At 41.7% G+C, this 70,775-nt stretch overlaps 4 protein-coding genes and 1 pseudogene across 10 annotated transcripts in view; 3 read left to right on the forward strand and 2 right to left on the reverse strand.

The window, feature by feature from the left end:
* Nucleotides 1-767: 767 nt before the first annotated feature.
* Nucleotides 768-11,510, reverse strand: PTTG1 (PTTG1 regulator of sister chromatid separation, securin). Of its 6 annotated transcripts, none has more exons than XM_049647838.1 (6): nucleotides 11,184-11,510; nucleotides 7,740-7,840; nucleotides 7,178-7,362; nucleotides 5,433-5,526; nucleotides 1,678-1,836; nucleotides 768-912 (listed from the first exon to the last, which is right to left on the reverse strand). In XM_049647838.1, exons 2-6 carry the CDS (start codon nucleotides 7,828-7,830, stop codon nucleotides 836-838), a joined length of 606 nt encoding a protein of 201 aa, XP_049503795.1. In that variant the 5' UTR covers nucleotides 7,831-7,840; nucleotides 11,184-11,510; the 3' UTR covers nucleotides 768-835. The 6 variants fall into 6 exon arrangements, with proteins under 6 accessions (XP_049503795.1, XP_049503792.1, XP_049503793.1 ...); XM_049647835.1 differs by lacking the exon at nucleotides 11,184-11,510 and adding an exon at nucleotides 8,238-8,338; XM_049647836.1 differs by lacking the exon at nucleotides 11,184-11,510 and adding an exon at nucleotides 8,238-8,305 and having other exon boundaries at nucleotides 7,740-7,867.
* Nucleotides 11,511-11,699: 189 nt separating this feature from the next.
* On the forward strand, nucleotides 11,700-27,275 carry SLU7 (SLU7 homolog, splicing factor). The gene is made up of 16 exons (XM_049647841.1): nucleotides 11,700-11,806; nucleotides 13,692-13,877; nucleotides 15,006-15,159; nucleotides 15,747-15,827; nucleotides 16,120-16,284; nucleotides 17,175-17,243; nucleotides 21,770-21,817; nucleotides 22,002-22,133; nucleotides 22,391-22,488; nucleotides 22,893-22,960; nucleotides 23,094-23,233; nucleotides 24,121-24,282; nucleotides 25,583-25,687; nucleotides 25,845-25,916; nucleotides 26,236-26,352; nucleotides 26,964-27,275. Exons 2-16 carry the CDS (start codon nucleotides 13,708-13,710, stop codon nucleotides 27,141-27,143), a joined length of 1,761 nt encoding a protein of 586 aa, XP_049503798.1. The 5' UTR covers nucleotides 11,700-11,806; nucleotides 13,692-13,707; the 3' UTR covers nucleotides 27,144-27,275.
* Nucleotides 27,276-31,522: 4,247 nt separating this feature from the next.
* On the forward strand, nucleotides 31,523-39,157 carry FAM200C (family with sequence similarity 200 member C). The gene is made up of 2 exons (XM_049647843.1): nucleotides 31,523-31,964; nucleotides 35,419-39,157. The coding sequence occupies exon 2, from the start codon at nucleotides 35,468-35,470 to the stop codon at nucleotides 37,250-37,252; it is 1,785 nt and encodes a 594-aa protein (XP_049503800.1). The 5' UTR covers nucleotides 31,523-31,964; nucleotides 35,419-35,467; the 3' UTR covers nucleotides 37,253-39,157.
* Nucleotides 39,158-54,081: 14,924 nt separating this feature from the next.
* Nucleotides 54,082-70,775, forward strand: part of C1QTNF2 (C1q and TNF related 2) — a 21,400-nt gene continuing 4,706 nt past the window's right edge. Inside the window, exons 1-4 of one of the 2 annotated variants that reach the window (XM_049647844.1) lie at nucleotides 54,082-54,491; nucleotides 63,343-63,418; nucleotides 64,189-64,268; nucleotides 70,747-70,775. The exon at nucleotides 70,747-70,775 is cut by the window's right edge and continues 224 nt beyond it. In XM_049647844.1, coding sequence (XP_049503801.1) covers nucleotides 64,224-64,268; nucleotides 70,747-70,775 — 74 coding nt within the window. In that variant the 5' untranslated portion in view covers nucleotides 54,082-54,491; nucleotides 63,343-63,418; nucleotides 64,189-64,223. Of the gene's footprint in view, nucleotides 54,492-56,025; nucleotides 56,697-63,342; nucleotides 63,419-64,188; nucleotides 64,269-70,746 lie in introns of those variants that run through there. The other variant, XM_049647845.1, reaches the window with a different exon arrangement.
* On the reverse strand, nucleotides 54,375-59,106 carry LOC125935270 (surfeit locus protein 2-like; annotated as a pseudogene).

Raw genomic sequence — 70,775 nt, forward strand, 5'->3', positions numbered from 1 at the left:
CAAAACCAAAAGGTATGTGAAATTATGGAATTTTAAATGGGGGCAACATTTGTTTTTTTTTTGGGGGGGGGGTCATCCCTCTCATCCCCCCCAAAAAGAAAATCCATGAGCAAATGTTTGTAATCTAATATTTTGATTCCAATCATAGATTTGAAATCAAAGTAATAACTCTTCATGTCTCTAGCCTATCAATGAACTTCTGAGCTTCACTGTCCTCAAATGAAAAATAGGGTCATAAACACAATAATGCTTATTATAAACACTTCACCCAGGTCACAATATAGTGTAAACAACTAAACGGAGTTTCCTACAGGTGAAGAGTGGATATTACCATCCGTAAATTATCTGCTGCAATCTTTAAAGCACCTAATTGAAGATCTCAGAAGATTTAGAGCCTTTCAAATTCTGATTACTGAATACTGAGATTTAAAGTCATTAGAAACCAAACAGAACCAGCAATAAAGAATGCTTAGCAATAGATATTTAACGAGCTGGAAGTGGCTCTTCTAATTAAGAGATCTAATAACTGTCACCAGTTAATAGCCACAGAAAGGCAATAAAGTACACATTTAGGGATGTATGTTTCAGGGAAAACAGCTTCTGAAGGGAAGCAGCTGCTAAATTCACGATTAAAACAAACCAAAAGGTTTTAAGGTAAGCTTTTCAAGTCAGATACACTTCCGTTGTCCGATGACAGACCCTTATCAAACACTTCCACTAATTTTCATACTGTTTTAAGTAAATTCCACAGAAAACCAACTACAATATTAGGAAGAGTCTATTAAAGAATTTCTTTATTAATACAAAACATACAAACTATTAAGTACTAAGAAATTTAAATATCTAAGTCATAGCAAACAGGTGGCAATTCAACATCCAGGGTCGACAGAACGCTTGGAGACTGCAACAGATCTAGAAAACAGGAATTTCTTATTCAATATCTGCAAACCCTTATGTCATCGTCCATCTCAACATAGACATTAGTTGTCAATTTTATCTTCTTATTTTCCCCTTTGCATATTGAATCCCTACCCCACCCCAGTTAGACATTGCACACATGCATACATACACATACACTCTCACACCCACACACTGCTTTGAATGTGGCTAAGATCCCAGAATTAATCTTCATTAGGAAATGAATCTTAGACATGCCTGAAACTATTGTTTTTAAGGACCCACACAAGAGCCAACAATATCACTAACTTATAAAATAGAATACGCTATCCCATCAGAACAAATAGAAAACATACTGATGGTTTTTAATCACCAGCTTGAACCAAGGCCTCAAACCTTGGCCGTAAGGTTTTGTCATTCTATGCTACTGTGCTCAGGGGTCTTGGTTCTAGATTAGCTTTAGATATAACTTGGAATTCTCATTCCAAGCAAGTTTGTTATACTTCAAGTTATAACCTAAGAAGCCATAGGCTAAACTTAATCTTGTTTTCTGTATCTAAGACTGTCTACATTCCAGAATGACTTCATTTTGGCTGGGCATTTGAGACTGAAAACAGTACCAATTGAGAGTTTTCATTACTCTGAAACCCTATCCCTGAAGTTTGAAAGACAGAAATTACCTGTAGGCTAACCTTCCATACAACTCTGCCCCCCACGATAATGAAAGTATTATGACACAAGTAATTTGCAGCTCTTCTAGAAGGACACTTGTTCACTTACTAGACTCCCATGGTTGAGAGGGCATCTTCAGAGGTGAAGGGGGGCCCAGGTGTAACAGCTTTTCAAGTTCCCTCTCCTCATCAAGGATCATGAGAGGCACTCCATTCAAGGGGAGGTGTGCAATCTGGTGCTCTTCAGGCAGGTCAAAACTCTCAAAATCTGTCACAAAGACAAAGCACTTTATCAGAGCAGTGGTTCTCAGGGTGGTCAGTGGACCCCTGGGGATCTGAGACCCTTTCAGTGGGTGCATGAGGTCAAAATATGTTGTTAATAACATTAACACATTCTTCCACTGTGCTGACATTTGCAATGATGGTACAAAAGCAGTAATGGATGGAATTGCTTGCTGTGCCTTAGCACAAATCAAGGCAGCGGCAATAAACTGTATTTTGTAGTCCTTATATTCTTCAATACCACTGGCTTGCAGTAAAAAATGCCAGCTTCACATATCACTTTACCACATGCAGTAAAAAGTATTGTCAGCTCTCGACCCTTAAGAACATGTCTTTTTAGTATTCTGTATGATGAAATGAGAAGTACTCCATAAAGCACTTCTGCATACTCAAGTACCACGGTGAGCTCAAAGAAAAAAGATTTGTGCCATTATTTGGTTTTCAAGCTAAACTAGAGGCCTTTATCCTGAAACACTGTTTAGTTGAAATAACAATGGAAAGACAAACTGTAGTTGCTTAGACTTGGGTATTTGTAGCACATTTCCTTAGAGGAATAAAGAAGTCCATCACCTCAAGGAAAACAGTATCTGTTGCCAACGACAAAATACACAATTTCAAGGAAAAAAAAAAAAAAAAACACTAGAATTTTGAAAAACTTATCTATAATCATTAGCTTGACAACTTCCTAATATTACACTTTTCCAATGAGATCAGTGGTGACATTAATGAGTGCATATTTGACATTGCATAATGAAACACTTCAACATTTGGATGATCTACATTTCCCCGTGGATCATCATTTCTAAATGATCAATGTGTGATTAAATGTATCTTTTATTTTTGCATTTAAATGCAGAACAGCCCAATGGATTTTATTTTCGGAGTACAAAATGTTCACTGACAGGGTTTCAGATTACACATTTCAACCATACATTCAGAAATTGCCACTTGTTAGGTGTTAGTGTTGTAGGAAAGAACTCTCCACACTTATCTAAAAAGACAATTAAAATGCTCCTCCCTGTCCTAACTACATATCTTCAGGAGGCCAAATTTTTTTCCATGTACTTCAACCAAAACAAGAGATGCAATGGATTGAATGCAGACTTACAATACAGATGTTTTATGTTAAGCTAAATTAACCAAGTTTTCAAAAATATAAAACCAAAAAAAAAAAAAACCAAAAAAAAAAAAATATGTATACACACACACACATATATACAAAACCATGTCATTCTTCTAGATGTTTTAGAAATGTTTAAAAAAAAGTTGCATAATGGGGTTTTTTTTTTGAGGGTTTGTTTGGTTTTTTTTAACCAGTGTAAATTCTCAATACAGGAAATTTAAACAACACAGAAAAGGTCTTTGGGGTCTTCACTAACTTTTAAGAGTGGTCACAAACGTTAAAAAAAAAAAAAAAAAAAAAAAAGACGAAAACCATTGTGTTAAGTAACAGTCTTTATAATCCAAGTGTCTTACTTCTTACTTCTTAGAATTATTTCAAAAAGATTTTCTTAGGGCACCTGGCTGGCTCAGTTGGTAGAGCATGCAATTCTTGATCTCAGGGTCATGAGTACGACCCCTATGTTGGGCATGGAGATCAAAAAAATTAAAAATTTTAAAGTAACTTTGAAAGAGAGGGGAGAGAGAGAGAGAAAGCACACACGAGTGAGGGAGGGGCAGAGGGAGAGGGAGGGACAGAATCCCAAACCAATTCCATGCTGGACTAACCATGGAGGCTCAATCCCAGGACAAACCATGAGATCATAACCCAAGGCAAAAATCAAGAGTCAGATGCTTAACCAACTGAGCCACCCAGGTGCCCCTAAAAAATTTTAATTAAAAAAATACAGTAGATTTTTCTTGACAGTAACAAAACTAGAATTTAAATATTGAGTCTTTCCTTTTTTCAAGGGGGTTAGCATTTCCTCAAAAGAACAAAGATGGGGGAGAACCATTATTTTCTCTAGTCTGAAACTTCTCTAAAGCCTAAATACTAGGAATTACCCTACTCTTTCCAAGACTGCTAAAACCCAGAAGTTAAAAAGGAACTGCGGGATGGTGACTACTTAATCTGAAACCAATGAATTATAAAGGAAACCATAAACAGACAAAAGACTCCAGAAGAAAAAGTCTGCAACCTAATAAAGCTCATCTCCTTTAACCACAAAAGCTGCTGAAAAAGTCATTATCAAAGGAAAACAAAGATACAAACAGGAAGTTAAAAAAAACTATAGAAGGCCAATGATCAAATATGCTCACTACATGGACATGCACCCCAATTTAAAACCATGAGATACCCACTGCCTTTTTGATAAGGTTAAGAGTTTTTAAACATTTGCTGTTAGAGACTGTAGGGGAAGCAGGCATCCTCATCCACTGCAGGTGGGTTCAGTAATTTATGCTATTTTGGGGGGCAACTTAGTAGCTCTTTCCTCAAACACAGCATATTGTAGTCCTCCTTCTTGATCAATATGCATAAATCTACCTCACCATTTTCCTTAATGGCTGAATTGTAATCATTAGCATGGAAGCACTACATTGTATCAAAACTTAATCACCTCCCCTTTGAGATAACTCAGCAATCCTTCAAGTCCATTCTCCAGCTATCCTCACAAACTCACAGTACAATTTCGAGGACACTAACTGCAGAATTGTATTATATAAAAGCCAGGGACAAGCTGGATGTGTACAGGATGACTAAATGCCTTTGGATGAAAGGCCGAAAGTTCCAGTTCAGAAATGTAGAAGGCTCTATGTGACCTTCCCGAGTTCCATCCGTATTGTCCTTCTCTCTGCCTTCATTTCCCAGAACCCCTCCAGTCCTCGGCTCTACCTCAGGATCTCTGCACACACTTCTGTGCTGTGTTCTTGCCCTGCCCCTCCCCTTCTTCACCTGGCTATCCCCAGATAGCCTTTAAAACTCAACTTCTGTCATTTCCTAAAAGAAACCTTCCCCACTCTTCCAGGCGAGGTTCAGTTCCCCCTAAGGGACCAGTTTTTCTCCTTGCTCACTTACAGTGAGAGGATTCGTTTGGGGTTTCCCTCCCAATCATGGGCTCCCTCAGGGTGAGACCTGTCTTTGTTAACCACTGCACCCAAAGCCTGGATACAGTAGCCTCTCCTCAAATGGGAAAAGCTTGAAAAGGTGGTTCTGTAACAAAAAATACTTGATTCACATAGCAGGTTGAAGGAGTAGAAACACGTTTTCACAGACTATGTGGATTTTTTCAGACATTGTTCAACTCGACATAAAACCCACTTTCAAAAACCCTTGCCAGGAATAATGTCCACTTTACACTTGTTCACTATTAGTGAACACATCTTATCTCCCTTATGTGGGAAGTTTTTGAGGTCGGGAACAATGTTCTCCACACCTTTGCACCAATTCCCCTTCAGACCTCAGAGGTTCCTTACAAAGAAATCCACCACCAAATACATTTGTGCAAAGACCAGATTCAGAGTCTTATTACAATTTGGGGTCAGAGGTCTATTCATATCAAATTAGAGCTGAATAGGATTCTAAGAGAAACTCAAGACTAAAGCATTTTTGTAATACAAAAAAAAAAAAAAAAAAAATACTACCTAAAGGATTGAAGGGAATGAATTTTTCTATTTCAGGATAGGTGTCATCCGAGGCTGGAACAGTGCTTTTTGCTTTGACAGTCTTCTCAGTTACCTAAAACCACCCAAGAAAATATGAATGAGAGTGGAAACCTTGTCAATAGATTAGTACAAGAGATCATAAGTCTTCCAGACATGTGACTGCTTCACCACTTTCACACGGACTTCTAAGCAACTGTAATCCTTAGTTCTCATTAATTACATACAAATACAATTCAGCAAGCAATTCTAGTAGCACGGCTAAAGAGTTTAGTCTGTTATTTAAGTATCAGCAACTCTCAGCCTAAGTTACCAAGAATACAGAGTTAATTCAGAGCTAATCAACTCAATCACTCAACCTGACACAGAAAATGGGCAGGAGTCACCCAAATAGAAACTAATCCTAGAAGACATTTTTGGCTTTTGGAAGTGTGCTTTCCATTTGTGTTTCCATCAGTGTCACCTGATTTGCTTAGTTAATATTAAGTTGAAATACACACTGAGTAAGAGCCAACAAAAGACAGTCAGGGACTTGAGTAGCCTGGATAATTCTCTAGCCTAAATTGGGCAGGTAGCCAGTCTACAATAGGCCAAAGCAGAAACCTACGTATTATTGATTTAATCTTACATCATATGTGTATACTAAATATTTTCTTTAATTTATTTAGAGAGAGACGGGGGTAAGGAGGGGTAGAGAGAACCATGCTGCCAGCGTAGAGCCCATTGAGGGGCTTGAACCCAAGAAGCCCCGAGATCATGACTGGAGCCAAAACCAAGAGTCAGATGCTTAACCGACTGAGCCACCCAGGCACCCCTAGAGGAAATCTCTAAAGTCGGGTTTCCCACACTTCAGTGCTATGTCACATTCTCATTATTTTTGTCATAGCCTTGCAATACTTGAATTTAACATTTCTTACTCAACTTAGTTTTTAAAAAAGACATCTTGGCGGCGCCTGGGTGGCTCAGTCCGTTAAGCATCATCTGACTCTTGATTTCGGCTCAGGTCATGATCTCATGGTTCGTGGGTGCAAGCCCCACATCAGGCTGTCTTGGCAGCACAGAGCCTGCTTGGGATTCTCGGTTTCCCTCTCGCTATGTGCCCCTCCCCTTCTTTCTCTCTCAAAAATAAACATTTAAAAAAAATAAAAATAAAAAACATATCTTGTCCTAAACCACATTACAAGTTTTATTTTGATCTAAATTATTAGTGTTCTTCCTAATATACATTAAGACAATTATTCAAATAAAGTGTTAATCTACACGCTGAAGTCATCTTTCACAGCAAAGTCTTCTTAGTCTGGGATGCACTGACCTGCTACTCATGCACACACACAAAGGTCAACATGTTTGCAAAGTAGAGTACCTGGTGCTCACTCTAGGAGACTGGGAGGAGGGTGGCAGCACATGAGCTATTATATTAGCTATGTGACCTCTTGCAAAGTACCCTCCCTCTCAGTACTTTCTGTATCTGTAAGTAGATACCGCCAACCAATCTGCTTCAACGCTAGTTAAGAGCAGGTGAGGCAACAACATTCACCAGCTGCTTGTGAGACTTCTAATCTTGAGGCACAGAGGAAGTCCACAAAGAGAACAGGATTCCCTCCTGCTAATCAGTGTTTGGTAGCCTATATTTCCTTCTACTCACAAGAAAGATAGGGTGCCTATAGTCATTTTAGGAGTCAAAAGTGCTAAAGTGTTTAGACAACCAGTTTGTAGCCAACACCTACCTTTTTGGCAGAGAAGTTTGGCTGCTTCTGTTTGAGAGGTCCATTGTTCTTTACTGAATTTTCGGTGGCTCTGTTGACAGTTCCCAAAGCCTTTCTGGTAACTTTAGGCAAGGTTGCTTGAGCATCAAACATTTTGCCTACACGTGGTGTTGAAACCTGAGATCTCCCATCTAAAGTTTTGACTGCTGAAGAGAAAGTCTTACCATAAGATTATTCAGGCAGTAAAACCTGCCCAACTTGAAGACTGATTGTGTGTATAAACTTGGCCTAATTCTCATCCCCAGACTCAATCCCAATTTTTGACAGTGGCTTGGCCATATGCCTAACAGTACTTCAGTTTTGTACGCTCTTAAATAATCGCTTAAGATACTTAATTAAGATACTCTTTCATGTAAAGAGTTAAAAATAAATAAATAAAAGAAACCCAACATAAGCAAATCGCAATAGGAGCATTCCCCAATACTTGATGCCTCCCCTCTGCTCCCGACTCCAAGCCACGCCCACAATTGATTCCGGTGACTCCGGACTCAACGGTGACTCCGACTGCAGCCCGTTTACTTACGAGGCTTAGACCGCAGCTTCTGCCCGTCCTTGGGAGCCACACGGGTGCCCGGTTCTCCATTTTCCTTATCAACAAAGATCAGGGTAGCCATTCTGGATCAGCTGCGGGTGCGAAATACATATTAGACCCTGGGGGTTAGGAAGATGAGAGAAGCGATGATGTAGGTAGCAAAAACCAAACTTTCTACCCTGGGCACGCCACTCAAAAACTAGAACTAAGGAGACAGCGAAGCCCGTTCTTCAGGCAACAGGCATTTAATCCAGCTCTTAACTCCTGAAGCCTGGGTCAGAGACTCTAAGTTCCAGAAGAGTCGGCGGTTTAGGGCTGGCACAGGTCCTAGTACTCATCAGAATCGAACTGCCGAGGGCTGCGTCCGCGGTCCCAGTCCGCGGCTCAACCTAACTGGGCGCTGTTGACGATCCCGGGAAGCCCCAGGTCCTCCCACCTCCAGCGCCCAGCCCACCTCCTTCCTCGCGGCCCCGCGCGCCCAACACTCACGACCACTCGGTTCGCCCACGTAAGAGCCAACAGCCAAACTCTTCCAAGACAGCCTGCCACGGTCGCGCCAGACCCGGCGTTTAAACCACAACTCACACCCCTATTGATTCATCCGCCCAGGAGGCGGGACCGTGGGTGGGGCTCCAGGAAGAACCAATGGGAGGAATCTAAGCTCCTCGCGCACCGCCTGGAAAGCTTCTTCCGGGAAGTTAGTAGCTTGCTTCCTGGGAAGAAAAAAATCAAACCTGCTGACACCTTTAGTTGTTGGTGTTTTTAACATGCTCCTCACAGAGATAGAAAGGGAGTGAATATGGTCTTCGATTCCAATAAGTAAATGATTATCATGATATCAAGATACAGAGATTTGGGGTTTTTTTCCTGAGACTCTAGGACAGCCAGGAAGTTCTTAAATGATTGTGAGGTTCAAAAAGTCAAGGCAAAGTGGCAACAGAAGTATTTTCCTCAAGTCTTCAATTAACTATTTGTCCAAAGAGTAAATTGACCAGATCAAATAAAAAAGAAGAGGCAGCACTGGAGGAAAGGCATTGCAGTCATTAGAAAAATAACTGAGGAACTATGGATATATACAGTTGTATTTCAACAGATGTATGAAAAAAGAAAAAAACAAACATATAGTCGAGTGGGAAAACAACTTATTCCCTCTAAGGAACACCAGAAGAGCAGAATTAAAAATTAAGAAGCAGTGTAAATACAGATAAATCAAACAGCAATGTTTGTGTCATTCCTTTAGGTTTGTGATTAAGAATAGACTGATTATTCCCTAATTGCAGAATAACCCTTAACATTTCAGGCTAGGATGACGCGTCAGGAATCTGGCTCATGAACAAAATGATGATCCTCATGAATACATAATTCAGGTTTCCTTTCAAATTCTATTTTTAATAGGATTATTTTAAACTTCTGACATCTCAACAATACAGTCATCAAAGCTGCCTAGAAGGGCCTAGTGGGAGAGGGCAGAAAGATGAAAAAAAGATCTGGGGAATAATAAAAATACAGAAAAGGAATTCTAATTTCCAAGTTAAGGAGATAAATTATTCTTGGAAAAATTAATGACCTTTTCCTATTTCTATAGTAAATGGAAACAGATTGAACAAATACAAGGTAAAGGAATAAATTCAAAAGACCAAAGTTGACCAGTGTCATCCAATCCCTACTCCCCACAGGTCACCAGATACATTCTAACTTGGAGGTAAGTTGGGAGAGAGCAGTTGAGCCTACATTATTTCACAAAAGGTTTCACACTACACCTGGCATAGATGCAGTTCTCAATATATGTCAGTTCATTGGCCCTTTTTCCCTAGCATTTCAGGACCAGAATTGAAGGATTAATTCGTTCAATAAATATTTATTGAATGTTAACTAAATGCTAGACACTGAGCTAGGCATCAAGGAAAAAAGATCCTAACTCAAGAAGGTAAAGAGGACAAAAAAACATTTATACCTTTATTGCCCCTTACCTGTCCTTTTTCTTTGATTCCTACTCCTCCCCTTATTTTCACCCTGTATCTCCTCCTAAATGTTTCAGCTCCATATTACATCATCAGCACACAAAAGTGTTCATTTTGAAACCAATCTGTACAGTACTAAAGCTTCAAAGTGGGGATTCTCTATCTCCTTAGGTCTTTGGGTGCAAGATATTTATCTCCCCAGGGTTAGTCTTCCCCTACAACAGGAAGCATGGTCTCCAAAGGTCATACAGTAAATGTAAAATGCTATAAACCACTCTCTGTGTGATCACTGCTTTCTCACCAGTGATGCCCCAGACTCCCTACTATTATTGGAATTACCCAATTAGTAAATCACCCTCACCTTATAACAGCACCTAGATCCTAATCAATCCCAGTTAATTCTAATTGAGATTTACAAACAGCAACCCATCTAGTACTGACCCTTGCTTCCCTACAACCCTCCTCAAAATCCTCCAGGAGGAACCCAAACCTTACAAAATACTCTTCCTTCTTGTCCAGCATATTTTATGATTCCTCTAGGAGATATGCTTCCTGGATTGTGCCTGTTTGGTTTTTTTTGTTTTTGTTTTTTGGGTCTTTTTTTTTAAGACTTCATTTTTAAGTAACCTCTACACCCAACATGGGGCTCAAAATCACAACCCCAAGATCAAGAGTTGCATGCTCCACCTACTGAGCCAGCCTCATGCCTTGTGCCTGGTGGTTTTAAACAGGCCTCAAACCTTCCAAGCAAATTGCAATAATTGTTTTAAAAGATAAAAATAAAACATAGGTGATTCAGAGACTACTCGCTTTCAGGCCATTCTCTGATCTTTTCTATCCCTTCACCTACTGCCCTGTAAAATCAAAATTAGTATTTACGTTCTTCAACTCTAGGCACTGCAAAGTTTTAATAAGAAAAAAATAAGATTACGATTGGCTCCTTTTGAGGCAAGGATGTTAACTATTTTCACTTTTACTGTTAAAAGCAATACATGTTGAGGCGCCTGGGTGGCTCAGTGGGTTATGCTTCCCACTGCAGCTCAGGTCATGATCTCAGGTCATGATCTCCCTGTTGATGGGTTCCAGCCCCCATGGAGCTCTGTACTGACAGCTCAGAGCCTGGAGCCTCTTTTAGATTCTCTAATTCTCTCTCTCTCTTTCTCTCTCTCTCTCTCTGCCCCTCCTGTACTGGTGCTCTCTCTCAAAAATAAATAGGCATTAAAAAAAATTAAAAAAATAAAAGCAATACATGTTACTTTGAGGAAGAAAAGATAACAGCACAAAGAAAACACAAGAAATTCTACTACCAAAATGACTGCTTATTTTCCAGTATTTTATCTTATTTCATATGTGCACTTTAAAAGGAGGGTTGGGATATCAGATACTATTGGTTTCCTTAAATAGAAATTGTTTTATAGTATTTTTTTCTAAAGGTAAAACACAAGATCACTTGGGTGCAGAAAGTCACAATTACCTATTAGTCCCTTATGTTCTCATAGCACCTGGTATTCCTTTCACAGCGACTTTTTACAACTGTAAATTATTTGAAATTATTTTAAGTGTCTTTTTCACTCTGCATGACTAAATTCGAGGACATAAAGTCACTTTTTCTTCACCACGTCCCCAACGTGTTACACAATACGCGGCTACTAATTAATACTAATTGTAACTGCCTTTTTTTTTCCCCTTAATACGTCACGAACTTCCCCATTCATTTTACAGTTCTGTAGAAAAACTTAAGCTGTTGCCTTTCCTACGGACTTTTTTTTTTAACATCCTAAAATTCTGCGATTCTAAAAGAAACAATAATTCAAAAGCAGGCAACAGGAAAACAACTGCTGAAACTAACTCCCTTCACAGTCCTGGGGCGCGGGGGGGGGGGGGGGGGGGAGGGGGGAAACCTCGAGATCTCGCGATTTCAACGTCGCGTGGGAGCCTGAGTTCCCTCCCCTCCACAAGATGTTAATGCGCATGTTGCCTCTCGTCCGGAAACTACCGAAGTGGCTGCCGGGAGAGGGCGGAACAACAGGAAGTAAACATTGACGGACCGATCTCGTCTCTGTCGCAAGCCTTTGGGGTCGGCTGTGGCCGGACTGGGTGAGGAAATGTGGGAATTTGGGGATCGAGAAGAAGTGAAGCTAGAAAACTCTGGAAAATAGTCTGAAGGCTCCTAATTCTTAGATATATCCTTACGGAAGTGATGAACGCCAGGTCGAGGGGGAAACGGGGATTGGGGACCGAGAAAGAAGCCGCCGTCCTAGGCCTCAGACACTTTACTTGTGCCCAGCCAGACCAGGAGTGCGTCTTCAGTGGTTTTTAGAGTATGAATTATCAGACGTTGGAGCACTGTCCAGCTGTTAGGGGGACAGTGTTGTTGGGGATTAGTCTGAATACCTATAAAATCTGTCAGATTTTAAAGACTTACCTTAGTTTCTCTTATATTAAGAGAAGCTGCCTTTTTTTTTTACTATCTTAATATGACTACTGGAATGCTTAAAATGATGTATGAGGCTGGCATTATATTTCTCTTGGACAGTGCCACATTGAAGGATTTTAAGCTTGTGCAGTAGTAGGACATGGTATGATTAAATACGTGTTTTGAAAAAATAACACTGCAGTGTGGAGAACTGATTGGAGAGACTGACAGAAGACCCATAAGAAAGGAAAGTAATAACTTACACTGAAATGGTAGCATTGAGAATAGAGAGAAGTAGATAAATTTGAGTGCTATTCAGAAGGTGAAAATAACAATACTTAGTGATGAAATAGGTGTGGAGATTAGCTGGGACACATATGTAAAGGAATGAGTGGTATTTTTCATTAAGAGAGGAAACAGGGCGCCTGGGTGGCTCAGTCGGTTAAGCGTCCAACTTCAGATCAGGTCATGATCTCGCGGTCCGTGAGTTCGAGCCCCGCGTCTGGGCTCTGGGCTGATGGCTCAGAGCCTGGAGCCTGCTTCCGATTCTATGTCTCCTTCTCTGTCTGTCCCTCCCCCGTTCATGCTCTGTCTCTCTCTGTCTCAAAAATAAATAAATGTTAAAAAAAAATTTTAAAAAAAGAGAGGAAACAGTGAATGGAGATGAGATTTCATGGAGGAGATCATGAGTTTCAATTAAGATTTGTTGAGTTTAGGTATTACTAAGACCTCTAAGTGAAGATGCTATGAAGTAAGCAATTGGAATATATGTATATGAAACTCAGATAAAAGATCTGGAGAGGAGATGTAAGTTGGAGAGCCAACAGTGACATACTGTGGCTATGAAGCCTTAGAAATAGATGACCTAGTCTACTGATGGAGTCCTGAGTAATGAAAGAGACTCTAGCACTGAGCCCTGTAGAATGCAAAATCAAATAACTAGGCAGACCTAGATGAACCTGCAAAGGAGACAGGAGCAGCAAGAGTCAAGAAAAAACAGGAGAGTATAGTGTTACTTAGGCCAAGGGATAAGAATATTTCAAGAGGGAAGGAACAGAACTGAAAAATGTGTAGTGGATTTAGTACATTGATCATTGATAACTTAGTGGTAATTCTTTAGAGAGGTAGGGAATGGAAGCTAAATTAGAGTGATTGAGGAGAGAAGTAGAAGATGAGGAAATAGAGTCAGCGGATATAGATAATTCTTAAGGCATTTCATCTTTAAGGAAAACAGGACATTGTTTACTCATGTAAGGTAATGTGTTCGTAAAGTCTGAGACACACATAGAGAAATTCAGGAATGTCAATGAAAGAGTCTTATGAAATTTTGAGTACATGTCTATATATTTCTCTGCATTTATAAATTAGAGTTGAGGGAGGAACTACAGATGGTAAATAGAGACTTTGTGGAGGGGAATAAGACCCTTCCCTTACAGATACTATAAGAACTTATGAGATATATAAGCCAGACTGTAGTATATGTTATTAGGATGTACTTTTAATAGTTTTACTGATGAATTCATGAAGGCCTACTTTATACTAATATGTATTTCATTCTTTTCATAGAGGGGTCCAGATAACCATGTCAGCTGCAGCTGTAGATGCAGTTAATACGGCCCCCCTGTCGGGGTCCAAAGAAATGAGTCTGGAGGAACCAAAGAAGATGACCAGAGAGGACTGGAGAAAGAAGAAGGAGTTAGAAGAGCAGCGGAAACTGGGAAATGCTCCTGCAGAAGTTGATGAAGAAGGAAAGTAAGTTCTTTCATTATTTGCATGATCTGTTCATTCAGAATTCAGATTTATGGGGCACCTGGGTGACTCAGTCGGTTAAGCGTCTAACTCCTGGTTTCCATTCAGGTTATGGTCTCAAGGTTTGTAAGATTGAGGCCCATGTCTGGCTCTGCACTGACCCCACATAGAGCCTGCTTGGGATTCTCTCTCTCCCTTTCTGTTTCTGCCTTTCCCTTGTGCACATGCTCTCTCTCTCTCCCTCTCTCTCAAAGTAAATAAATAAACATTTTTTAAAAATTCAAATTTATGTCCACGTAGTTGAGTAATTTTTCATCCTTTGCTTTGACAGGAAGCTATCTTTACCATTTACCTTCTTTTTGTTTTTATTATTTTATCAAATTCATATATGTAAGGTTTAATAAAAAAATATTGAAGGACTTACAATGAACAGCAGTCATCCCTTTCAACCCTTCCCTCTCCTTGTTCCACCTCTGCAAATCTTCTAAATCTTTCTGTTTTGAGTTTTTCTGGTTGATACTTCCACATCTCTAAATAATGTACCTACATCATTGTTTTAATCAACTCTAGACATTATTAGCTAGCTTCTTACTCTTTTATAAGACATTATTTACTAACATACATCCGTGTCTTCCATATCTATCTCCTCACTTCAGTTCTATCACTATTCTTAGTTTCTATATTAGAATTTTTTTCAATCTAAAATAAAGTATAAATTACTTTGCTTACTTTTCTTTTTTTTTTTTTCTATATTATAGAGATACCAAGCATATTCTCTTCCCTCTCCCTCCCACTGCATTATCTCTGGCCTTAGAGTCTATAAAGGCTACCTTTGTAATTGTAATATCAACTATTTTCAAACTTTTTTCCTTTTTTACATGTTTGTTTATTTTTGAGAGAGAGAGGGAGACAGCATGAGTAAGCACAAGTGGGAAGAGGCGGAGAGAGAAGGAGAGAATCCCAAGCAAGCTCCACATTGTCAGCACAGAGCCCTATGCAAGGCTCGATCTCATGAACCGTGAGATCATGACCTGAGCCAAAATCAAGAGTCAGACACTTAACCAACTGAGCCACCCAAGCACCCCCCAAACTTTATTCTTTAAAAATATATATATATTTTTTTAATTACAGAGACATCAACCCTCATATACCTCAGTATATTTCTTCAGTGCCATGGTATATTGATCCATCAAAAAGACCTACTTTAAAGCACCAGAGACCACAACCAGAGAAACAGAAGCAATACAGCTCATCTGGAGAATGGTACAAGAGGGGTGTAAAAGAGGTATGTGGGCAACTTTTCTATATATCCTTTTGGAAATGGAGATTTTATTTTAAGAACTTCATATAAGAACCTTCGAGGGGCGCCTGGGTGGCGCAGTCGGTTAAGCGTCCGACTTCAGCCAGGTCATGATCTCTCGGTCTGTGAGTTCGAGCCCCGCGTCAGGCTCTGGGCTGATGGCTCGGAGCCTGGAGCCTGTTTCCGATTCTGTGTCTCCCTCTCTCTCTGCCCCTCCCCCGTTCATGCTCTGTCTCTCTCTGTCCCAAAAATAAATAAAAAATGTTGAAAAAAAAAAAATTAAAAAAAAAAAAAAAAGAACCTTCGATACTATGTTAAATTGAAACAGATTATATAATCTTTTACCTGGGATTAAAATTCACAATACATACTATTTTAGTCTGTGTTTTCTTTTATAAATTTTATGTTGCTAAAGTACTTAATTTTCTCATTTATAAAGTATGGAGACTCTAACTCGTTTTTCTCTTAATGAGTCAGTCACTTCATTAGATAATATAGTAGTGAGAGCCAAAATTATTTCTAATTTATTCAGATAATTAGAATATTTTGTTTTTCTTTGTATCCATTTATAGAATTCCATAACTACTAAGTACCGCAAGGGAGCATGTGAAAATTGTGGGGCCATGACACACAAAAAGAAAGACTGCTTTGAGGTAAGCTCACCTTTGAGAATTTTAGAAACTTGTCAGAGTCTCTTTTATTCTTCCTTGTCAGATTAATTCTATTTTTCTAAAATTACCTAAATTTTGGTACAAGTTAAAAAAAAAATTAATTTGAGTGAAATTAGATTAGCACCATCAGAATTTACTGCTGGGAGAGTAACTGATAACTGAACAGACCATAAACTCCCATGGTGTGTTTATCCTTGCTTTGTAAAGGTCATCTGAAATTTTCCTCTGGGCTACAGGAACTTAGGGAAAGATTTTATTTTATTTTATTTCCCAGAGACCTAGGCGAGTTGGAGCAAAATTTACAGGTACTAATATAGCTCCAGATGAGCATGTCCAGCCCCAGCTGATGTTTGACTATGATGGGAAGAGGGACCGGTGGAATGGCTACAATCCAGAGGAACACATGAAAATTGTAGAGGAATACGCCAAAGTTGATCTGGTGAGCAAAGTTCCCTGCTTTCCCACATTCCTTAAAGAATGTACATTTTGCTGTATCACTGGTTTAGCAACTCTATTTTTTGTCTTCAAGCAATATAAAAATGGTAGCATTTTTATAATAGTAGTAGTAGGCCTAATGGAATAGTGAAGATGAAGTGGGCTAGCCCTATTGGCAGCAGTGTCTTATTTGATTCTTATATTGTTTTTTGATTCCTGAGGTTGCAGAAGATATTGGAAGCATGAGAACAGATTAATATCTAAAGCTTTTGGCTTTTTAAGGTTATAAACTCTTGCCCCCCCGTACACACACACACTGCATCTTGCCCATGGACCTATTTTTACCATTGTCTCGCATAGCATTTGAGAGAGGTAAGAGGGGAATAGGATAACTCATTTCAGATAATCGAATTTTATTTTAATTCAACTTCAGTTTTTTTCTGTTATGATTTTACCTACTCATCCCCATTCCTTAAAATCCATAGTCACACTGCCTTTTTCTTTTTTTTTAAGTAGAGTTTACATTTAAAAATCATGGGATTTCGTATAATGTAAGTTTCAACTATTCTTGAACAATGATATGGTAATCCTGGGTCTGCCTGGCAAGAGTCAGTCATCTGGAGTCAGGTGACAGCTGCTCCTTCTGGACTTAGCTTGTTCTCTGCAGTTTAATCACTGCTGCTGTTTGGCTCAGTTTATATTAATGCCTGGTTCAAACAGGAGTTTGTAACTCCTGCTTAGAAACCATAGATCTGGAGCTACAAGAAATCCCAAAGAGACGACCTTGTTTAGTGAAGTTTCTGAACGCAATAAATTTGTTGATTTTAAATATAAAAAAACTAAATGTTCATTTGAATGTTGTAAAGTTAATTTCAAATGTTTCCTTTTAATTAGGCAAAACGAACACTGAAAGCCCAGAAACTCCAAGAAGAATTAGCCTCAGGGAAATTAGTGGAACAAGCTGTAAGTAATAAAAATGATCAATAAAAAAATTCAAACTCTTAGCAAACAAAAATGAAAATTGAAACAAGAATTCATTTTATCTCTCCAGTTAGAAAAGATTTTAGCAGGGGTGCCAGAGTGGCTCAGTCAGTTAAGCATCCAACTTCAGCTCAGGTCATGATCTCTCACGGTTCATGATTTCGAGCCCCATATTCAACTATCTGCTGTCAGCACAAAGCCTGCTTCAGATACTCTGGCTCCCTCTCCCCTGTGTGCACGTGCTCTCTCGCTCTCTCTCTCTCTCTCTCTCTCTCTCTTCTCTCCTCTCCTCTCTCTTCCCTCTTCTCTCTTCTCTCTTCTCTCTTCCCTCTTCTCTTCCCTCTTCTCTCTTCCCTCTTCTCTCTTCCCTCTTCTCTCTTCCCTCTTCTCTCTTCCCTCTTCTCTCTCTCTGTCTCTCGCAAAAACAAACATTAAAAAAAAAAAACACAAGATTTTAGGGACAGAGAAGTGCTATTGAGAGGAAAGAGTAAAACTCGCACTCATACCATTCATGAGAATATACCTTGACACAATCATTTTGTAAAGAATGTTGCCATAAAATATTTATATACGTTTTCTGGAATTAAATTAGTAGATCTTTCAATCCTAAAAAATTTTCTAGTAATCAGGAAAAAATCATATATGCAAAGATGTTCATTGTAGGACTTTTTAAGATAGCAAGAAAATGAAATAGCTTAAATAGGAACGGGGAATTGGTGAAGTAAACTGTCCTGCATCTGCATGATAGAATGGGGCATGGCTCTTTTTTTAAAATTTTTTTTAATGTTTATTTTTGAGAGAGACAAAGCGTGAGCAGGCAAGGGGCAGAGAGAGAGAGAGACACAGAATCTGAAACAGACTCCAGGCTCTGAGCTGTCGGCACAGAGCCCGACGTGAGGCTTGAACTCATGAACCACGGGATCATGACCTGAGTCGAAGTCAGATGCTCAACCGACTGAGCCACCCAGGCGCCCCTGGGGCATAGCTCTTAAAATCTTTGTAACAACAGTGGGTAACACTTACATTTAAATAACACATGAAAAAATATTGTAATATCACATAGGAAAAAAGATAAGAATACTAATTCTCATCCAGTGTAGAATTAGTAAATTTTTCTTTGTATTTTTACTATTGCTTTCTACATTTTCCATAATGACTATAATAATTTTATAGGTGAATAAAACAAAATTTTTGACCAGAAAAATTTTATAGTAAAAAGATGTATTGCAGCCAATTTTTTATTCATGACAACTTAATAGTTAATGTATATTATGCTTATTAAAAGTTTTTTTTTTAACAAACTTATGGCACACATAAAAAACATTTGGAGTTTAAATTTCTAAAAGGAATTCTTGCCAAGTATGAATTAGAAACAGACCTAAGTAAGCACCAAGCGAACAGTCCCTGAGGCCACTTAGCGAACAGTCCCTGAGGCTCACAGCACAGGTTAACAGATAGATGCTAAAATCCAGCTCTGTCCTTGTCTAGCTAGGTGATCGTAGAAAAATTAATTTGCTTCTCTGAGCCTCAGTTTGTCATCTCTCAAACAGAGATAACATGTACCCTTCAGGAGGTTTAGCATTCATATCACATAGTAAGTAAACATTTGGTAATTCATAACTGTTGTTACCACCAATTCTGGAAAAAGGAAAATGGCCTGTTTCTTTTGTTCTAATAAATTCTCTGTTGTTTATCGTAAACATAGTATAATTTAGTTCCCCAGTAAGCATACTTAAATGTATACAGGGGACTGATGATTTTTGACCACTTCAGTACTTGGATATTAACTATATACATAGGAGAAAAATCTACTGTAGAGACTGAACTTTCTGTACAGCATTATAAATTTTTTTGTTGTTGAACTCGCAACTTGTGGGAACTCCAAAAAACAATTATTTTTTTTAAAAAACAGAGGTGCCTGGATGTCTTAGTTGGTTAAGCATCCAACTCTTGACTTTGGCTCAGGTCATGATCTCACAGATCATGAGACCAAGTCCTGTGTCAGGCTCTGTGCTAATAACACAGAGCCTACTTGGTATTCTTTCTTCCTCTCTCTCTCTCTCTCTCTCTCTCTCTGCCCCATCCCTGCTCAAGTACACTCTCTTCTCTCTCTCTCAAAATAAATAAATAAACTTAAAAAATAAAACAAAAAACGGGCACCTAGGCAGCTCAGTTGGTTAAGTGTCTGACTCTTGATTTCAGCTGAGGTCATAATCCGAGGGTCATGGGATCAAGCCTGACACCAGGCTCCACACTCCACACTGAGTGTAGAGCCTGCTTAAGATTCTCTCTGTCTCTCTGCCCCTCTCCTCCTCTCTTATTCTCTAAACCAAAAATAAAAATAACTGAAGAACATTTAAAAGAACACATAATTCTGGGACGCCTGGCTGCCTCAGTCAGTAAGGCTTGTGACTCTTTATCTCAGGCTTGTGAGTTCGAACCCCATGTTGGGTGTAGAAATTACTTAAAAAATGAAATCTTTATTTAAAAAAATGATTCTGAAAGTAACACATATGCAGTGAAAGAAATTTTAGAAAAATTATAAGGAAGAAAGTCAGTATCTCCTATTTTAACTATTAACATTTTGAGGTAGGCCTTTCTAGGTCCCACTCCACCTACCCCCATATATCTATATATGTGTGTAATGATAATACAACTTGTTTTTTATGTGGATTTCATCTTTGCATACTTAATTATCACCTCTTTCAGTTAAACGACAGAGGCAATGAGATCATGTTTTCTGTGTAATTAAATAAATATAGACCTATTTATTTTTATATAAATTCACATGGTATTATATAAAACTCAGAGTAATTTAAGAAGATATGCAGTAAAAAGTCTCCCATCCTTGCCTCCATTCATCCTATCTCAAAACCTCACCACCCCCCCATAATCTGTTTTTCTTGTGGATACTTTCAGAGTTTCTTACATAAATACAAACAAAAACAAATATATAATGTTATTCCCATCTCTTTCTCCCTTTTTAACAGCAAAAAAAATAACAGCAAAAAAGAAAGGGGGGTAGCAAATTATATGTTTTTTTCCTGCAGATTGAATAGAATCACTTTCACGGTTTTTTGGGGGAGGGGGGAGAGTTCAAGCATGAGCAGGGGAAGGGCAGAGGAAAAGAGAGAGAGAGAGAATCCTAAGTAGGCTCCATGCCCAGTGTGGAGCCAGGAACGGGCTCAGTCTCATGACTGTGAGATTATGACCTCAGCTGAAACCAAGAGTTGGACACCTAACTGACTGAGTCACCCAGGTGCCCCAGATAGAATCACCTTAATGGATGTTCAGTGTTCATCAAGTACAGTAATGTATATAACCAATTATCTATTATTAAGTTGATTTTTTTCCCAAATTTTTGATACTATATACGACACTATAAATCACATTCTTGTACATATCTCTTTATATAATTGATACATTATTCCCTTAGAGTAAATTCCTTAATGTGTAGTTGTTGACACAGTGAGTATTTTATTTAATATTTTGATGTCATGTCACTTAGATACTATTTAGGAGAGCTGCTCAAATTTATGCTCTCACCAATATATTGTATATGTATCTATATCTATCATTCTATTTATATAGGGAGAATGGATAGATAGATAGATAGATAGATAGATTGATTCACACACACATATATTTTCATATTCCTCCACTATACTCTTTTTAGCCTTTGAAGGTTTTTAAAGGGACATGATAAAATACTGATTACTTTGGTATAGGCATTTTGTAGAATTAGAGAAAATCCTGACCAGTTGCTAATGAAGAAAGAGTATCTTTGTACCAAGGATCTCACCCTTCTTAAATTACAGTATGGTGTCATCTGAGTAGATTCCTTCATTGCCTAAATTTTACATAAGCTGTTCTGGTTCTAAAGATACTTATTACATGATCCTGTAACATTTTCTTTTTGGACTTGATAGAAAACTAGTAAGGTTTAGCAAAAATGGTGTCTAAAGGTTAACATATAAGAAATGAATATATATTGATTACATTGGTCATCTTGATGTTCCTCCTACCCTTGTGTGATTATAATCCTATATCATTGAAAATTCTCTAGAAATTTACTGGCTTTGTAGACAGTCTGATAAAATTATTCATAAGTACATACTTGTATTCAGAACTTATGTGTTCATTACAATGAGAAATAGGAGGATTTGTTCAGTTAGATTTAAGTTATATTATTTTACCTAAGTATTTAACATGTGAATCAATAAGGGCTTCTGGGTGGCTCAGTCGGTTAAGCATCCAACTTCAGCTCCGGTCATGATCTCACACTTCATGAGTGTGAGCCCTGCATCAGGCTCTGTGCTGACAGCTTGAAGCCTGGAGCCTGCTTTGGATTCTCTGTCTCCCTCGCTGCCCCTCCCCTGCTTGTGCTTGCTCTAACTCTCTCTCTCTCAAAACTAAACATTAAAAAAATGACAATAAAAAAATAAAGTGTGAATCAGTAGATTCAGTGGAATAAAATAACAAATTATTTTTCTTCTTGCATAATGCAGAATTCTCCAAAACACCAGTGGGGAGAAGAGGAACCAAATTCTCAAACGGTAATAAATATTTGCCTTGTCTGGCAAATTTTTCAATTTCTGATGGCTAATGGCTAATAACAATAACTAATAATAATAGCTTTAAGGAATATAACTGAATAAGAGTTGGATTAAAGGAAAGTAAGAACTAGATGCTGCTCTTTTTTTCTTATAATTTGTTTTTCCCTCTTTCCACTTCCTTCAGGAAAAAGATCATAATAGTGAAGATGAGGATGAAGATAAATACGCAGATGACATTGACATGCCTGGACAGAACTTTGACTCTAAGAGGCGAATTACTGTCCGGAATCTCAGGATTCGAGAAGATATTGCAAAAGTAAGCCTTGCCAACTTAACATACACACTCAAAAAAATATTTGTCTTCCCACCCCAAATTTTGTCTACTCATCTGGTATCTGGACAGTATATAGGTAATATAGTCATTCCAAGATTAGGTATCATTCTGTATTTTATCTTCTGTACCCAGAAATGTATATACACAATTGATCGTGATTGACTCATCTGCCTAGTGTGCTGAAATCTTTTTTGACAGAAGTAAACATTAATGCAGTCTTAAACCATTTTCCCTTCTAGTATTTGCGGAATTTAGATCCAAATTCTGCTTACTATGATCCCAAAACTAGAGCAATGAGAGAGAATCCCTATGCCAATGCAGGAAAGAATCCAGATGAGTAAGTATCAAGTTAAATGTATAGATTTTGGGGCGCCTGGGTGGCTCAGTCAGTTAAGCATCCAACTTCAGCTCAGGTCATGACCTCAGGGTCTGTGGGTTTGAGCCCGGCATCAGGCTCTGTGCTGACAGCTCAGCTCAGAGCCTGGAGTCTGCTTCATATTCTGTGTCTCCCTCTCTCTGTTACTCCCATGCTTGCACTCTCTCTCTCTCTCTCTCTCTCTCAAAAATAAGTAAACATTAAAAAATAGATTTCAAGGTAGGGCAGGGGTGGGGGGAGAGTTTTTAATCATAAAACTGAATCTGAGTTAAAATACATCATCTATGGTTGGGTCAGAAAAGAATGAACTTTCCTTAAAGAAAGCAATTTCTGAAACAACTTGTTTTTTAAATTTGCATTTACAGAGTGAGCTATGCAGGGGATAACTTCGTTAGATACACAGGAGATACCATTTCAATGGCTCAGACACAGTGTAAGTGTTTGCTCTAAGTCAAGGTATTTTTATAAGCTCAAAAGAAATTTGGGGGCATTTTTAAAAGTTTGTTTTTAACAAGCATGCAATAAACGTAGCTGACAAGTCATTAAAATGTCTTTGATTATTGTAGTGTTTGCTTGGGAAGCCTATGACAAGGGATCTGAAGTGCATCTGCAGGCCGATCCTACAAAACTAGAGCTGTTGTACAAGTCCTTCAAAGTCAAAAAAGAAGACTTCAAGGAACAGCAGAAAGAAAGCATCCTGGAAAAGGTAATTTTGACCAAAATGCTTAAAAAAAGAATGTTCGTTAAAGAGAAATGACCAGTTAATGATCATTCAATTTACATTTGGAATACAATGCACACAAAGTCCCTTTTAGTTTGTTAGGAACAGTCCTACCCTCACATTGACTTGAAATCAAGTGTATACATTATCAGTTTAGCTGTATCAGGAAGCTTTTGCGGGAAAACAACAACAACAATAAAAACATAGCAGTTTAAAAGAAACATTGGTTATTTCTGACGATTTTGTATGTCAGCTGGGTCTCCTGGTCTGGGCCTGCCCATCTGAAGCTGGATGATCTAGAATGGCCTCATTCTGGTCTCTAGCAGTTAGCAGGCTGATTGTCCTAAGAGACCTCATCTGGAACAGCTCATGTCTGCCCAGGGTGGGCTCTCCTCCTTTGGTAGGCTAGTCCAGCCTCATATGGCATTCTTGGGGTACCAGAGACTAGCAACAAAAATATGCCCCACTGCACAAGTGCTTTCCAGGCCTTTGTTTGCATCACATTTGCCCAGTTTCCCACAGGCCTGAACAAGTAACATGGCCAGGCCCAGATTCAAAGATGGAGAAACAGACTGTCTATCTCTTGAGGGGAAGAGTAGCAAAGTCATGTGGCAAATGGGCACGCATACAAGGTTAAGAGGAATTGATGGCCATTTGGTAATCTGCCACGCTCAACACATAAATAACAACTGAGACATCTTTTATTTGCCTATAAAAATCATGTGGCTTTTTCTTTTTCACTGTACTTTGTATAACAGAGCCCATAAAAAATATTGCTTTCATGTTTCTGATTAGAAACAAACTCATCAATAGAGATTTGAATGCAAACCTTTGCTGTAAAATGTATTTAATAATGTTCAATGTTCTTTTAGTATGGTGGCCAAGAACACTTGGATGCCCCTCCAGCTGAATTGCTTTTAGCTCAGACTGAAGACTATGTGGAGTACTCAAGACATGGGACAGTCATCAAAGGACAGGAGAGGGCTGTCGCCTGCTCTAAGTATGAGGAGGATGTGAAGATCCACAATCACACAGTATGTGTTAAACTAGAATCATCTGGTGTCCTTGTTAGCATTTTTCTCTGAGTTATATTTTCTTTTTACAGCTTCATAGTGAATCATTGTTGGGCTTGTTTTCCTTTTTTTTTTTTTTTTTTTTACATTTTAATTTTATTTTTTGAAATTTTTCTAAAAATACAAAAACTTTAGAATACTATTATGTTTACCCACATACCCACCACTTAGATTCAGAAATATTTTGCATGTTGCCATATATGTTTTGTCTGGACAGAGGGAGGGGTATATGCATGCTGGTATATACATATACCCACATATATATATTTGTATCTTTTTTTTTTACTAAAATACTTGAAAATTACAGATATTATGATATTTCACTGATAGACACTATATCATGTATTTCCTAAAATTAATGATAGTCCCCTGCATTATCACACTTTAGAAAATTATCATGGACTCCTTAATATCCTCTAATCTGTAATTCTTAATCATATTACCAAAATATACACAAAAATGCCTTTAAATAGGTGGTTTGTTTTTGCTTTTGTTTTTGTTTTCAGTCAGAATCCAGTCAAAGTTTATTTTGGTTGTTATGTCTCTTTTTCTCTATCTCCCTCTATCGAAACTCCCCTTTTTCAGGACAGTGACTCCTAAACAGATCAGGACAGTTATTTTGTAAACTCACATTCTATTTTGACTAATTCAATTACTTGTATGATGTCATACGAGTTATTCCTCTATCCTCTGTATTTCCTATAAACAAATTCAGATCTAAAGACTTGACTAAAGTTAAATATTTTAACAAGAACATAAGTGATACAGTGTAATTCATACTGCATCACATTATAAAACACGTGTACCCAAACTACAATTGTCTAAGTTGGATCAAAAACAGAACTACCTATAGGAGCCAGGCTACTAAATCATATGAGTGAAGTGACTCAGGCAAATTATACAAACTAGAGAACACAAACCCTGTCTGAAAGGGGCATCCACTGGTCAGCAACAGCCAGTTCTTGCCAAGTAGGAATGTGGGCCCAGAATTTCCCAGTCCTTCTTAATTTTTAAAGAGAAGTCAAATATCCTAATTTTTTTTTAAAGTTTTAGGAATAAAATGTAAGACCATTATAATTTAATGCCTGCTTGTCACACTTGAGATCAGGCCACCTTGTCCCTATTAGCTAGCCCTGGAATCCCCATAAGTTTCCTCCCAAGTTAACCTTTTAAAGTACTGTATTATTTTATGCTCATATCAACAGTGTATGAGAGTCCCTAGTTTCAAGTTCCTTTTTAAGTAACAACTCTCTCTCTGCAGCATATCTGGGGATCTTACTGGAAAGAAGGCCGATGGGGATACAAATGCTGTCACTCCTTTTTCAAGTATTCCTATTGCACTGGAGAAGCTGGGAAGGAGATTGCTGTAAGTAATTTTGCTCTAGTTCTTACAAGTGTAAAACAACAAAAGTTCTTAAGTCAGAATCTGTATGAAACATATTTCTCATGTTTCAAATTTTAACTTTTTCTTCAATGATCGGTAACTATGATTACTCAAGTCAAATGACTATATTTTCCCACAGAATTCAGAGGAATGTATTATAAATGATATAACTGGAGAAGAATCTGTAAAAAAACCTCAAACGCTCATGGAGGTAAGTCTATAATCATTTGTCCTGAATTCTTTTTTAATGTTTATTTATTTTTGAGAGAATGTGCGCATGCATGGGGAGAGGGAGAGAGGGGAACAGAGGATCCGAAATGGGCTTTGTGCTATCAGCAGAGATCCCAATGCAGGGCTCAAACTCACGAACCGTGAGATCATGATCTGAGCTGAAGTCAGACACTTAACTGACTGAGCCACCCAGCACCCCATGTGTCCAAAAATTTTAAGTGCTGGAGGGCAGACTTCAAAATTTGCACCAGAACTTTGTTTTTGCATTAATAACCCTATATTTCAATCCTCCCTATCAGATGCATCAGGAAAAACTAAAAGAAGATAAAAAGAAGAAAAAGAAGAAGAAGAAGAAGCATCGAAAGAGCAGTTCAGATAGTGATGATGAAGAAAAGAAACATGAAAAATTGAAAAAGGTACTTTATGAAGTCAGAGCAATGACAGTATTCTTTATTTGTAGGGACCTTCATAAATTATCCAGTCCTGTCTCCAAGCTCATTTTAAAAATCCCAAGTCTGGGTGATTTGCTCAGGTCACCTTGTATCAGGCCTAGAATGCAAATGGAGATTTTTTTGTCTTAGTATTGCCTGCTTCTCAGAATGTTTGATAAAAATCACTAATGTACAGAAGAAATGTTCTTTGTAAAGCTGTTCTTTAGAGCTGTTGACATATGTCCAGAAAGAATTGCCTTCTAGCTCTAAAATTTGTGTCAGCAAGTCCTTGGGAAAAGTCAGTCTGTAGTTTCCACCAGAAGTATCAGTTTTGGACTTATGTTAGTAAAGTGAATCTCATTGAATCTTTGTTATTAAGTAAAAATTTTTAACATTGAAAATGTGGTAGACTATTTCCTGCTGTATGAAAATATTGTATCAGCCAAACAGTGATTCGTTGTAGCTTGAAGGTAGTCTGGCTGACTCTCAAGCTCTTTCAGATAATCTAGGTTTTTCATATAGCAAGTTTACATTCAGTGGGGTCTTTTGGTACTCTGCTACTATTGGTGGTACTCATGTTTTTTCTTTCACTGTAGGCCCTGAATGCAGAGGAAGCCCGCCTTCTTCACGTCAAGGAGATTATGCAGATTGATGAGAGGAAGCGGCCTTACAATAGCATATATGAAACTCGGGAACCCACTGAAGAGGAAATGGAGGCCTATAGAATGAAACGTCAGAGGCCGGATGACCCCATGGCCTCCTTCCTTGGACAGTAGTAGCTAGTTATAGACAGTCACCCAAGATAGACACATAGATACATTCTTTTCAGCTTCTTGCTGATAATTGTAGGTGGAAAACCCCTTGACTACTCTTTTTGCTGCCTGACTTTAATAAAGCTTCCAGAAGTCTTTTAGTAAATTCATTTCTTTGTACACCGAAGAAACAAGAAAAACAAAGAGCAATTCATTAAGTGTATGTTAAGATTTTTTTTCCAATTTTATATTAGGTGATGTGGAAAGAGGCCTTGGCTCTTTACCTAGCAAGAATGTCTTCTACTCAACATTATTAAGGCTTAAACTTTATCTCCACAATTCATATGACCCTTTATCTAGTTAACACGCATTTTGAAGGCAGATTAGTTACTTTTTCTCAAAATCAGGGTTTCATTTTTTCAAATTATTAGTAACTATAATTATAGTTATTTGAGAATCCTTTGTTTTTGCCTTCTAAGGTTTCCCTGGTCTGAAACTAAAAAAATTATTCTATCTTGGGTTTTGGGTTACTGAAAGGAAACCTGTAGAACATATGAGTAACTTTATCTCCCATGTCAATCTGTATAGTAATAATTCTGTTTTCTACTTGGTTATAAAATTTTTATTTTTAAAATATTTCCTTGTACCTTACATCCAGAATAACAGAAAAATAATATTTTGTCATCTTTGAGCCAGTGTTGTGATGGTCTTTTATCATTCTGGACTTGAGCCTTTAAACACAGAAATCCTTTCCTCTATCATAGAAAATACAGTTTGTGATACTATTTGTTGCTTTAATTGTGATTGCCTTTATGTAATAATCATGAATATTAAATTTTAAAAGATTGTAGAATATCCATTATACCTAATATCTATAGTAAGCAGGTGTCTGTAAAATTTGCAAAAAGCAAAACCTGAAGTTGAAGGTTTCTTCGAAGAATTATAAGGATAGCTTGTAGGGCTATTAATAACTGAGACCGCCATGATCCTCAGGGCTCTTCTAAGACCATCATGAAAATAATACAGAGTGGGCTCAAAACCGCCTGTTTCAAACCCCTGATAGAAGTACATTGGCTTTTTAACAGCTCACCAAAACTGATTAGGATACAGCTTTAAGTTACCATCTCAGAAATAGTAACAATCGAATTGTCATGTACTATGAATATAGTGTGTAGATTCAGACTACTGTGCAATTAAAAAAGCACTGCTCATGGATTGGAAGAATAAATATTGTCAAAATGTCAATACTACCCAAAGCTATCTACACATTCAATGCAATCCCAATCAAAATTGCACCAGCATTCTTCTCGAAACTAGAACAAGCAATCCTAAAATTCATATGGAACCACAAAAGGCCCCGAATAGCCAAAGTAATTTTGAAGAAGAAGACCAAAGCAGGAGGCATCACAATCCCAGACTTTAGCCTCTACTACAAAGCTGTCATCATCAAGTCAGCATGGTATTGGCATAAAAACAGACACATAGACCAATGGAATAGAATAGAAACCCCAGAACTAGACCCACAAACGTATGGCCAACTCATCTTTGACAAAGCAGGAAAGAACATCCAATGGAAAAAAGACAGTCTCTTTAACAAATGGTGCTGGGAGAACTGGACAGCAACATGCAGAAGGTTGAAACTAGACCACTTTCTCACACCATTCACAAAAATAAACTCAAAATGGATAAAGGACCTGAATGTGAGACAGGAAACCATCAAAACCTTAGAGGAGAAAGCAGGAAAAGACCTCTCTGACCTCAGCCGTAGCAATCTCTTACTCGGCACATCCCCAAAGGCAAGGGAATTAAAAGCAAAAGTGAATTACTGGGACCTTATGAAGATAAAAAGCTTCTGCACAGCAAAGGAAACAACCAACAAAACTAAAAGGCAACCAACGGAATGGGAAAAGATATTTGCAAATGACACATCGGACAAAGGGCTAGTATCCAAAATCTATAAAGAGCTCATCAAACTCCACACCCGAAAAACAAATAACCCAGTGAAGAAATGGGCAGAAAACATGAATAGACACTTCTCTAAAGAAGACATCCGGATGGCCAACAGGCACATGAAAAGATGTTCAACGTCGCTCCTTATCAGGGAAATACAAATCAAAACCACACTCAGATATCACCTCACGCCAGTCAGAGTGGCCAAAATGAAGAAATCAGGAGACTATAGATGCTGGAGAGGATGTGGAGAAACAGGAACCCTCTTGCACTGTTGGTGGGAATGCAAATTGGTGCAGCCGCTCTGGAAAGCAGTGTGGAGGTTCCTCAGAAAATTAAAAATAGACCTACCCTATGACCCAGCAATAGCACTGCTAGGAATTTATCCAAGGGATACAGGAGTACTGATGCATAGGGGCACCTGTACCCCAATGTTTATAGCGGCACTCTCAACAATAGCCAAATTATGGAAAGAGCCTAAATGTCCATCAACTGATGAATGGATAAAGAAATTGTGGTTTATATACACAATGGAATACTACGTGGCAATGAGAAAAAATGAAATATGGCCTTTTGTAGCAACATGGATGGAACTGGAGAGTGTGATGCTAAGTGAAATAAGCCATACAGAGAAAGACAGATACCATATGGTTTCACTCTTATGTGGATCCTGAGAAACATAACAGAAACCCATGGGGGAGGGGAAGGAAAAAAAAAAAAAAAAGAGGTTAGAGTGGGAGAGAGTCAAAGCATAAGAGACTGTTAAAAACTGAGAACAAATTGAGGGTTGATGGGGGGTGGGAGGGAGGGCAGGGTGGGTGATGGGTATTGAGGAGGGCACCTTTTGGGATGAGCACTGGGTGTTGTATGGAAACCAATTTGACAGTAAATTTCATATATTAAAAAAATAAAAAAATAAAAAAATAAAAATAAAAAAGCAATGCAAATGGAGGTAATTCTTAACCTATTTCAAGAAAGTCAATGACTTATGTGTTCATATTCCTACCTTACCATGGGGTGGTTCCATAAAGTGACAATGTCTATTTTGTATTTTATTTATCTTTTGGTAATAAAGATACATAATTAGAATACTTAACTGAGTGGTTTGTAGCATTATTTCAAATATTTAACAGAAAAGCAGTTTATGGGACTGTCAGGGGGCTTAGCTTCTTTAATTTTGAATTAAAAAATTTCAGGATCTTTTTAAGTCAAAAAATGTATCACCTGACTTTTCTGGGTCTCTGTTCCCTCTTCCATGAAACCTAATTTACTGATTTTAGGAAGAATTCTATAATATCCGAACTCAGGTCTTATTTCTTCATTTTGCAAAAAAGATAACACCTGGAACATGATTCATTATGTGAACTTTGATTTTATTTCCCGAATAGCTGCCTGTTGAGTGCTGGAACTATGTACTGTAATTTTTGTATATTATCTCTGCAAAAGAACTTCATGGACTAATGGATAATCTCTCTATTTTATAATAAGCACAAGGGCTTAATAAGTCCAGGTAGCTTGCTCAGGTCCTGATAAGTAAAAGTGTTAGGGCCAGGACATAAAGCCAAGTATCTATTGACTCTAAAGCCTACTCCTTTCTCTAGTACTTAAAGCCCTGCTTTCTGGACCAGAAAGACTGGTCTTTTGCAATTTCTTTTGTTGACAGAAACCTCAAGCAGGCTTCAGTCTACCAGATTCACCCTGAACACCTGAAAATGATGCATCTATCCCACATTCTCTGATACTATCCCTTTCCCCAGTCTTAATGGGATGCTTCTAACAAGACTGACTATAGAAAGATTATTAAATTGTTCTTTAAGTTTGCCACAATTCTGGAAGGAAATATCCCCCAAATAGGAAGGAGGTCTTTCTTTCTGCAGTTTTCTAGTTTCTACTTTGGAATTTTTCCTCTAAAAATCTAATATGGGTTCATAACTTTAATATCATGTTAAAACGAATTTTAAATAAAATTGAAGCTCTTTTCTCCAAAATGAATTTTTCTGAGGAAATTCACCCACATGCTTTAATTTATGGGAAGGGGTGACCTTCATGGGCAAACAAGACGCAAGCTCTAGAAGTTCATCTCCACTGTGAGTATCTTAATGGAATTTAGAGCCTCGCATTTGCCCGAATGTTTAACATGGGGTACAAGGAGTTTCCTTCCCTTTCCCCCTTGCTCACACATAGAAAATGCTAATTATTGAATGTTACAATCCAAACCCAAAGCTTGACGCACACAAAATCTTATTTTAATGCTCTGAAGAACTATGTGAACTTTACCATACTTTCCATTCCTTAGATTCTACATTCATCCTCTCTGGCAGACACAAAAAATTCGGCCCCCCCCCCCCCCCCCCCCAATTAAAAAAAAAAAAAAAGGAGAGGGCCACGCGCATGCTCCCTACTCAGGTCAGCCGAGCCCTCCGCCGGTGGCTCTACGCGCCTGCGTGCAGAGAGACACCTCGCTCTGTCTGCAGGCGGGAACCCACAAGGAGAACCCGGATGGAACCCTGGCGCGGCAGGGGTGGAGGTCGCTGCGGACGCTTCTGTCTCATCGCGCCTCGTAGCTTCCTGCTCGGGGACCCGACCAGAGGAGTCGCCGCCCTGCAGGGTTCCGGCGCCCACAGGCTGGATCCCAGCCCTAGCGGAGAGCGACCTGGAGCCGGAGACGGGCGCCTAAAAGAAGCCCGAGCATCCCTTGGGCCTGCGCCCAGGCTCGGAGACGCGCGGGTGGAGACCGAGCGGAGTCTTCTTTTCTCGCCGCCGGCGTCCGTAGCTCGCCCGGGCCGCTTCCCAAGCGCGCCGTCCGTAATAATGCACCAACAGGTCCTACCAGTTACGAGCTGCGTGTGCTTTACATGCACGCTTAATCATTAAAGCTCCCAACAACCCTGTAAGGTAGGTACTTTTGTCATCCCCACTTAAGGAATCGAGGCTTGGAAGGGACCCAGCCTCCAGGTGACAAAGCCAGGATCCTAGGCGTTTGCCTCTGGAGCGTGTTTGCTCAGCTACTACATTTCCGCCCCCTTTCTCCGGGCTGTTGCCTTTAACTGCAAAGTGTACTGATGAATCCCGTCCCCCGGACACCCCCACCTCCCTTGGACTGGCATGGGCGATGGCTAGAGAGAAGTTGAGTCACGTTTGGTTTGGAGTTACAGGTTTACCGTTGCACTTGGGTTGTTGTCACTGCTGAAATATATATTTTAGCATTTCCCAAAGATTTCTGTTATATGAATGTTCACTTTTAACTGTTGTGATACCTTTTCATATATACCCTTGTGCCTCATGAACTTGCAAAAACATTTTTGTTATATCACATCTTTCACTCTGCATCTTGAGATAACTCCCAAACTCTCAAAAGAATCATTCTAAAAACGAATTATGTCTATTTGAATAAGGTAATGCTCTTTCTGTTTACTTTACTGTTATGGAAAATTCCCCACATAACATAAAAATAGAATAGTGTAGTGATGCGAACCCATCATTCAACTCCAACAGTTACCAACTCAAGGCCAATCTTATGCCTTCTGTTTCCACCCCACTGTGTGTGTGTGTGTGTGTGTGTGTGTGTGTGTGTGTGTTTGTGTGTGTGCGCGAGCGCGCTGAAGTAGGGTATTTCAAACGAGATCCCAGATGTCTTTTCATTTGTAAACCAGTAAGCCTGTATCTCCAATAAATGAGGGGTTTTTTTCACACAAGCATACCATTATCACATTATTTAAATGAACAATAATTTCTTACCATGATGATGCCTTTTTAACGTTTACATATTTTAGGATATTGTGATTACTAAATACCACAGAGGAGCAAATGAAAATTGTGAGGTTCTAAAATGCAAGAAAGCCTCTTGGGCGGTAAATTAATCTTTAAGGATCTTGAAAATTCCTGCTACCCATTCTCCCTTTTTGAGGGGGATAGGAGGCATGCTGCAAATGAATTTCTCTAAAAATTCTTTTGTTCAAAACAGGTACATTGTCAGTCAAAACATACTTGGTAGCATAGTCAGGGTGGATTGGAATAGACCCTTAACTGGTCTTGTAATAATTTCTAATGAGACTGAAGCAAAGCTTTTCCATTCACTTCCTCTGTTCCCCAAAACACACATAGCAAATATACATAAGAGAATATAGAAAGATAAGCATTTTTATGCTGATGTCATAATTTTATTATCAATTAGGAGAGTTTCTAAACAGAGTTGTCCCTCTAGTCTTCATCACTTGACAAAAGAAAGCTTAAGATCAACCTTTAAACTTCAGATCGTCTGTATTGAGTGGCAGACATCTTCTGATTTTTAATTGACTCAACAGACAGCTATATGGCATGTCAACTTATTAGTTTACATAGAAGTAAATTTTAAAGCTAGTTAATTGTGGCACAGCCACTAGAAAGTGTTTTAAGTTAATATTCTTGGCTTACTTATTGTGAGGTTTTTTTATGGCCAAAATGGGCACTTGGATTTAAATGTGTCCCTGTTAAGTTATTTCAGCCACATTCTGTAGTGTAGGACTTTGGACACTTAGAGGGTCACTTGTTTATCTGGGAGATAAAACTATTTTCTTTTTTATATATTTATTTTATTACTTTATTGATAGAACCCACAAGTGGGGGACAGAGGGAGAGGGGGGAGAGAGAGAGAGAGAAAGAAAGAAAGAATCCTAAGCAGGCTCCATGCTCAGTTCGGAGTCCAATGCAGGGCTTGATTGCACACCCCTAGGATCATGACCTGAGCTGAAATCAAGAGTTGGATGCTCAACCCACTGAGCCACCCACATGTCCCAGAACTATTTTTCTAAGGTATATTTGAGCCTATCTGTGGATTATACCTTTGTTCATTGCTAAGGAGGGAGAAAAAGAGAAAAGGCCTGGCTTTCTTTCTTTTTAGGTCCTTTGACTTTCTTAGGAGGCTGTCATCAACTCAGAAACTTAAATGCCTATTAAAGCATTTAGACTTTACTTAGCAACCTAGAATATCTGCAAGGTAGGGGTTGGCCCAAAGGATATGTCTTTATTCCTCTAAATATGACTATTTACTATGATATGTATTCACATCACCAGGACAAGATTTACAGTCTTTTCTTTTTTAAGTAATCTTTATGGCCAACATGGGACTCAAACTCACAACCCTGAGATCAAGAATCACATACTGTACCAACTGAGCCAGCCAGGTGCCCCAAGATTTAGAGTCTTTTGTCTTTCTGGAGAAACTGATTTATTAGTTCTAAAATACGCAGGGAGATACATAATTTCAAAGGGGTTCCCAGTGATTATGATGAGTATCTCTTATTAAAGATTACTGTTCTAGTTACTATTTGTAAAATTATCTAAAATGTTTATGTAGAATACAGATTTGGGGCCCCTACTGTAGAGCTAGGAAATCAGAATCTCTGGGGGTGGGGCCACGAATTTGCATGTTAACAAAAAACTTTGCTGATTCCTCCATTTAATAAGGAGGAACCGCTACTTTCTGGTTCTTGTCCTCAGATTGAAACAAATCTTAATCTTGGGAATACTGCTTATTTTCATTCCATTGTTTCAGCTTCTTTCTTGACTGCTTTTACTGATGGGTAGTTCTATGAAAAAGCATCATGAAATTCCTATTGTAAAAAGGGTGTCCTTCTATGAGACATTTTTCTGAAGTCTCAGTAACAAGAATAGTTGTGTTTCTCTTGAGCAACTTGTTTTGCTTTTGTGCATGGACAATATGAATCATGGACTGGTAGTGTGTTACACTTTGGAAGCAAGGAAGCTCTGAGCCAAATCTGTGTCAAAGGCTGCTTAATCAGACCCATTTGAAATTCTCTGCTTAAGTTGGAGTCAAAGCCACTCAAGCATCAAATAGTTTTACAGACTTGTCTAATCCTTAACTACTAAAAAGAACTAGTCACTGTGTCAAAATATGCCCTTACAGTGCTTAGTGAATGATTCCCTTCTCTATATCCTTGTTCATAACTGCTGGTGTCCTATGTCCTTGGTGTAGAATGAAAGGAGGGGGTGGTAGTGAAATGCCATTTCAGGGAATACAAAATGTAGCAACTTTGTTTGGAACATACATCATTGAGAACAAATTAAGCCATAACTGCAGTTCACCAATAGAGGATTTATGAGTATTGACAAATTACGTGAGTCCACATCTCCCATACGTAGCTTGCTGGCAAGTCATTTATTCCAGGGTATTAGCTGTGAGTTGATAGCTTTAAGTTGGACTGCCATGCTGTCATGGTTCACTTTGAATGGACATGTTATAGGATATTTCTTGATATTGTACACATGACAGGATGGCATGTGATGTGGCTTTGTTTTAATTCAGTTAGCCACTGATTTTTAATGTGTGGGTTATATTTTACTCCCAAAGCAAAATTCTGCAGCATCTCTGGAATACTACCTGAGAATTTTGGGGTGCCATGTCGAAGAAGCGAAAATGGGATGATGACTATGTTCGTTACTGGTTCACCTGTACAACGGAGGTTGATGGAACTCAACGCCCACAATGTGTATTGTGTAACTCGATATTTTCAAATGCTGACCTCAGACCATCGAAATTGTCTGACCATTTTAACAGACAGCATGGTGGTGTAGGTGGGCATGATCTCAATAGCCTGAAGCATATGCCAGCACCATCGAATCAGAGAGAAACCTTGAAAGCATTTGGAGTTGCGTCTCATGAGGATGCCTTATTACAAGCATCATATCAGTTTGCGTATTTATGTGCCAAGGAGAAGAATCCTCATACAATAGCTGAAAAATTAGTGAAACCATGTGCATTGGAAATAGCACAAATAGTTTTGGGACCAGATGCACAAAAGAAGCTTCAGCAGGTACCTTTATCAGACGATGTGATCCATTCTAGAATTGATGAAATGAGCCAGGATATCTTACAGCAAGTTCTAGAAGACATCAAAGCCAGTCCTCTCAAAGTGGGTGTTCAGCTTGCTGAGACAACTGACATGGATGACTGCAGTCAGCTAATGGCATTTGTACGATACATAAAAGAAAGAGAGATCGTAGAAGAATTTCTCTTCTGTGAACCATTGCAGTTAACAATGAAAGGAAAAGATGCGTTCAATCTCTTCAGAGACTTCTTTTTGAAGCATAAGATAGCACTTGATGTATGCGGCTCTGTTTGTACTGATGGTGCCTCTTCTATGCTAGGAGAAAATTCAGAATTTGTTGCTTGTGTGAAAAAAGAGGTACCTCATATCGTGATCACACATTGCTTGTTGAATCCCCATGAACTTGTCACAAAGACCTTGCCTACAAAACTGAGAGATGCTCTGTTTACTGTGGTGAGGGTAATAAATTTCATCAAAGGACGAGCTCCAAATCATCGCCTCTTTCAGGCTTTTTTTGAAGAAATTGGAATAGAGTATAGTGTCCTCCTTTTCCATACTGAAATGAGGTGGCTTTCCCGAGGTCAAATACTTACTCATATTTTTGAAATGTATGAAGAAATAAATCAGTTCCTTCACCACCAAAGTAGTAATTTAGTTGATGGCTTTGAAAATAAAGAGTTTAAAGTTCACTTAGCATACCTTGCAGATTTATTCAAACACCTAAATGAACTTAGTGCATCTATGCAAAGGACTGGGATGAACACAGTATCAGCTAGAGAAAAGTTATCTGCTTTTGTTAGGAAGTTTCCATTTTGGCTAAAGCGAATTGAGAAAAGAAATTTTACCAACTTTCCTTTTCTTGAAGAAATAATTGTTTCAGATAATGAAGCAGCCAGCATTGGAGCAGAAATAACCCTGCATCTGCAACAGTTGAACAGCTTCTTCCATGGATATTTTTCTGTTGGAGATCTTGATGAGGCAAGTAAATGGATACTGGATCCATTTCTTTTTAATCTGGATTTTGTTGATGATGGTTATCTGATGAAAAATGATCTTGCTGAATTACGAGCTAGTGGCCAAATCCTCATGGAATTTGAGACCATGAAGCTTGAGGATTTCTGGTGTGCTCAATTCACAGTGTTTCCAAGCCTGGCAAAGACAGCTCTACAAATCCTTGTACCATTTGCAACCACATACCTTTGTGAGTTGGGATTTTCATCACTTTTACATTTTAAAACAAAGTCCAGAAGCTGCTTTAATATGAATGATGACATCCGTGTGGCTATTTCAAAAAAAGTTCCTCGTTTCTCAGACATCATTGAACAAAAGCTACAGCTACAACAGAAGTCACTATAAGCTGATACATTTTTTAATGTATAATTTTTAATATATTCTTAATTTCATTGTAAAATTAAACTGCAATGCTGATTCTTTTCTATTTATGGTATACCAAATCCCATGGAAAAGTTCGGCTTGTTTAACTTTTCACTTTCACGTGAGGCATGTGAAACTGTTCTGAGAATAAAAACACAAGCAGCAGTAAAGACTAAGTACCACCACCTAGTTGATACATAGAATTCTTCTAATTCTAAGTGTGTGTTTAACCTGATGATGTGATACATAAAGACTCACAAGCACTAGACTATCCAGCTAAATGGTACACTAGGCTAGGAATGGAGCCAGAGAAAAGAGAAGATTTCCCAGAACATGCCTCTTCATCTTAAGAGTAAAAGTTGAAGGACCAAATGACAGACTGAGGCCTTGCATCTCTGTGAGTTTGTTATGGGGAGGTTAATGGGATCAGAAGAGGATTATGAAATGTTATAGTGGGAGAACGGATGATTCTAGTTTACATAAGATTTACTTTTAAATGTCTTCTTTGGAGTTAGTCTTACAATGTCCATTCCTCTAGCTCCCGTGCTCTAAATATCATGACTTAATAAATATCCTAATATCCTATTAGTCACTCTTTGTCTTCTTTTAAATTGTATCAGGACCCCAAGTCATTGAGGCTGTTAAAAAGAAGATACCAGAGCCTCACCCTAGAGATTCTGATTTAGCAGGCCTGGGATAAGCTCAGGGCCTTCATTCTTAACCAGCTTTCTAGATGGTTCTGATGGATTCTTTGGACCTCTGGCCTCATCTTATTTTTCCTTTACCCCAGTTTTCTCACTTATTTTACATCTCATGCTATGTGTATTGTTCTAACATAGTTCAAAACTTCTGAATAGACCAGAATATAAATAATAAATAAATTGGCATGAAATCACTATAGTAGTTCAGGGCCATCAAAAAAATCCCTATGGGAATTTAAGTTAATACACTTCTGGATAATAATTTGGTAAAATATGCTTTTTAATTTTAATAAATTTACATTTTTATTTCAAAACTTTATTATCTTATCAAAGTAGCATGCTAAAAAATGGGTCTTATAATGAAAAGCCACAGTTCCTTGCCTGCCCAATTACTGTAACCGTCTCTGCTTTAATTTTTTGTGGTTCCACCCTTCTGTGTTAGTAACGTGTTTATAACAAACACATATGCCAGTTTTGTGTTTTGTTTTGTTTTGTTTTTTATTAAGTAAACTCTAACATGAGGCTCAAACTCACAATGCCGAGACCAAGAGTTGTGTGCTCCACTAACTGAGCCAGCCAGGTGCCCCAACATATGCCAGTTTTGATTTATCAGCTTTAACTTTTTTAAGTTTATTTATTTTGAGAGAGAAAGAGAGAGCACAAATGGAGAGGGGCAGAGAGAGAGAGGAAGAGGGAGAATCCCAAGCAGGCTCTGTGCTCAGGGATCCATCTCACAAACCCTGAGATCATGACCTGAGCCCAAATCAAGAGTCAGACACTTAACCAACTGAGCCATACAGGCGCCCCAATTTATCAGCTCCTCTAGATAATAGGTAATTATTGAATTTATAAAATGTTCATCTCTCCTATTCCCAATGTTTTATTGTAGTATTAATTTTAGTTCCCTTCTTGATTATTCATTGCCCTTTGGGGATTTTTTCCCCTCTGGGAATTTACCTCCTAGAAAGAATTGGGGATATTCGCAAAGTTTTATTTATAAGGCAGGTAGTTACAACATTTTTGTAATAGTGAAAAATAGGGAGAAAAGGTCCTGAAGGGGAATGGAATCTGACTCAGGTGCCACCTGCAAATTGAAGTTTGTATTTTCTACACAAAACTCGACTTCATCGCTATCCATCAAAATACTTTTATCAATAAACATACATATATGCATTTCATCTAAAAATGTAGTTGCATAATATCAATCCTATTTTTTTTTCTAGTATAATCTAACATCAAGAGCAGTAGGAAGAATTTCCAAAGCTAATATAGGAATAAATCTGGAAGAGAATGTATAAAGTTTCATACGTATGTGTATCTAAGGATAGGAAGGAAGAAGGATGGGAGCAAGTGCATGTAATGAAGCGTGGAAACTAGCAATACAAAAAAGCAGGACTAGAACACAAAGCCAGAAGCAAGTGACCTTTGGTGGCCAGTATTTCATTAATTCCACTAGAATTCTGTCTTCAACTAAATTCATTAATATCTGCTCTGAAACAAAAACCCAGAGGATTTTTTTAAAGTTTATTTATCTATTTTGAGAGAGAGAAGAGTGAGCGGTACAGAGAGAATTTCAAGCAGGCTCTGCACCATTAGCTCAGAGCCCGATGCAGGACTCAAAACCATGAACCGCAAGATCGTGAGCTGCACCAAAATCAAGAGTCGGACACTTAACTGACTGAACCACCCACGTGCTCCAACTAAAACGATATTTTAAAGGGAATAGCTGAGCTTTTAATCCATTTTTGAATTCAACAGTTTTATTTCCTCCTGATCAAATTAAAGAAACTAGTGTCTGCTAAATGGAGAAGAAACTTGGATTTTTTTTAATTAAAAAAAATCTTCCACAAAGATACATGTGTTGGCACTTATAAGTCATGTGTTGGTTTCTTTTTCTCCCAAGAAAGAGATAATTTTATTTTTACTATACAATTAAAGTCATTGGAAAATTGCAAAAGGAATCAGGATGAAGACGTAATCTTTATGACCAGCAGGTGTCACTCTCTGTACATTATGGGTTGAGAGTAAATGTAACTGCATCATAGATTTTGCCAAATATCTGATCTTAAACATCTCTAGAAAAAGGATTAGTAGCTCAAATTAAAAATGTCCCCTGTGCCTCTCCTGGCTCAAAATTGGCAGACAGAACAATGGTGGGGCATTGAGAAACTGGTAGGAAAAAGAACATATAAATGGCTTTTTCTCTAAAACTGACTTGAGCATATGAATCTTTTGACATCTTAGCTACTTTTCTAAGCCATCAAAAGCTACCTGAAGTGGGTGGATAGGTCAGCATGTACTCCTTTGCTATTCCATGACAGTTAATAAGGCTAACAGAAGTACCAAAGGCAAAGCCATACCCAGATAATGTGTCTTTTCCAGTGAGAGTAAATTGCTGTCACTTCCATGATAGAAGAGATCTAATGTAATACACCTGCCACTAAGTGCCCATATCAGGGCTCATTGTTGGTCTCTGGTCTCTGCTGTTGGCAGGTCAGGCACTCAGTAGGTCAGTCTTGGTGAGGGGACGTCCATGTTGCTGATCCTGTGTATAAGCCAACAACCTTGCCAACATGGCCACTCTTGTACTCGGGCCCATTGAGCTGTCCTTAGGATGACTGGAAAAAGAGGCTAATAGATACATCTTGTCCTAATTATTGAGAGCCTCCTCTGTCTTTATGTAGGTTCAGCTAGGCCATTGAGAAGCCCTCAAGCCAAGGTCAGCTGTCATAAGAGACCCATATATACTTTAGTATTCCTGCTACTCTCAGTCATTTGCTGGAAGCAGCCCACGGGAAGTGTGAACCAGCCCAGGTGTGGTGATGAATTTCAGAGTACAACAGCTGGGGCTCATGGTTAATTATGTCCCCCTGTAGTTGTGTGTCTAGAAAGTACATTCTTATGGATGTACAGTGTCCTTTGGTGAACATTCACTGGAGCACAATAATCTTCAATTCTCTGCTTATTCTAAGAGGTCCATCCATATACTTCAACCCCAGATCTTGTCACTTGTCTTATAAATCTGTTCTTTCCAAGTCCTGAACAGTCATCAAACCCTTAGTAACTGCCCTGGGATACTAGAGTTTAGATCATACTTATGGACAGTGCTCGGTTCAGAAATAGTAGACATACTATTTCTAATTTCTAATTAGAAATAGAAATTTCTAATACTCCTTAGGGTATTTCAGAAACATACCCGATTGACGTGGTAATGCACCAGCCTATTGGGCAAAAATAAACTATAAACCAGACCTAAAATTCTTGTTAGTCAGCTGGTCATAAGTAACTGGTCATGTAGCCAAAGTTAAAGACTGAGGAAAAGGAAACCTTGTAACAGGAGTAAGTGTCCAAGGAGTTGACCCTTGCTTTGTGCACTTGCTTGTGCTTTCTAGACCTGCTTGATCTCTCTGCCTTGTATGCCATTTCTCCTTGATGATTGATGGCTGCTGTGCACAGTCCAGTTAATGGCTTGCTGGATCACACAGCTCCCATGGAGCTGGTTCTCAAAAGGGAAATCAGCTATCTTCAAAAGAGGGTGTGGCTTTGCTCCCAAACCCTAGAGGTATATGCTTTGATTCTCCTGTTGGCATTTGCCCAAGGCTGCACACAGAATCCTGATTTGCTGCATTATGTGTCGTTGGATCTGCTGATCTTAAGTTTCAAGTGACAGAGTAGCTAGCACTACCACATGGACTTTCTACAGAGCCTTTTCCAATCCACCCAAAACGGTCAGTGTTACGGTAAATGGGTCAGAGTGATACACTCAAATATGGTATATATTGTCTATAAAAGCCAAAAGGCCCACCAAGCATCATGCCTCTGTTGCAGTGGTAGGTGATAGAGGATACAGCCACTTGGGTTTCAGCTCGAAAGATCTATTGCAACATGCTCCAGACCATTAGCACATCAGAAACTTCACCAAGCCACATGAGTCCCTGGATTTTTACGGGGTTTACCTCTCACTCTCCAACCTCACATGCATTTTACTAAGGCATCTCAAGTACTGTTTACTACCTTCGTGTCAGATCCAGTCTGCATTTCATCAGTGAAGTGGACCACTGTGATATACTGAAATGTCAGGATGACCCCAGTCTCTGCAGATTATATGGTAACAGACAGTAGGTTAAGGTAACCCTAAGGGAAGACGGTAGAGGTGGTCTCTTGGTTCTGCAAGGTAAAAACAAGCTGCTTCTGGTCATCATTGCAAATTGATATGGGGGGGGGGACATTTGCCAGATCACTAATGGTATATGAAGGGCCATAAGGGTTATGTTGATTTTCTCTCATAAAGATAGCACACCTGAAACAGCAGCTGTAATTGGAGTCCTCACCTGTTAAGTTTACAGTAATCCATAGTAAGTCTCAGATCCATCAACCTTTGGCACAGGACAAACAGATGAATTTAAGTGGAGACATGATAGATACCAAGCCTGTGGTGCATGAATCTCTTCAATTTCCTATAAGGATGTGCTGTTGCTTTTGGCTTGCTGCCTTGGTAAGGAGAGGACTTTCTAGGGTCTTCTACTTGACGGTTTTTACAACAATAACCCTCAGTACATGGATCAGAGAGGAAATTTGGGGATTCTGCCAGTTATGATGTATGTGTAATGTAATTAACATGTTCAAGAACTGGAGATACAACCACTGGGTTCACAGACCTACCAGGCTTTCTTTAATTTTAAGTCGGGCCAATATTCCACTCATTACCTGACCACCATTAGCCCCCATGTTGGCTGGTGGACCATCGTAGTGTTTTGAGGTCCCAGAAATTAGTGCCATTTCAGGACTAGTGCTTATTAATCCCCAACAGATCTGAGGATTTTTTTTTTTTTTTTTTTTTTTTTTGCAGTATACAGTCACCCCATTCAAGACTGCAACTCTCTGAGGAAGTATTGAAAGAAGGTTTATAGTATCTATTGTGGGAGTTTTGAGTTCTTAAGAGAACTCAGCATGTCCTTCAGTCAAGGGGCTCTGGGTCTGACAGCTGGTTTACGTCTGCAAGCTGGAGAAGAGGCTATGACTCTCTGTCTAGTGACTTTAGTCAGACTTCTGAGCACCAGACCTAGAGTTTTTCCTATTGTATGAATCAAGTAATATTTAGTAGACTTCCCATCTATTTCGTTCCTAGGTCCCTATACCAACTACCTACTGCATTAGAGTTCTCCAGAGAAACAGAAAGAATAGGATGTGTGTATATATACATAGGAAGAGATTTATTATAAAAAACTGACTCACATAATTATAGAAGCTGGCAAGTCCAAAATTGGCAGGGTGGGCTAGTAGGCCAGACAGGCAGCAAAGGGATCCAGTCTGAAGACAGTCTGCTAGAGATTGCATTCTTGATTGGGAAACTTGGTCTTTTTATTCTATTCAGGACTTCAACTAATTGGGTGAGGCACACTCATCTTTTGGAGGGCAATCTGCTTTACTCCAAGTCCACCAATTTAAATGTTAATCTCATCCAAATATACCCTTGCAGACACACCCAGAATAACATTTGCTCAGCCAAATTGGCACATAAAAGTAACCATCAACAGCTACTATCAATGATCCCTGGTGGTCAAAACATTCTGAGGGCTGTTTTGTCCCTGCTGTGTATTATGTTAAGTGCATCCGCCTTGTTTCTAGCAACTGAACACTGCCATTTGGCCTCTGCTACTCTACATCCCTTCAAACCCAATGAAATTAATGAACAGCATTGAATCAATGACAGCATCTTCTACCATTATACCCACTAACAGAGAACAACCACCACAGAGATTTTCAAGAATATGGATGATCTCTTTAATGTATTGCTCAATACCTTAGTGAAGGAGTGTCCGCTGGGTCCTCTTCAACCATACCGTAGGGGGCAGTAGTGGGTGAGGGAATTTGAAGGTCACACACAGTGTATTTACCCCAACATTTCTCTCTCCCTAAATCTTTTAATTTCTTTCTCTACATTATGCCAAGGAAGTTCTGGGATTTGAAACTCCTGATATTCAGGTCACTGTTGAGTCCAAATAAGCAAATTCTTTGTACAAGTTACCACATTAGAGAACCCCTGATAAGTACACCCATATCAGTCATTTGGCTGTTATATTCTGCTTTCTTGGGTCTAATGCTCTTAGACTCCCATTCCACACATATTCACTGGGTTTCGGCCTATATAAGTTAGAAAAATCTTGCCGTTATCTTGGATGATAAAATCTTTCCTTCAGGATCAGACTCTGAACTTGTTTCCTTGTAATACGCTGGATCTGACTCTAGTTATGGGCCTAGTGGCAACAAGGAGCAGTGGCATAGATCTTGAAGAGCAAAAGCGACTCCTTGAAAAGCGCCTGCCTCAGGTGAGGTTGTTACACAGAATTTAAGCAAAGGAAGCCTAATCTCAGACACGGAAGGTGAAGACAACAAGGAAGGTTCAGAGTGACTTAGGGGTTAAGATTTTCAACTTCCTCTAAGCCTGTGCAGATGTCCTCATCCCAAGTCATGGAATCAGACACTGTCCCAATTCTCATCCAAGCTTTCAGTGGAAGACATAGACTGTGAATTCAATTTACATTTAAATTCTGCAACCCTCACAATTAAATATTGTGTCTGAGTTTGCAGCTACAAAAGATTTGAGGTACTTCTAGGGCTGCCATGGACTCTCCCTAACCAGGAATTGAGCTGAGACTTTGAAGACCTGAGTATGTCGTTTTCTTTGTGTAAGCACTCCTGCATTCTTAGAAGAAAGCATCCCACCCCACAGAGCTCGAAGTCCTCATTATTCCCAGCAGCCACTTGATCTCCCAAGGCACCTGCTTCAGGAAGTTGTTCATCACAATAATCTGCAGCCAATAATTTGATTAATCAGTACCGCTCTGTGCCACGGGTTACCAGCATCCCATTGCCATGACAAGAAGCTCAATATCACATTCAAGTCTAAAGACGTATCCAAACACCTGCAAAAATTGCATCTTTGGGCATCTGTTTCCTGAGAATTCTGGTACCAATTTCTGTATCAGTCAGGAGACACAAACTCTACTGATTACTCTCACAGAGAGAATTTAACGTAAAGAATTGTTACCCAGGTATTAGAAAACTGGAAAAGCAAAAGTAATACTGTAGTAAAAACATAGAAAGCAGTTACCAACCTGACGGCCGGAAGAAAGAAGAGCTTGGGATTAATAAAATTTGGTAGCTTGGATAAAGGGTACCATGGAGCTGGGACAGGAAAGGCATCTGCAGGCTGTTACCAGTATGTCTGAAGAAGCATAATGAGGCTGGTTCTGAAATTGTGAGGAAAAATGTAAACTTGAACCAGCTGCTCCCATAGGAAATAATTCTGTCATTGCCAGAGTGAGGAACTGTTGTTTGGGTGACACTGACTGTAACAGGAAGCAAAAGAGAAAAGAGCAAGATCCTTGCCACTCCTCTAGAGTTCCAGTCTCCCTCTAGTGCCTCCTGTTGGCAGACGACAGAAGGCCAGCTGGCAAAGAAGAAACCATTTGTGGAGTCCCAGCCTGGGCATCATAGAGCAGCAGCATTTCAAGCTAAGAAACTATAGCTTAATAGGTGTGTGTGTGTGTGTGTGTGTGTGTGTGTGTGTGTGTGTCATACTTCAGCATGCATCTCTGGACGATAACTCCCTAATACTAAGATCATATTCAAAGTTCCTCCAATTGCCCCCCAAATATCTTTTTAATTTTTTGAAACACCTTTTAGTTTTTTTAATGACATCAGCATTTCAAAGAATGTTCCATTCTCTGAATTGTTTTCTCTTATATCATCTAACCAGTTCCTCTGTTCTCTATTTTCTGCTAATCAGAATTTAGCTATGAAGGCTTGATTATATTCAAGTTAAAATCCTTAATGCATCATATAATGTCAGACTGTTATATCCTTGGTAATATTGAATTTCCTTACATGTTAACAGAGCATTCCCCAAATGTCTCCATTTCTTAAGAGTGTGTTTTATTTCTAGTACAGAATACAGGCATGTGGAAAATGGAAAAAGCACAGTGAAGGCCGTGCCCCCCACCTCATTTCTCAGCCCCACATATCCTCTCCAGAGGCAGCTGCTGTTACCAGACTATCTTTAAAGAGATAGTTACACATAAACTGTGTGTGTGTGTGTGTGTGTGTGTGTGAGAGAGAGAGAGAGAGAGAGACAGAGAGAGAGAGGGAGGGAGAGAAGCTTTATTCTTCATAAGCAATAGCACGCATAAGGATTTTTTATTTTATTAAAAATTTATTATTTTTTATTTTTATTAAGTGAATAAGACATGTAGAGCTAAGTGTCTTCTGAGTGTTATTTCAAAGCAATCTATAGAAGTCTTTTGAAATACAAGATTTAGAGAAATTAGTCTCCTTTCACTGCACAATAGCAGATAGATTAAAAAAGAACTTCCTATCCACTAGCTAAATCTCACCTATGCAGTTAAATTATGCCTTGTTTCCTCAGTCTGGGAGTTCTGCTTTTCTTTCCATTATTTCTCATAATCCCCCCTCAAATTATGCAGGCAAAACGTGGCAAGGCCTTGGTTTCTTTACTCATTCCCATGCTGCTCTCTCTCAGAGCTTGATTCTGCAAATCCTTAGACTTTCCTAGCAGGGCATGTCCCTGAAATCAAATGTCTGTTCATTTCTGGTCCCCACACTGACTTGAAAAACGTCATCAAGAGCTTTTTGCATTAGACTCCAAAATGTCTCTCCAACTGAAGTCCCTCGAGTTCCATCTGGAAAGTGGTTGGATCTTTTCTGGGTCATTTCCTGTTGAACATAAGTGGTATCTATTTTGGTCTGACTTCATTTGTGCTGGGACTCTTGCAGGCCCGGGGCTTTAACTCTCCTGAAACCTTAGGCCAAAGGAGCCTCTCTGAATTCTCTGGTTTTTTTCCTTCCTGCAAAGACTGATTGATGTCTTCCTGTGAAGACTTTGTGGAAGCCCTTGTCCCGCTGACTGTGGCCCCAGTAGAAGAACTTAGGGCTGGACAAGGGCTGCGCTCTCATCGCACCTCTGGCCCCCGCTCACTGTGTAACCTTGGGAAGATGGGCTGCTTCTGTGCCTCCGTTCCTTCAGCTGTATGATGGGAGAAATACTAGTCCCAAACTTGGAAGAATAGAACAGAATACTCTGTGAAATGTTTTTTTATTAACAGAAATTATATAATTGTTGGGGAGGTCACTATTATTAACTCTCTCAACTCTATGCCACATCCCCAGATCCAACTCATCTATCAGAGCAAAGGAAGAATTTCCAAGAACTGCAACACAGTATATTCTGTATTTTTTTTTAATTTTATTGAGGGGAAGGGTATACAATAAATACTAAATTCCCATGGTTTAAAAGTCAAATTATGGGGCGCCTGGGTGGCGCAGTCGGTTAAGCGTCCGACTTCAGCCAGGTCACGATCTCGCGGTCCGTGAGTTCGAGCCCCGCGTCAGGCTCTGGGCTGATGGCTCGGAGCCTGGAGCCTGTTTCCAATTCTGTGTCTCCCTCTCTCTCTGACCCTCCCCCGTTCATGCTCTGTCTCTCTCTGTCCCAAAAATAAATTTAAAAAGTTGAAAAAAAAATTAAAAAAAAAAAAAGTCAAATTATTCCCGGGCGCCTGGGTGGCTCAGTTGGTTAAGCATCCAACTTTGGCTCAGGTCATGATCTCATGGTTCATGGGTTCGAGCCCCACATTGGGCTCTGTGCTGAGAGCTCAGAGCCTGGAGCCTGCTTTGGATTCTGTGTCTCCCTCTCTCTCTCTGCCTCTCCCTTGCTCACACTCTGTCTCTCTCTCAAAAATAAACATTAAAAAAAAATTTTTTTAAGTCAAATTATTCGAGGAGTGCCTGGGTGGCTCATTCGGCTAAGTATCCAACTCTTGGTTTCAGCTCAGGTCATGATCTCATGGTTCATGAGTTTGAGCCCTGCATCTGGCTCCACGCTGACAGTGCAGAATCTGCTTGGGACTCTCTCTCTCCCTCTCTCTCTGCCCCTCCCCCACTCTCTCTCTCTCCCCAAATAAATAAATAAACTTTGGGGGAAGAAAAAAGACTGGGACCCACCTTACATTTATTAAAAAAAAAAAAAAAAGCCAAATTTTCCCATACTGTGAAAAATAACTCTTCCTCTTAACAGTGTTTTCCAGTTCCCCTCCCCAGAGACAACTTCTTGGGTCACAATGTTTTGTCTGTCTTTCTTGAGACAGATTATGCTTATACATCCTTGTGTGTTTGTGTGCATTTTCCTCACCTTTTTTTCTTTTAACTTGGATGATAGCAAACTATACACACTGTTCTCCTTGTTTTTCCCCCTAAACAACGTACCTTGCAGATAATTCCATAGTAGTACATAGAGTTCTGCCTCTAGGTACGTATGCATAATGATTAATTATTTAATTAGCTTATTTAATTAGTTCCTTATGGCTAGCCATTTAGATTGTTTAAGTCTTTTATTAGTTCAAACACAGTTGCAATGAATAACTTCATGCACACTTCCAGGATGAGTTGTGGAAATAAAACAGCTGTGTCAAAAATAAACTGTATTTTCAATTTTTACAGATCTACAAACTTTCCTTGCAGTTCAGCTATCATCTTGTCTGATTCTAAGTGACATAGTACCCAGGGCAGCCAACACTCACTCCAACTTCACGATCTTTCTGTGGAATGGCAGCAAGTTCTCTCTTTCAGCAGCTGTCTCCCCAGTGCTGCCACATTAGCAAGACCCCATCTGGAATTATCTCATCCTGGAGAACTCCACAGCCCCAAAGCCCCTTGTTGAAAGTAAACATTGACAATCTGGGTCTTGGCCATTAGCTATTTGGAATGATTCGTTAATCATTTTTAACCCTCTTTTGTACCAAAATTGGAGAAAGGAAAGGGTGGAAGAAAAGGCAAAAAGAAAGGCCAGGAATGCCTACATTTTAATCATGGATGGAAGTCAAAAGATTGTGGACTTTCTTTGTCTTGATTCCACAACTCACTACCACAAGTCACTGAAGGACTCTGCCCTCTTTGTCTGCATGAAGACATGAAATGAAATGAAAACCAAAGACCAAATTATTCCTCAGGACCTTCCCTCCTTTGAAGATTCAGATGCAGTGTAGCTCAGGGGCACTTGTTCTCCCAAGTTCGCCATATTGAAAAGGCAAGAGATTTCACAAATCTGTACGTGATTAATGTCCAAATGGGTGGTACAGTTGAGAAGACATTTAGACAGTGGTGTGCTGGTAATCAGGCTGCAGGCTGGGTTGAAGGAAGAGAGTCTTGATTTCTAGCTTTTGCTGATTTCTGTCTTGTAATTATTCCCATTATGACAGTTACAAACTTAAGATACGTCACTTAACTCAGAATTGGAAAGGGAAGCACAGAATTGGCTGCTGTCTCCAGCTAACCACTAGTTAGGAACTCAAAGAAAGCATTTTCTTCAGACTGTTCTGTGTTGAGAGGCCCTTCATGAAAGAGAAGAGATTTGGGGATGCCTGGGTGGCTCAGTTGGTTGGGCATCCAACTTTGGCTCAAGTCATGATCTTGGGGTTTGTGAGTTTGAGCCCCGTGTTGGGCTCTGTGCTGACAGCTCAGACCCTGGAGCCTGCTTCAGATTCTGTGTCTCCCTCTCTCTCTGCACCTTCCCCACTTGTGTTCTGTCTCTCTCAAAAATAACATTTAAAAAAATTAAGAAAGAGAAGAGATTTGAAGTAGGCACTGAAGGATAGTGCTGTAGGAGTCTTCCCATGGTAAGTGACAGGAACAATTCACACCAGCTTAAGGAAAGAGAATGTGAGAATGTGAATGTTGTAGCACAATATCTGCACAAACGTTTTCAATAATGTAGTCAGAGCACTCCTCCCATCTTTCAGTTCTTACATCTGCTTCTATTTGTATATTGATGTCATTGACTCCTCCTTCAAGCAGGCTCCCTCCAAATGGCAGAAAAAATGGCTAGTGCAGCCCAGGGCTGTATCCTTACAATTAACAATTAAAAAGAAAAGCAGTACTCCTTTATAGAAATCACATGGAAAGACTGATTATCTCTGCTTGAGTCTCATGCCCACCATTTGGACTTTTAACTGGGCACAAAAGGAAGGGGTACCTGGTCCACATGCCCCTGCCCCTGCAGCTAGAGGGCAGGGAGAGTACTAAGATGGACCACTTTTTCTCTACTGCCCAATACATATGAGAATCACCCAAATAGAATTCCCCAATGGACAGAGGAATAATGGGCAGGTAAAAGCCATGAATCTCTAGTAGACATATGGGTAAGGTTGTGGAGAGACAGAAGAGGGGTGCTAGTTAGAGGGAATTGCATAAATGGAGGTACAGACACATAAAACTTGAAGGAGTAGTTGGGAGTCTGCAAAAAGATGACTCTGACCAAAGCAGAGCTACCCATAGGGCAGTAGTTCTCAATGGAGGGCGATTTTACCCACCTTGGGATATTTGGCAATGTCTGGAGATATTTTTGGCTGTCACAACTGGAGGTGGAAGGATTGCTGCTATCATCTGTAGAGTAGAAGACAAAGATCCTGCTAAACATCCTACAATGCACAGGATAGTCCCCCACAGTGAAGACTTACTGAGCCTCAGATGTAAGTAGTGCAGAGATTGAGAGATCCTGACACAGGAAAAATAGAAGTGTCTAGGAAGATGTCAAACCACAGAGGCTTCCAGTTAGTGAGGCTACAGAAAGGCTGACGGGTTGAGGATTTATCCTATGACCATTGCACAAGGAAGTATTATAAAGGTGTTGGGAACAGCTAGTGTAGCTCTTACATACAGGTCCTTCTGCCCTGTGCCTCTCTCACTCCTCCTTTGCCACCTTTGCATGGGTGGCTCGTTTTCATCCTTCATAAGTCAGCTTAGATGTCACCTATTCATGAGATCTTCCCAGACCCCCCAGTGAAGTAAATTCTCTCACGGGACTCTACACCACTGTTCTCTCCCATGGTTCATGGTTCCCTCTTCTTTTCCTTCATAACTCTTTTTTTTAATGTTTATTTATTTATTTTGAGAGGAGAGAAAAAGTGGAGGAGGGGCAGAGAGAGAAGGGGGAGAGGGGGCACTCATGTGCCTTCTCTGACACTCTCAGCACCTGTGGTTCACAGCATGACATATCAGGGCTCTCGTGAAGGCACACAACTGTAGCTATTTTAAGAAAACACACATGAATAAAGAGAATCAAGTAAATTCAGAATCCTTGCAGAGCAAGTTCTGGCCTGGTGCTCCGAGAATGATTCCCAGAACACTACACAGTACTGACCCCCCAAGGAAGCTACTATTCCTACCACAATCTGGAAGCTGGCATTCAGGGAGTCGCCGGCCCAGTCTCTAGCTACAGGAATACACAGTTTGGGGTGTAATCTGGGACCAGGAGTTACTGCCCACACTCCAGGGCCATAATACATATGCTAGCTCACCACCAGCACAATGGATCCCTCTCAGACTGATGCCTCCTTTCCCCCAGACTCAATTGTTTTTCTTAACTCAATTTTGAATTCAGGTTTACACAAGTGCACAGGACTGGCTAAACATAAATTACAATGGGAACCCCAGCAGTAGAAACATTGGGAAGTGAGTTTTTAGCTTTCCAGCTTCTGTAGTATAGGAAGACACACCAAGAAAGGTTTGGACAGATGTGGAACAAGCCAATCTCCCACCTGGCACATGGCTGCCCCTGCTGGTTTGTAAGCACTCTATGGCCATAAATGTCACAAGGTCACTCATCTTCTCAATATGCTGAGCATGTTCTCCAAACATGAATAGTGTTATGGAATGAATTGAACTGAACCAAACAAACAGGAAAATCCTCATTTTTGTACACTGTATGTTTCCTGCAGCGCTTGTTGCATTATGCCTCTTAGACCAATTTGTGTTGATTCATTTTCCCTAGACCAGAAGTTCACTTCTTTGTCCCCACACTCATAATAGGTAACAAATGTTTGCCAACTGAATTAAAGGCAGAAACAGGCTAGAGGAGGAAGTTCTGAGCGCCATTTCAGCTTCAGGCAGCTCCTGCAGCTCCTGGAACAACCATTTCATGAACTTTTTGGATTTCCTGCCACATGAAGTCATCACCACTAGGCTCCTAGGTTTCAGGTCTCCTCCATAAGTTGGAAGAACATCCGCTCCCATTCACTCCGCCAGGAAACATCCATTAAGTGCTTCCCTGGTACTGAGTGTGGCACCACTGCCTCTTCCTGTGCTTCTCTCTAACCATTTCCTTACCGACAAGAGCGTGTCAGGAATTTCAACCTCTGTGGCAGTGGAACCCCATGGGTAACACATGGAGATTCCTACTCTACCCTAGAGTCTTTTAGGTTGAGAATGGCATCCATGCATCATTCAAAGGAGGGTTTCCTTACCTTTTCTGATTCCTGAAATATGTAGAAACAAACCAAGGTACCTAGAGGGAGTGGTGAACAGAGGTCCCCTCTCCAGCCATCTATGAATCAACACACTAAACCCTATTTCATAGGTCATCTTTCTTTTGTTTAGACCTCATACTTCCCCTACTCCCAGACAAGTCTCAGTTCTCCCTCAGGGCTCAACCCAGGCCTTCCTCTGAACACCCAGGTTTATATTCAGTGTTTTCCTTTTCTGTAACACTCATTTCACTTGTAGCCACTTGTGTCACCCCTACTAGACTCTAAGTTCCATGAGGACAGGCACCAAACCTATTTGGTTTATCTCCACATCTCCAGCACCTAACTCATAACACATAACCGATATTATCAACTGTTTGTTGAATGAATATCTGTTGAGCCCACTAACTTTCATCCTCAGACAATATTTATGTAATGTTAGTAATAATTCTCTACATAGTTCAGTGGCTTATCAAACACCTTTATGGGTGAGTGTTCCAACTTCAGGGGGAAAGAGAATACAATAATATAATCATTACTCTCTACTTTTCAGAAAATAAAACACCATCCATCAAGTACTGACTTGACTTAGGTGGTGGAATCCGCAGAGGTCAAATGCATACCTGCATTAAAATTCTGAATGTGGGTCATGTATCATCTGCTAACCAGATGCTCTGACAGCTGAGTGAAATAGTGGTAGCTTGTAGAAAAGAACAGTGGAAAGAACAGGAAAAAGTTAAAGCCAGACCTCTATGATTTTTCTTTCCTCCGGTATCTGCTTGCAACCTAAACAGATCACTCTGTCTATTCTGAGACACTCGGCAATTTGACTCCAGGCCAGAGAGTTTGTGGAGCCAGTGAGCCTTTGCTTCTAAGAGGAGGGAGATGAGGGCTGGAACACAGGGGCACTATTATGTACATGCACACTCACATCTGGACAAATCTACACCAAGGCATGTGTACATATACAAAGTGAGCCACTGCACAAACAGGTGCCACACAGAAAATCATGCACATACACACTGATATGTGGTTGTGCACACTCATACACACATTTAAACATGTACCCAACACACAGATATCCAGCCACTGATGTGTACACCCAGCAAATGAAGTACACTTCAGTTATACACGGAGCTGCAATCTTGGACATGTGCTTATAAACGCACATACAGGAGCCCTGATGCACGTTTGGACACATGCGCTTATGAATGCACACACATACAACTAAACATGCACACACGATTCATAATCACTCTCAACTAGGTACACTCCCTTCGGTACACCGAGGAATTTACGCTGCTGTAAGCTGTCACGCCCACAAGCATCCTCTGATCCACAGCCAGATGAATGCTCACGTGAAAGCAACACAGATGTCTTTTGAGACACAGGCACAAGTACCCACACCCTTGCAATCGCCTGAGTAGCAATCACTCTCGTGCATGTAAACCTTCAAATACACTGACAAGTTCTACACACAGACATGCATTGACACACTCAAGTTGTCACCAGCGCTGAAATTTTTTCCAAACCGATGCGGCTGCCAGAAGGAGAGCTCCGAGCTGCGGGCTGGCCCACGTGACCGGGAACCAAATGCTCCCGCCCATGACGGGATGGGAAAAGTATGCCTGGGGCGGGCGCTGGCCGAGCTGCTGCGGCTGGAGGCGGGGACGCGGAGCAGCGCCGATAGCTTCGTGGCTCCGGAAGCCCCTGGACGTGGCCGAGACTGCTAGGGTGAGTATCGGCGAGCTACCCGAGCTACCCGCGCCCGCACCTCCGACGCCCTCCCGCGGGGTCGGAAAGCGCTGGTGGGAGGGGAAGGATCCGGTGCTGGAGAGGGGACATGGGGAGTGTGTCCGCGGGAGGGAGGTGGAGAGCTGCAAACGTCCCCTCTTTGCAGGCCGGGCAGCCCCGGGATTCCCAGTTCCTGACCTCTGCCTTATGAAGTATAACATGAATTAACATGTGCTGAGCGCTTACTGTATGCCAGGCTCTGTGCTCAATGGCTTACCTGTTGATAGTAATACCTCTACCATTGATTGAGCGCCTATTTTGTGCCAGGCTCTGCCAGCCCTCTGGTGTGCTGTTTCATTTCCATGACGACAGGTTATCCCCAGCTGCAAAAGAGGAACCAGGCTCAGGGACGTTAATGACTTACTCAAGACTGCACAGCTAGTAACTGGTGGTAAAGGGGATTGAACCCTGGTAAGTCTGAGTCCAATGCCCCAAGCTAACCATCATAGTTGTTATTTATGGAGTGCGTGATCTCATTTATATTAATTAAATATGTATGTAGATGGGCAAACTGAGTTCAAAAGGTACTAAATGGCAAGCTGAGGTTTGCACCCAATTCTTTACAACTCTCTTCACCCTCCCTCTTCCCCCAAACTACTTGTCTCCAAGCCTTGTCTTACTGTGTTCTTATTTCTCCAACCCACTGACGCCGTCCTGTTCCAGGACTGTATCTCTCAGCTGAAGGACTGCAATGGCCCCCAGTGGTCTCCCAGTCCGCTTCTCTCCCCCAGCACCACAAAGCCTTTGCACAATTTCAGTGTCCTCTACTCTTTGGCCACAAGACTCTCCTCCCTGAACCCTTCAAAATTTCCCCATCTTAGACCCGCCATCTCCCAGAGACCTTGTTGATCCTACCCAGACCTGTTCCTACCCCCACCCAACCAGCAGCAATAGCAACAAATCCTGCATATGTCAGCCCATGGCTGATGCTCAGTTAGCATTGTTCAAAGTCTGTCCTCTCCTCTCCCCACCCCCTTCTGCCCCCTCCCCCGTCTGCACAGTTCTTTCCTGATTTACTCTGTTATCTGGTAATTGTGTCCATTAAGTCCACTTTCAACTGCTAACTCCTCAGACCCCCCACACCTCTTAGAACATCACTACTACCCTTCATTCTGACGCATCAAGTGTGCCACTGAGTTTGCTTCTTCCCAAATGTCTGACTTCTCCCCATCTCCTAGCAGGGACACCAAACTTGCCTACCTTCTGATCCTTAAATGTTAGGGTTACATTTTGTTTTAAATGACATAAAACTAACAATGCTCATCATAATTCAGACAGTACAACAAAGGGGGGGGGAGTGAAAAGTAAAAGCCCACACACCTGCTCCTAATTCTGAGAGGTAACCTGTTTATCAAGAAGCTGTGTCCTTTCACAAATTCTGTGTGTGTGTGTGTGTGTGTGTGTGTCCCTTTTTTTTTTTTTTTTTTTTTTTTTAGCTCAAGGAGAATCATCCTTTACATTCCATGCTGCAACTTGCCTTTTTCACTTTGTGTATGTTGGCCGTCTTTCCATCTGCACGTCTGGACTTACTTTGTTCTCATAAAGGCATCACAGTGTGTCGTTGTACGAGTAAATTGAGGTCTCTTCCACAAGTCTGGGGTCATCTCTGAAACTATTCTGCCTCCATCAAATAGTCAGCAGGTTCCCCCAGGAAGTGACTGCTTTCTCAGCAAATCCCTCTTCTTCCCTATCTTGCTCCTCCTCATCCGTTGATTGGACATAGGGGACTGAACCTTCCTTCCTACAGTACCAGGCTCTAGTGCTGTCTGCTCCCGAATGTTCAGCATAGGCTGATAGTCCATGTACACGCTCACGGCTTCCCTCACCCTTCCGCCCATCAGAGGCTTGCCAGCCGGGTTTGCCTCTGTGAGATGAACTCCTGCATAAAGCAGATTTCGGCTCAAATTCTATTCTAGGTTTACTTTCGAAAGGAATTCTATGCCAAGTCTTTTTCCAAGGAAATAATCCTCCTTGGATTTGTGCATTGCTGTGAATGGCTTACCTCTATTAACACACACGTGCACGTGCGCGCACACACACATACACACACATAGCTGCCCTGTTAGTTAAGGCTTTATACTCATGGGTCCTGTGCCCAGCGAATGGTAGAGGGACATGAGCTCTGGTCCCTGAGTCAGCAGGCTTGGGTCCCCTCCCAGCTTTAACTGGGAAAAAATGACTTCACTTTTCTGAGCCCTGTTTTCTCTTCTGCCAGTGAGGATGACAGTATTAGCCTTCCTGAAGTGTAAAGACAGTAAAAGGAAAAAAGGAACATCAAAGCTTTGAAATCAGAACACATAACATACATGGAGAACACCCTTTTCCTCTAGGCCACAGGTTGCCAGCTCAGATGCCAGTAGGGGCCGTGGGTGACACCGAAGTAAGCAGAATGCATGTCGTTTGGGAGTGGCAAGGACTGTGGGCACAGAATGTAGGTCCTATGCAGTGGTCTGCTAGGGCGGCCATCACAATACCACAGACAGGTGACTTAACAGAAAGTTATTCTCAGAGTTCCAGAGGCTAGAAGTCCACGATCAAGGTGAGGGCCAGTCTGGTTCCTTCTGAGGCCTCTCCCCTTGACTCGCAGATGGCCACCTTCTCTCTGTCCCTCACAAGGTCAGACCTCTGTGTGCTGTGTCCTAATCTCCTTATAAGGATGCCAGTCATAGTGGATTAGGGCCCATCCGTAGGACTTTATTTTCCTTTACCTCTTTAAAGGCCCAATCCCCAAATATATAGCCCCATTCTGAGGTTCTGGGGGCTAGGACTTCAACATATGAATTTGGGGGAACACATTTCAGCCCGTAACACTTCATCTCAAAGGGCAGTCAATTGGTGCCCTGCCAAATGTTTTTCAAGGAAATAATCCAGATTCTCAAGAACACCTGGAAATCTTGATTTATTTTTTATTTTTTGCTTTCTCCAACAACCTTTCATTAACCTGTTTAAAAGTGCTGAAGCTCTTAGGTTTATGGTGATGACTTTTTAAATATTTTTTTAATGTTTAATTATTTTTGAGAGAGACAGAGAGACAGAGAGAGAGAGAGAGAGAACAAGTGGGGGAGGCAGAGAGAGAGGGAGACAGAAGATCTGAAGCAGGCTCCACGCTGACAGCACAGAGCCTGATGTGGGGCTCAAACTCATGAACTATGAGATCGTGACCTGAGCCAATGTTGGGGAGGCTCAACCAACCGAGCCACCCCAGGTGCCCCAAGTTTATGGTGATGACTTTTGAACTTCCGTGAGCCCATTGAGCTTCCATTGAGCTCTTCTCCCAGTGCTTGAGAACCCTGTCCCTGTCTACTTCCATCTCTTCTCTGGCCCCAGGGCTCTTCTCCCCTGGATTCCTTGGCTTCTCACCCTCCTCCTCTGGCAAAAAGTCATCGGTGCTGTCCCCATGCTCAGTCCCTCCCAGGTCCTTTCTGGTGAACAACTCAGGCAGGTGCAGGTGTGTCGTGCTGTCCTCGCTGTCGCTCACAGCTGCTCCATGATCGCTGGACATGGGTTCCCAGAAGGCTTCTCTCGGACGGGGTGGCCCGGAGCTATGCATCTGGTCTCCCTCCTTTTCCTTTTGTGCAAGAGGCAGGCAGACGGGCACACATTCCATGTGCTGCTCCTGGCACTCTTCGCACAGTTCTCTGGTACCGCTGGCACTGGGTAGGCCTGAACGGGTGCTCCAGGGACTTGTTGATGTGCTGCAGGGTAAGTTTGCAGAACAGCTGGGGTGGGTTCTTGGTGCTGGGCACGATATGCAGTTCGGGGAAGTGCAGGCCAGCTGCCCGTATTTCTTGCCACAGGTGTAGATCTGGTGCTCAGGCAGAAGGCAGGGCAGCTCGTGCCGGTGAGAGAGCATTCCCTTGCAGGCACCAGGCTCCAGCCAAATTCTGATGCCCTTGCCCAAAAATCTTGATTTTAAGATAAGACCTCCCACGGTTTACATTGACAACAATTTCAAATGAAAAACAAAACCAAAAAAGCAGCAGTCAGTGGTTTACCTAAGGCCACTGATAAGCCTCAGGTCTAGATTATCGTTCCCTCAGTGGCAGGGCCATCCTCCCTAGCTTTTTTATTTTTACTTTTTTAAGCTTTATTTATCCATTTTGAGAGGGGGTGGGGAGGGACAGAGAGAGAAAGAGAGAGAAACCCAAGCAGGCCCTGGGATCATGACCTGAGCCGAAACCATAACCTGAGCCACTCAACAGACTGAGCCGCCCAGGTGCCACATTCCTCCCTAGCTTTTTAATGCCTTTCAACCAGAGGTCAGTGCACACTGCAGTGTTAATTAAGAGCTGTTTGCTGAATGAGTAAATTCGAAGTTTATAATCCTGTTTAAAGTAGGTTACGCATAGGGGCAGCTGGGTGGCTCAGTGGGTTAAGTGTCCGACTTCAGCTCAGGTCATGATCTCAAGGTTCGTGGGTTTGAGCCCTGAGTGGAGCTCTGTGCTGACAGCTCAGACCCTGGAGCCTCCTTCGGATTCTGTGTGTGTCTCTCTCTGCCCCTCCTCCACTTGTGTGCCTGTGCTCTCTCGCTCTCACTCTTGCTCTCCCTCCCTCTTAAAATAAATAAATAAACTTTAAAGTAGGTCACACATACAGAAATCCTGGACCTTTGCATTTGTGCTTTGTTGTAAAATCATATCAGCTGTTATGACTGCCTTCCAGCTGTTTACCCCAAAGTTCCCAATCATTCAACTCCCCATTCTCACACTTTACAGAGGAGGAAGCAGAAGACCCAGGTCTGCTCAGTTAGCCTCCCATAATATCGTTATATCATATCTCACATTGTTTTCACTTATTATCATTGTATCAGAATAATACTACCATTAAGGAGTACTTACTGTTGCCTGGTTACTGCATTATCTCATTTGATGTTCACAATTATTCTACCAGAGAGGTATGAGAGATCTAATAACTCAGGGAGACATGCCTAAAGACCTCAAACAATTCAAACTTGTGTAACTCAAAATGCAGATATTTCTGTTTACCTATTAGAATAATGCTGTCATGTGGCTCTGGCATAAGCACGGTTTACAATTTACAATTCACACTGCCTTCCAGGGTTCTTGACAAACTTTTAATTTGGGGATTTTGAATTATTTCAGATTTTACACATAAAACGAAACAATAAATATTTTTCTATCATGCTTTTTCAAATTCAAATGGTTTAAACAAGACCATGCAGTATGTTTTTTTTCCATTTTACACATAAGGAAACTGAGGCCCAGAGGGGTTAAAAAACAAAGGTCAAACATCTATAACATGACTCCTAAGCACCAGACCAGCTCTGTGCTTCTTGAAGGCCAGCCCCGTGTCAGGTCTTTAGAGTTACTGTGAATACCTGTCAGGGCCTGACTGGGACTAACTCCATGGAGACAGAAAGCCCAGAGAAGTCAAGGACAACTTGGCCTTTTCTCCCTAGCCCTTCAGAGTTCAGAATTTGTTCCTCTCCCTCAGCTCCTGGGTCTTCAAGTGTGGTGCCTTCTATACTATTCCAAGGGATCATCTAGCCCCCAAATTTCCTTCCCTTGCCTTCTGCATGGTTCTGGATGCCCTTTGGAGAGATAGCTTGTTTTAAAGACAAAGGAGGTTCAAGGCTTGCTTTCCAAATGATCACACGGGTGTGCCAGGCTGGACCCTCAGTATAACCAGACCATGTGCCCTATGAGAGTGACAGTCACATCTTTTCATCTCCGGAACCTCAGTGTCTGGCCTCCTAGGCGATAAGAGTAAGTGACACCATTTACTGAGCATCCATGTGCCAAGCCATGGTACCAAGCTCATGACACCCCATTTGGCCTCCTGTCACTTGATGAGCTGAGCACTATCCCATCGATTCACCTCTTTGTATTACGGAGCATGAACACACCAGGTAGCTCAGTGATATGGGGCCAAGGCAGACAGCCCCATCCCTCCCTCAGGACGCAATGCCAGGGCGGGAGCAAAGGTCAAGCCTCCTCTCTTTTGGTGGCAACTGACAGAAACACAACACAAACCACCTTAAATGAAAATGGAGAAATAGAAGAAGGCAGGGGATCCGCCTGAAATGCCACAGGACTCAGAGGTCAGGACCGTTTTTCTTCATGAGTTCAGTTGCAGTTGGTGACAATTACAATTTTAAACAAGGTCTTAATTTTTGAGTCATGCTTTATTTTCAATATCCATTATCTTGTTTGATCTTCAGAAGGAGAAGAAATAACAATAATAGCTAATGCTCTTGTATCCCTTATCACATGCCAAGCGTTGTTCTAGGAACATTCTAACCTCATAACAACCTTCTAAGGTAGGTACTATTATTATTGTCCCCATTTTGGAGAGGAGGAGGCTGAGAGAGATAGAAGAAGTAATTTGTAACAGGTCCCACAGCTGGTTCATGGGATCTCAACTCAAGCGGCTGTGTATTGAGCTGATACAGTAGCCACCACATGGCAGGTGAGCACCTGAAATGTGGCCAGTCTGAATTCAGATGTGCTGCAAGTGTAAAATACACACTGGGACTCCAACACTGTGTGCTAGTTTACAAATGTGAAATGCCTCATTAATAATTTTTACACTGATTACATGTTGAGATGATATTTGAGATGTTAGGCTACATAAAATATTAAAATTAATTTCACTGCTGCTTTTTACCTTTTGAACATGGCAATGAGACCCATTCTGAACGGTGGCCGCACATCATATTCCTACTGGATAGCGCTGCTCAAACACGCTCCCCGGCACTCCGGCCTGCCACTTGAAGGCTGGCCCTCAGGACAAGCTGGATACAGGGCTCGGAACACCCTCAGGCCTCCTTCCCTCCCCTCACATCTGGCACATCAGCTGCATTCTTCTAGCTCACTGGAGTCCTTGGTCTCCATGGCAGAAAACAACTGTGGGCAGCTCCAAAGTTGATGGCTTTGTGCCCTCATTGCACAGGCAGCTGCGGCCCAATGTGAAGCAGCCGGGGTCCCGGGGCCGCGGGCGGGCCCCTTGCGCCCCACGTCACATCACATGCCATGTTGGTTGGTTTGCAAGGGTTTGGGTGTGTATAGCAGAAGATCTACCTCTGGTGTGAGCACAGTGGTCGCCAGGCTGACTTCCCGTGTGCCTTCGGCAGGGCAAGCCCTGCGAGATCCTGGCCCCTGGGATCTCATTAGGTCGCGCTTTGTCCTCGGATCTCTTTTTCTACACTGAGCCAGAAGCGGGGAGTGGAGGAGGAAGAAAACAGCAGATAAAATAGTTTCTGGGGCTTCTTGGCAAGTGGACCCCATACCTTTTAACCTTCTGTGTTAGGCTCTGGCTGCTGGAGTGCTTCCAAATCCCAGGAAAGGGGCCTTTTCCGTGAGCACTGTGTACAGAGCTGCTGCCAGCCCCTCTCCTCCAGGCCGTCTGTCAACTTTTCGGAGAAGCTGGAGAGGGCTGTTTGCAATTTGCTTCCTGGAATTCAGAGAGGGCATGGGGTGTTTTTCATTATAGAATTCTCACTCCCATCAAAGGGAAGTTTCAGGGAGCTTCAGCCTGAAGCAAGCCCCACCCCATTGCAGCCACCAGCCCTTCCCTTTTAACCCCAGAGTCTAGGAGAATTGCTAGCTGGGTGGGATTCACATACCCTCCCCCCGCCCAGAACTCCCCCAAACACTCCAGGGGCTCCTAGTGGGAGGTCGGAACTGCTTGCTCTTAGTTCAGAGACAGGCGGTGGCAATTACAACTTCAGGCTCTAACTTTGGTATCATGTTTGCTTTCAACATTCGCTATCTTGTTTGATTCTCAGAACAGCGCTGTAAGGTAGACAGTGTGAGTGTTACTACCTCCATTTTATAGGTGAGGAAATGGAAGCTCAAATACAAGGACATGACTTCCTATAGTCACATAACCAGTAAGTTACAAGACTAGGGCTAGGACCCACATCTTCCAATCCAAAACCAGTCATCTCTCCCTATTTCCTTCATTGGCCAAGTGTGGCTTTGTCATCTGCACAAAGCAAATGACAGTTGTGATCCTGTTGCCCTTGATTAGGAGTGTTTTGTTCAGGCTGTGGAACAACTCTGGGCTGAGCATGTCCTATGTGCAGGGCAGGCACAGTGCTGGGCTCCGGTAACATAATAAAGAGCAAGACAAGCAGGGCCTTGCTTTCCTGGACCTTCCACACCAGCGGGAAGACACAGTTAATGGGTCGAGAAACCAATATAATCACAACTTGATCCACGTGCTTTTGAAGGAAAAGCAAACCAGAGGTGGGTGAGATACTTTCATTCCGTGACCAGGCAGGTCTCTCTGAGGAGACAGTAGTACAACTGAACCTTGAAGGATGAGGCAGGCAACTGTCTGTGGACTTCACAGGGAAGAGGTTAGGGTTGGGGCAGAGCTCACAGGGAGGAGGTTAGGGTTGGGGCAGAGCTCACAGGGAGGAAGTTAAGGTTGGGGCAAAGTTCTCTCCAACTGCTGAACAGTTAGGGTCCGCATACTGGGCTCAAAGATTTGAGTACGGCACCTCATTGTTCCTATAAAACTCCAGGAGTTGGATATATTATTACTTCCATTAGATAGTTGAAGAACTAAGTGGGTGGGTTTCCCATGGCTTGTTTTTTAATGTCTATTTATTCAGAGAGAGAGAGAGAGAGAGAGAGAGAGAGAGAGACAGGCAGAGACAAAGACAGAGAGAGATGATCCACAGCTCGCTCTTTGCTGAGAACAGAGAGTCTGATACGGGGCTGGAACCTACGAACCATGAAATAATGACCTGAGCCAAACTTAGAAACTTAACCGACTGAGCCACCCAGTTGCCCCTGGTTTCCCATTGCCCTTAATTGCAGAGTGTATTACTACCACTACCTATCAGTGTGTCAAAACCTGATAACCAACAGGCCAGATTTATTTAAGCATAATATGTATCTTCCTGTCTCCCAGGCAAGATGGCTCAGAATTCAGCAGCCTCGCTAAATGCTCAGGACAGTGTCCCACTCCGGTGTGGTCAGCAGGACACTGATGTCCCCAATTGTGGCCCTTTTCTCGGCACAGTCTGGGCTGAGGGCCCTTGGGAGTGAACCAAGGGCTGATGTCCTGGGGGCCAAGGGCAGAAAAAAGGAGGAAGGCTCATCCCCCTACATTAGCTCCTAGTGTTTTCCTAGAACATGTGTATCTGAATCTTTGGTGACTTAACTGAGACATGAGAAGCCCAGGGACTGAGCAAATTAAAACCAGACTGAAGAACTTCATCCAAGTTTAGTACCTCATGATTTCATTCTGGGAGGTTGACCTACTAATGTATCTTTTTTTTCTACGACAGGAAGACTGTCATGCAGCCTTCTTACTCAGCTCCCACCAGAAAGGAGAATTTAGGAACTAAGATAGCTTTTAAAAAGGTGAGGAAGAACCAATACTTTTTTTCTCTCTGATCAATTGAACAGTTACTTATGGAACACCTGCTGTGTGTAAAATGTTCTGCAAGGTCTCTCCCCAGAGTGAGGGTGGGGGCCGCCTGTGCTCTAGGAGGTCAGGAGGAACAAGGGATCAGAATTAGATCTGGTTTGGGTTGGAAAAACTGAGAAAGGGAGAAAACTTTTTTGAATCCAAGGACTCCTTTTGGATTTAGTCCATCGCCTTGTCTTCTCCTCGCTGTGGATTTTCTTGAGGGTAGAGTGTGGGTCTCACTCATTAATCAGGAAAAGATTTCTCCGACACTCCCTGTGTGCAAGGAAGTTGGAAGACCTGGGGATATAGAAGGACCAGCTGGGGTCCCTGTTCCCATGGGGTTTCCACTTTACTAAGAGAGAAAACAGGCCCAATAAGCAGGTTAGCAAGCAAACACAACGAATACACATGCATTGTTGTAAGGGCTAGAAAGACACACACGAGCTGAAGTCCAGAGGGAGAGCTGTCTGAGAGGGCATGTCAGGGAAGGCCTTGGAGGAAGTGACATTTAAGCTGAAACACGAGAAATAAAGAGCCAGGGAGCCAACAGGGTGCGGCTCCTAGGCTGGCAGAACAGAGCTTGGTCTGAAGGAGGTGGGGTGGCTAGGCAAGGGGGAGCAGGACAGGCAGGGGGAGCTGGGACTGGGGCGGTGACAGCGAGGGCCAGGTCATTTAGGGCCTTGTGGGCCACGTCAGGGTTTCCAATGTTTGCTATTTGCAGCCGGCAACAACTGGAGTAAGACCCTCCAGGAAGTGATGTGGCTGAGTTATGGTTTTGAACAGTCCTTCTGGCTTCACATGGTGAGTACGTTTGGGGGGGCGGGGCGTGGAGGGAAGCAAGAGACCAGCGAGGAGGCTCCTGCTGGGATTAAGCAAGGAGTGAGCCGCTGGGGCTGGGGCTGTGCTTTGTGCTGGTTTTTTGGTTCAGCTCATGGGAACACCCTATTAACACTCCAAAGGGACTTGTTGACATCCGGGCCAAGGACCCCCCAACCCCCACCCCATCACCTTGACTAAGCCATGTGTGGGCCTCTCAAAGGACAGGAGGTTTTTCCCAAGCATCGATTTCCTCAAGTATCCTGAGGAGAGAAAGCATCACTTCTACGTTTTCAGTCATGTATTATATATACACAGGTGTATGTGTGTATGTGTGTGTTTACAGGTGTGTGTGTGTTTACAGGTGTGTGTGTGTGTGTGTGTGTGTAAACTGATATGAAAGAAATCTCTCCATTGCTATGTGTGGCTTTGGCAAATGCTTCAAGGTCTCCTCTGTGATTTGGAATATTTAGGAGGAAAATCTAAGAAATGCTGACATAATGGAAAGCATTTGGGCATTAGGGTCAGCCAAACCCAAGTTCAAATATAACTTCTGCCATGAACTAGTTGTGTAAATATGAGCAAATTAGCCTCTCTGAGTTTCAGTTTCCTCTTATATAAAACACAAAAATAGCAGGGGGAAGGGAGAGAGGTATAATAGATGAAGTGTAGTCTTCAGAATCCCTCAGACATGGGTTTGAACGTAGTCCCCATTGCTCCAATTGTGTGACTTCGGGTAAATCATATCACTTCTCGAAGCCTCTGTTTCTTCCTCTGAAAAATGGGACAATAAGTTTATCACCCTCATAGAATTTATTATAAATGCCAAATAAAATAATTCATGCAAAGAGCCTCACATAGTGCCTGGAACATTGTAGGTGTCTAATAAACTCAGTTTACCTCTGCCTCAGTTTCCCTGTCTGTAACTAAAGGGGTTGGTCCGTTGGGGCCCTCCTCAAGTTTCTAAATTTATTTAAAAGAGCTTGGAAGAGGTAACCTATCTGGATTCTTTGGGGGCTCTGGCTCCCCTCCAAGCATCTAGCCCCCAGGTTTGCTTACCACCATAGTGTGGAGAGTAGGCATGGGGGCCAGACTCAGGAGGGTGAGGGCACTGTCTGGGAGCAGGACTTTTTGGAGCCTTGTTTTTCTTGGAGGTGCGCTAGAGGCAAAGAGTCTCTCCTCTCCCTCCAGAATCTAGTCTCCCCGCCTTCATTTCCAAAATAGTTCCTGGCTCAGACTTTGGGAACCACCAGCCTCCAGCTCTGAGAAATCCCTTCCTCCCTGCCTGTTCCAGAGCCCTGCTGCTCCACCCAGCCACTGGGGCCTGCTCTGGGCCAGCTGTCATCAAGCGAGATCCCCTGTTGTCCAAAGAGGCAGAGGTAGGCGGGACAGCAGACCCTGCTCCCTCTTTCCGGGCTTGTATGGCTGAGAGTGATCATCAGAAGAGAAAAGGGGGCTGAAACTGAAACAGATGCTTCCTCTCTCTCCTTCCTCTCTCATCTAGCTGTCTCTCCTTCCTGCCTTTCTTCATCTAGCTGTTTGCACGACTCTCATCTGCCTGGGAGACTCACTCCCACCCACTTCCTTCCTCCCTCTCCCTGGTCCAAAATGTTTGCCGTTGCAACTTTTCCAAACCATTACAAACCTGCTTTGAGAATTGAGTTTCTCTTGTGGGCACCCAGATGTGTCATAGCTCACAAGTAACAATGACAGTTTTCCAAGACTCTCATCAAGCAGACCAGGAGAGGAGATGGAGATACCTGGGGCCTGGGAGCATTGGGGACACAGTTCTCTGAAAGTACATCATGCATATGACACTTCCACCGTGTTCACCGGGTCTGCCAACCTCCTCTACTGTCATTTAGGCCAACCATGTTGAGTACATGTGACACCAGAGGCACATCAAACTGTAACTTGATTTTTGTCTCCTCTGCCCCTTTGTGATGAAGCCAGGGAAGCCCTGGCAATCCACTCCCATCAAATCCAATCTTCGATCTTTTTTTTTTTTAATTTTTTAAACATTTATTCATTTTTGAGAGTGAGAGAGACAGAGCATGAGCAGGAGAGGGGCAGAGAGAGAGGGAGACACAGAATCAGAAGCAGTCTCCAGGCTCCGAGCTGTCAGCACAGGGCCTGACGCGGGGCTCGAACTCACGGACTGCAAGATCATGACCTGAGCCGAAGTCGGATGCTCAACCGACTGAGCCACCCAGGCGCCCCTCTTCGATCTTTATTCAAAGGTGACACTTCCTCTTGTTGCTCAGCAAAGATGTGAAGCTGGCAGGGCCATCCGCTCCCTTTCTCAGCTCACCCCTTTCCAGGCTGAAGGAAGGAGAGATAAGGGGACAGGAAGCAGGAAGTCTCTTCATGCTTCTTGGCAGGCACAGGGACTGAACTGCTCTGCCTCTCTGGGCTTGGCAGACATTGAAGCTGCCTCTTTCGGGGGTGCCTTTTGCCGGCTCCCTGGGGTTGCCATATTGGACTCTGACCATAACAGCCCTGAAGCGGGCACGCACATTCTGTTTGTTGGCAAGTCCAGGCCTCGCCCTTGGCCTCTGGCTTTCCGGTGTCTACCCTGCATGGTTATCACTGCTGGGGCCCCTCACTTTCTGTCCAGACCCCTCTGGCCCAGGCTGGCTCCCACTGGGGAATGTCTACTGCCTTCCATCTCCTGGGGAGGCGAGAAGGCAATTGGCCCCCTTCCCATGCTCTCTTTCCCCTTTTGCCCAGCCTGTCTCTCACCTTCCAGCTTTCTCACACAGCCCTCAGAGGCACAGCCACTCTCCCTCCCCCTCCCAGGGACACAGGTCATATTTTAAAATCCTTGATCTGCCAAGAGCGCCAGGAATCATGGAGTGGGCTCACACTGTTCCTTTGTCAATTCTTTGCTTTGGCCTGACCACTCCATTTAGCAGACAGCCTCTCATGAGTCCTGGTGCCCAGGTGGAAGTTTCGATTGTAACACTCTCTTACACTCGCTTTCTAAGTCTTGCTTTTCCCCCTTCTTGGAGACAAGTTGCCCAGAGCTCACCTATGCCCCAGTCCAGTTCTCCTTCTCCACGTGGGGCCTCAGGACTTCCCTCCATTCCAGCAGATGCCCTTCCCCAGGGTCCTTGGTGCTGTGCTCCTGTCTGGGGCTTTCCAAGGTCTCTGTGCATATTTGGAGGGGGTGGGGAGGGCCTGCTCGAGAGTCTTTAAGAACGGGTGTGCAATGCCACAGATAACAGTGCTCTTGATTAAAAAGGGTTACTGGAAAGGGCTAGGGAGGCATTAAAGATACTGAAATAATTTACCAGACTGAAATAATTTTCTTGACTTAATCAGGATTAAAGAAATTTTAAAGACAATAATTTTGTTATTATATGACATAATGTTATTGAAAACAGCATCTAGTACTAAATCACCTCTACCTGGCCAGGGCACCATTATGACACCTATCTAGAGAAACCATCTGAGGTCCAAACAAGGTGAGCCTTGGCTGGAACTAGAACAGCCCCTGCATCTGGGGCAGTACAGCACTGTGGTCTCCCCTCCTCTCCCTGGCAGAAGAGGCCTGGTTTTCTCTCCCCTTCATCTGTCCCCAGGGTTAAGGATTCTGGAGGGGCCAGGAGGAGAGGTAGAGTCAGCCTGTTTCCAGAGGCAGCCTGAAGTCTGGACAGGCTCCTAGGACCAGGGCAAAGCAAGGTTGGAAGGAAAGGGAGTTTGAAGGCCCAGGAGGAGAGGGGGCCTGCCAGCACCACAGCACCTGTTGTTTGAAGGCTCTGGTTAGGTAGCCCAAAGCAGTGCAGTCACAGTGGAGCCAGTAAGGGTTACATATCTGCAAGAGGGCAGGTTGAAGTCTGAAAGGCTCAGCACCAGAGGTGAAGAGACCTGAGAGACCATCTAGTCTAGTGATTCTCAAAGTGGGTCCCTGAACTACCAGCAGCAGCATCACTCAGGTACTCATTTATAATGCAAATCCTCCAGCCCCAGCCCAGACCTACTGAATCATAAACCCTGGGGGCGAGGCCCAGCAAGCCAGGTTTAAACAAGCCCTCCAGGTGAGTCTGACCCACGCAGAAGTGTGGGAACCACTGACCTAGTTCAAACCTCTTATTGCTCAGGTGGGAAAACAGACCCAGAGAGGGAAGAGGTCTTGCCTAAGGTGACAAAGCAAGCTACGCTTTGGAGCTCATCCCCACGGGAAGAAATCATGCCTGGAAAGTTCGTTCTTGAGAGAGAGGCTGTTGATTGCAAAGTGACCGAGCCAATTTATTGAGAGATCTTGGTCAAGTTGCTTATTCCTGCTCTGGACCAAAGCATCTGCGTCTTTACGTGTGGGGCTGGGAGTGCATCATTTCTGAGCATATAACACTCTGGCTTCTGGTGATCATGCTACTGCAGCCACCAGCCTTGAGGACACAGTGTAAAATCAAAATACATTGAGACTTGCAACATTTCTTTAAAGATGACTTCCCATACCACTTTTCCAGGAAGCTCTTACAGGATGGGTGCCACCAAACTGAGGGATTTTTTAAAAATTGTTTTTAATTAAACAAAGAGAGAAAGACCTAGGATTCCTAAAACAGGAGATATAACCCAGGAGAGAGGCAAAGACGATCGCCACAATGATCATAAAGAAGAAGCTAGGATGGCAACTGGTTAGCGTGTGTGGGGATCCAAACAGGAGGATGGGGGGCTCCGGGACTTCTATCATCAGGAAAATAAATGGAACAAATTATCTGATATATTTGATAGTGTGGAAAATAGTGACTTAGGGAACTAAGCCAAGGAAAAAATTAAGTTAATATCTCCAGTAAGGAAAAAATGTACAAGAAAGGACATATAATTATAGTACAGTGCTTAGCTTAGCAATAAACAATACTCATAATAATCCAGAGTGTAAATTTTGACTTTATCACAAATTATATTTTAACTACGTGTGGGAGAAGAAATAGGGGCTAGGGTGTTGGAAGGGGGCATATTCTTCATCTATTATAAATGAAATTCAGAAGATAATGTCTAAAATTGATAAATAAGGGGCACCTGACTGGCTCAGTCGATAGAGCATGTGACTCTTGATCTCAGGGTTGTGAGTTCAAGCCCCATGTTGGGCGTGCTGCCTACTTAATTAAAAACTTTTGGGGGGGCGCCTGGGTGGCTCAGTCACTTAAGCAACCGGTTCTTAATTTAGGCTCAGGTTCGTGATTTCGAGCCCCACATTGGGGGCTGGCAGCACAGAGCTTGCTTGGAATCTCTCTTTCTCCCTCTTCTCTCTGCCTCTCCCCTGCTCGTGCCCGCTTGCTCGCTCTCTCAAAATAAATAAACATTTAAAAATTTAAAATGGTCTTTAAATAAAAATAAAAACTTTTTTTGGTTAATAAAAAACCATATACACAAGAAGAAATAGCTGAAAGGATTTGGGGTAGGGTGTGAGGTTAAGGATAGGTAGGACTGGAGATCACAGTTTTATGCTGTGTGTGACTTACAATATTATTTGACTTCACAAACAATGTAAGTGTATTATTTCACTTTTTTTAATTTTTTTAATGTTTATTTTTGGGAGAGAGACAGACAAAGCACAGGCTGGGAAGGGGTAGAGAAAGAGGGAGACACAGAATCCGAAGCAGGCTCCAGGCTCTGAGCTGTCAGCACAGAGCCCGAGGTGGAGCTCGAACTCACAAACCACGAGATCATGACCTGAGTCAAAGTTGGACGTTTAACTGACTGAGCCACCCAGGTGTCCCTTCATTTAATTCTTAAAAAAAAAAAAAAAAAAGTATGCATTATAGCCTGCAGCGGAGTGGCACACACTCTGAATCTGGCCCGTCTGGCTCAAACCCCAGCCCTGTCACCTGCTAATTGCAGGAGTTAGGCTTGTTGTTAAAATTTCTGGGCATCCACTGCCTCACCTGTGTCTCTCTGGCAAGGATGCTCTGAGGTAAGTAACGTACAGAAAGCACTTAGCCCATGCCTGGTGCACAGGAAGCACTTAGAAGAGAGGCTGCTACCATCGCCTGCTGTGCTGCTCGGGTCTGGGGCACCTTGACTCAGAACCAGAGCCTCAGTGCCCACCCGGCCATGTGCTACTCTGAGTCCCCCTGGAGAAGCAGCATAGTTGCAAATCATCACCTACAATTCAAAGTATTTCTACTTGTGCCACGGATTCGAATGAAATCCTAGCTTGTTTCTTTCCGCCCACTGCTCCTCCCAATTGGCCTGACTGGGCTGTTAGGTCCTGCCTCTGTTTCAGCTACACCGAAGGACAGCAGTGCGATGATGAGTGCCTCACCCCCAAGACTTCTCCAAAGTGTATTCTGCGTCCGTGACTCGGTTCATCCAAATATGTCCTCAAGACATGAGAACACTGTCCAGCCACTTGTATATGATGGAGGAGAGAGTCTCTTCCAGCTGCCTCCCCTCCTCCTCTGGTTTCCTTTCTGACTGACCACCAATCAGCTCACAGCTCTTTTGCCTTCCACAGGTGACCACCATGATCCCTTGGGTATTCTT

The sequence above is a fragment of the Panthera uncia genome, assembly GCF_023721935.1.
Source record: "Panthera uncia isolate 11264 chromosome A1 unlocalized genomic scaffold, Puncia_PCG_1.0 HiC_scaffold_17, whole genome shotgun sequence".
Taxonomy (NCBI): domain Eukaryota; kingdom Metazoa; phylum Chordata; class Mammalia; order Carnivora; family Felidae; genus Panthera; species Panthera uncia.

Coding starts and splice junctions, on each gene's coding strand:
- PTTG1 (XM_049647838.1), bottom strand. CDS start 7,830: ATGGCTACCCTGATCTTTGTTGATAAGGAAAATGGAGAACCGGGCACC. Junction 7,363..7,739: donor GAAGCTGCGGTCTAAGCCTC/GTAAGTAAACGG, acceptor CTTTCTCTTCAG/CAGTCAAAACTTTAGATGGG. Junction 5,527..7,177: donor CAAACTTCTCTGCCAAAAAG/GTAGGTGTTGGC, acceptor GGGTGGTTTTAG/GTAACTGAGAAGACTGTCAA.
- SLU7 (XM_049647841.1), top strand. CDS start 13,708: ATGTCAGCTGCAGCTGTAGATGCAGTTAATACGGCCCCCCTGTCGGGG. Junction 21,818..22,001: donor AGGAACCAAATTCTCAAACG/GTAATAAATATT, acceptor CACTTCCTTCAG/GAAAAAGATCATAATAGTGA. Junction 22,489..22,892: donor GCAGGAAAGAATCCAGATGA/GTAAGTATCAAG, acceptor TTGCATTTACAG/AGTGAGCTATGCAGGGGATA.
- FAM200C (XM_049647843.1), top strand. CDS start 35,468: ATGTCGAAGAAGCGAAAATGGGATGATGACTATGTTCGTTACTGGTTC.